The 69,721-nt window shown below is 50.0% G+C and overlaps 5 protein-coding genes across 8 annotated transcripts in view; 3 read left to right on the top strand and 2 right to left on the bottom strand.

Annotated features, from left to right (window-relative positions):
• LOC115529724 (P2Y purinoceptor 3) overlaps positions 1 to 3,112 on the bottom strand; it is a 5,032-nt gene extending 1,920 nt beyond the window's left edge. The window contains exons 1-2 of the mRNA XM_030338699.1: positions 2,863 to 3,112; positions 1 to 577 (exon numbers count right to left, since the gene is read on the bottom strand). The exon at positions 1 to 577 is cut by the window's left edge and continues 1,920 nt beyond it. Coding sequence (XP_030194559.1) covers positions 1 to 506 — 506 coding nt within the window. The 5' untranslated portion in view covers positions 507 to 577; positions 2,863 to 3,112. The remainder of the gene's footprint in view (positions 578 to 2,862) is intronic.
• Positions 3,113 to 7,735: 4,623 nt separating this feature from the next.
• Positions 7,736 to 23,717, top strand: mtmr1a (myotubularin related protein 1a). 3 transcript variants are annotated; one of them, XM_030338694.1, is made up of 18 exons: positions 7,736 to 7,983; positions 9,324 to 9,408; positions 10,250 to 10,273; positions 11,607 to 11,673; positions 12,067 to 12,161; positions 12,609 to 12,716; positions 14,048 to 14,146; positions 16,185 to 16,268; positions 16,743 to 16,892; positions 17,674 to 17,862; positions 18,245 to 18,430; positions 19,010 to 19,168; positions 19,259 to 19,306; positions 20,207 to 20,299; positions 21,062 to 21,175; positions 21,510 to 21,553; positions 22,062 to 22,194; positions 23,093 to 23,717. In XM_030338694.1, exons 1-18 carry the CDS (start codon positions 7,892 to 7,894, stop codon positions 23,249 to 23,251), a joined length of 1,929 nt encoding a protein of 642 aa, XP_030194554.1. In that variant the 5' UTR covers positions 7,736 to 7,891; the 3' UTR covers positions 23,252 to 23,717. The 3 variants fall into 3 exon arrangements, with proteins under 3 accessions (XP_030194554.1, XP_030194553.1, XP_030194555.1); XM_030338693.1 differs by lacking the exon at positions 10,250 to 10,273 and adding an exon at positions 11,009 to 11,041; XM_030338695.1 differs by lacking the exon at positions 10,250 to 10,273.
• Positions 23,718 to 23,970: 253 nt separating this feature from the next.
• cd99l2 (CD99 molecule-like 2) lies at positions 23,971 to 35,248 on the bottom strand. Of its 2 annotated transcripts, XM_030338702.1 has the most exons (9): positions 34,861 to 35,248; positions 34,284 to 34,346; positions 32,548 to 32,637; positions 31,131 to 31,208; positions 28,955 to 29,023; positions 28,701 to 28,745; positions 27,903 to 28,022; positions 25,319 to 25,384; positions 23,971 to 25,198 (listed from the first exon to the last, which is right to left on the bottom strand). In XM_030338702.1, the coding sequence occupies exons 1-9, from the start codon at positions 34,916 to 34,918 to the stop codon at positions 25,137 to 25,139; spliced, it is 651 nt and encodes a 216-aa protein (XP_030194562.1). In that variant the 5' UTR covers positions 34,919 to 35,248; the 3' UTR covers positions 23,971 to 25,136. The 2 variants fall into 2 exon arrangements, with proteins under 2 accessions (XP_030194562.1, XP_030194563.1); XM_030338703.1 differs by lacking the exon at positions 31,131 to 31,208 and having other exon boundaries at positions 34,861 to 35,247.
• Positions 35,249 to 36,859: 1,611 nt separating this feature from the next.
• mtm1 (myotubularin 1) lies at positions 36,860 to 58,885 on the top strand. The gene is made up of 15 exons (XM_030338698.1): positions 36,860 to 36,940; positions 40,548 to 40,607; positions 40,927 to 41,021; positions 43,275 to 43,382; positions 45,189 to 45,290; positions 46,643 to 46,726; positions 46,930 to 47,079; positions 47,869 to 48,054; positions 49,369 to 49,551; positions 51,479 to 51,634; positions 52,374 to 52,421; positions 52,696 to 52,788; positions 52,877 to 52,990; positions 55,007 to 55,183; positions 55,760 to 58,885. Exons 2-15 carry the CDS (start codon positions 40,556 to 40,558, stop codon positions 55,928 to 55,930), a joined length of 1,719 nt encoding a protein of 572 aa, XP_030194558.1. The 5' UTR covers positions 36,860 to 36,940; positions 40,548 to 40,555; the 3' UTR covers positions 55,931 to 58,885.
• Positions 58,886 to 68,826: 9,941 nt separating this feature from the next.
• The window catches only part of ache (acetylcholinesterase (Yt blood group)), a 25,400-nt gene continuing 24,505 nt past the window's right edge, over positions 68,827 to 69,721 (top strand). The window contains exon 1 of the mRNA XM_030338697.1: positions 68,827 to 69,128. The gene's annotated coding sequence lies outside the window, so the exon portion shown is untranslated. The remainder of the gene's footprint in view (positions 69,129 to 69,721) is intronic.

The raw sequence follows: 69,721 nt of genomic DNA on the forward strand, positions 1-69,721 counted from the left end.
ACGGTCCTCATGGGGTGGCATATGCCAAGGTAGCGGTGCACGGAGATGCAGGTGAGGAAGAAGATGGAGCCGTAGAGGTTGAAGTAGAACAGGAAGCGCACCAGGCGGCACATGAAGTCCCCGAACACCCAGCGGTCCCGCATCACGTAGCTGGCCACCAGGAAGGGCAGCGACAGGCCGTACATGAAGTCGGTGGAGGCCAGGTTTACCATGTAGATCAGAGACGCGTTCCAGCGCTTCTTCCTCCTGAAGGAGCGGTAGAGGACTACCGCGTTGAGCGAGATGCTGAAGACGAAGGTGAAGATGTAGCAGATGGGGAGGAATATGTACTTGTAGGATTCATCGATGCTGCAAGAGGCGTTGGGATGGGGAAGAGGAAAGGAGGGGGCGGAGGTGTTCAGGAGGGGTCCTGGCAGGCTGTAGCGGCTCTCAGTATCCATGGTGAGGAGCTCCGTGGCGGGCGTGGCCGTGGGGGGCTGGGAGGCTCTGCGGTCGTGGAAGCTCATCCTCTGACACTGAGGATGGGGTCTGGAAGCCTTGTCGATTTATGAGGATAAAACCATCTTCAACTTCTCACCTGGGAGGGGATGCAACACAAAGACTTTTAACAAATCATCAACCATGGGAATTGATTAACTGGCCATGGTAGTACAATTTCTCTTTAAACACACTAGTACACCCTGCTGTGTCATACATCTAGGGCTAGGCTCTGTCATGTATCGAGGGTCCGGGCCAGGCTCTCATGTATCGAGGGTCAGGGCTCTGTCATGTATCGGGGGTCATGGCTCTGTCATGTATCGAGGGTCAGGGCTCTGTCATGTATCGGGGGTCATGGCTCTGTCATGTATCGAGGGTCAGGGCTCTGTCATGTATCGAGGGTCAGGGCTCTGTCATGTATCGAGGGTCATGGCTCCGTCATGTATCGAGGGTCAGGGCTCGGTCATGTATCGAGGGTCAGGGCTCTGTCATGTATCGAGGGTCATGGCTCTGTCATGTATCGAGGGTCATGGCTCTGTCATGTATCGAGGGTCATGGCTCTGTCATGTATCGAGGGTCATGGCTCTGTCATGTATCGAGGGTCAGGGCTCTGTCATGTATCGAGGGTCATGGCTCTGTCATGTATCGAGGGTCAGGGCTCTGTCATGTATCGAGGGTCATGGCTCTGTCATGTATCGAGGGTCAGGGCTCTGTCATGTATCGAGGGTCATGGCTCTGTCATGTATCGAGGGTCATGGCTCTGTCATGTATCGAGGGTCAGGGCTCTGTCATGTATCGAGGGTCAGGGCTCTGTCATGTATCGAGGGTCAGGGCTCTGTCATGTATCGAGGGTCAGGGCTCTGTCATGTATCGAGGGTCAGGGCTCTGTCATGTATCGAGGGTCAGGGCTCTGTCATGTATCGAGGGTCATGGCTCTGTCATGTATCGAGGGTCATGGCTCTGTCATGTATCGAGGGTCATGGCTCTGTCATGTATCGAGGGTCATGGCTCTGTCATGTATCGAGGGTCAGGGCTCTGTCTGTAAGGCTGCATGTTGCTGAATCAGTCTCCCCAGCCCATTACCTCAGCAATGAGTAACTGCACTTACCCCCGTTTGCTCTGTGCATATCTCTCTTTTTCTCAACACACACAACCACACACGCAAGTGCACACACTCACATGCAAGCAGGACGCACGCACACACATGCACGTACACAAACACAGGCACACGCGCACATTCAATCATCCAGTGTCCAGTCATCTGAGCGTGATCGCTGCTCTTTGCTCCCACCTCTCAGTTAGAATGTGCCGACCTGTTTCCTCTGCTGCCTAATGGGTTGTGAAAGAGGCCATTGGAACACTTGGAGGGGATATAACCTGACCATGTCCAAGGTAACAGGGTGACCACGGACTCATCAGACCAAAGAGTATCCATTATGTCTTCAAGCATTTGTTTTCGTATTACCGGTTGAATATCAGGACATTAATTGAGCTCTAAAGAAGGAATCGGACGAAACATCAAACATAAGCTCAACTCATGTGTTGTACTGAACATCTGCAATGTTGTAATTAACATGTGTAGTGTTTTAATTAACATGTGTAGTGTTGTAATTAACATGTGTAGTATATCCCCCCTCAGCCTCCCCTCTCAGCCTCTCCTCTCAGTCTCCCCTCTCAGCCTCCCCTCTCAGCCTCTCCTCTCAGCCTCCCCTCTCAGCCTCTCAGCCTCCCCTCAGCCTCTCCTCTCAGTCTCCCCTCTCAGCCTCTCCTCTCAGCCTCTCCTCTCAGTCTCCCCTCTCAGCCTCTCAGCCTCCCCTCTCAGCCTCTCAGTCTCTCAGCCTCCCCTCTCAGCCTCCCCTCTCAGCCTCTCCTCTCAGCCTCTCCTCTCAGCCTCCCCTCTCAGCCTCTCAGCCTCCCCTCTCAGCCTCTCAGTCTCTCAGCCTCCCCTCTCAGTCTCCCCTCTCAGCCTCTCCTCTCAGCCTCTCCTCTCAGTCTCCCCTCTCAGCCTCCCCTCTCAGCCTCTCAGCCTCCCCTCTCAGCCTCTCAGTCTCTCAGCCTCCCCTCTCAGCCTCCCCTCTCAGCCTCTCCTCTCAGCCTCTCCTCTCAGTCTCCCCTCTCAGCCTCTCCTCTCAGCCTCCCCTCTCAGCCTCCCCTCTCAGCCTCTCAGTCTCTCAGCCTTTCAGCCTCCCCTCTCAGCCTCTCCTCTCAGCCTCTCCTCTCAGCCTCTCAGTCTCTCAGTCTCTCAGCCTCTCCTCTCAGTCTCCCCTCTCAGCCTCTCCTCTCATTCTCCCCCCTCAGCCTCCCCTCTCAGCCTCTCCTCTCAGTCTCCCCTCTCAGCCTCCCCTCTCAGTCTCCCCTCTCAGCCTCTCAGCCTCTCAGCCTCACCTCCATGGCTCCATGTCTTCTGTCCGTTGGTCCAGAAGCCATCAGCCATCGTGAGAATAGATTAGGTCCCACTTAAAAAGTTGACCACTAATAATGATATTATAATAATCATTTCCTCACGATAATAAAAGCTGTGGAGTCGATGTAAAGGCTCCCAGCTCCTCCAGGAGGCGAGCGGTTAGTGATCCCTTCTGCTCTGTTTCAATCGGCCAGGCAGAGGCCCCTCGTCTCCATGGCAACTCCTCAATCCCCAACCGTCCCTCCAAGTCGTCCCACTCCCTCCCTCCCTCCCTGTCTCCTTCCCCCCTCTCCCTCCCTCCCTCCCTCCCTCCCTCCCTCCCTCCCTCCCTCCCTGTCTCCTTCCCTCCCTCCCTCCCTCCCTCCCTCCCTCCCTCCCTCCCTGTCTCCTTCCCTCCCCCCTCTCCCTCCCTCCCTCCCTCCCTCCCTCCCTGTCTCCTTCCCCCCTCTCCCTCCCTCCCTCCCTCCCTGTCTCCTTCCCCCCTCTCCCTCCCTCCCTCCCTCCCTTCCTCCCTGTCTCCTTCCCTCCCTCCCTCCCTCCCTCCCTCCCTCCCTCCCTCCCTCCCTCCCTCCCTCCCTCCCTGTCTCCTTCCCTCCCCCCTCTCCCTCCCTCCCTCCCTGTCTCCTTCCCCCCTCTCCCTCCCTCCCTCCCTCCCTGTCTCCTTCCCCCCTCTCCCTCCCTCCCTCCCTCCCTCCCTCCCTCCCTCCCTCCCTGTCACCTTCCCTCCCCTCCCTCCCTCCCTCCCTGTCTCCCTCCCTCCCTCCCTCCCTGTCTCCTTCCCTCCTCCAGCCCTCCTCTCCCTCCCTCCCTGTCTCCTTCCCTCCTCTCCCTCCCTCCCTCCCTCCCTGTCTCCTTCCCTCCTCCAGCCCTCCCCTCCCTCCCTCCCTGTCTCCTTCCCTCCTACAGCCCTCCCTCCCTGTCTCCCTCCCTCCCTGTCTCCTTCCCTCCTACAGCCCTCCCTCCCTGTCTCCCTCCCTCCCTGTCTCCTTCCCTCCTCTCCCTCCCTCCCTCCCTGTCACCTTCCCTCCTTCCTACAGCCCTCCTCTCCCTCCCTCCCTCCCTGTCTCCTTCCCTCCTCCAGCCCTCCTCTCCCTCCCTCCCTGTCTCCCTGTCTCCTTCCCTCCTCTCCCTCCCTCCCTCCCTCCCTCCCTCCCTCCCTCCCTCCCTCCCTCCCTCCCTCCCTCCCTGTCTCATTCCCTCCTTCCTACCCTCTCCTCCCTCCCTTTCTCCCTGTCTCCTTCCCTCCTTCCTACCCTCTCCTCCCCTGAGGAGGTTCTCTCCTGAGGTGGTGTAGAGGAGGTGGTGTAGAGGAGGTTCTCCTGAGGTGGTGTAGAGGAGGTGGTGTAGAGGAGGTTCTCCTGAGGTGGTGTAGAGGAGGTGGTGTAGAGGAGGTGGTGTAGAGGAGGTTCACCTGAGGTGGTCTAGAGGAGGTGGTGTAGAGGAGGTTCTCCTGAGGTGGTGTAGAGGAGGTGGTGTAGAGGAGGTTCTCCTGAGGTGGTGTAGAGGAGTTGGTGTAGAAGAGGTTCTCCTGAGGTGGTGTAGAGGAGGTTCACCTGAGGTGGTCTAGAGGAGGTGGTGTAGAGGAGGTTCTCCTGAGGTGGTGTAGAGGAGGTTCACCTGAGGTGGTCTAGAGGAGGTGGTGTAGAGGAGGTTCTCCTGAGGTGGTGTAGAGGAGGTTCTCCTGAGGTGGTCTAGAGGAGGTGGAGTAGAGGAGGTTCACCTGAGGTGGTCTAGAGGAGGTGGTGTAGAGGAGGTTCTCTCCTGACCGTCTTCTGGTGGGGTCATTATGCTAACTCCTGAGCCTCAGCACCACCCAGCTTCCCCCAGGCCCTCAGAGCCTCAGCGCTCCAGCTCACCGGCTGAGGCTCTGCGGCTCTGAGGGCCGGGGGGAAGCTGGGTGGTGCTGAGGCTCTGAGGGCCTGGGGGAACCTGGGTGGTGCTGAGGCTCTGAGGCTCTGAGGGCCTGGGGGAACCTGGGTGGTGCTGAGGCTCTGAGGGCCTGGGGGAACCTGGGTGGTGCTGAGGCTCTGAGGGCCTGGGGGAACCTGCCTGGTGCTGAGGCTCTGTGGGCCTGGGGGAACCTGGGTGGTGCTGAGGCTCTGAGGGACGGGGGGAACCTGCCTGGTGCTGAGGCTCTGTGGGCCTGGGGGAACCTGGGTGGTGCTGAGGCTCTGAGGGCCTGGGGGAACCTGGGTGGTGCTGAGGCTCTGAGGGCCTGGGGGAACCTGGGTGGTGCTGAGGCTCTGAGGGCCTGGGGGAACCTGGGTGGTGCTGAGGCTCTGAGGGCCTGGGGGAACCTGGGTGGTGCTGAGGCTCTGAGGGCCTGGGGGAACCTGGGTGGTGCTGAGGCTCTGAGGGCCTGGGGGAACCTGGGTGGTGCTGAGGCTCTGAGGGCCTGGGGGGACCTGGGTGGTGCTGAGGCTCTGAGGGCCTGGGGGAACCTGGGTGGTGCTGAGGCTCTGAGGGCCTGGGGGAACCTGGGTGGTGCTGAGACTCTGAGGCTCTGTGGGCCTGGGGAACCTGCGTGGTGTTGACGCAGCACCAGTACATCCCTTCTTTAAGAGTGGGGGGAGGAGGACTTGATGTGGACCGGCTCCATGGCGGTGTGAGGACCTCCCTGACAGACGGCAGGCGACCCCTGGACGGACCTCCCTCCCCCTCCCAGCTTCACCTCTCAGGGACACCCCTCCCTCTGAACGGACACCACTCCCTCTGAACGGACACCACTCCCTCTGAACGGACACCACTCCCTCTGAACGGACACCACTCCCTCTGAACGGAAACCACTACCTCTGAACGGACACCACTCCCTCTGATGGACATCACTCCCTCTGAACGGACACCACTCCCTCTGAACGGACACCACTCCCTCTGAACGGACACCACTCCCTCTGAACGGACATCACTCCCTCTGAACGGACGCCACTCCCTCTGAACGGACACCACTCCCTCTGAACGGACACCACTCCCTCTGAACGGACACCACTCCCTCTGAACGGACACCACTCCCTCTGAACGGACACCACTCCCTCTGAACGGACACCACTCCCTCTGAACGGACACCACTCCCTCTGAACGGACACCACTCCCTCTGAACGGACACCACTCCCTCTGAACGGACACCACTCCCTCTGAACGGACACCACTCCCTCTGAACGTACGACACTCCCTCTGAACGGACACCACTCCCTCTGAACGGACACCACTCCCTCTGAACGGACACCACTCCCTCTGAACGGACACCACTCCCTCTGAACGGACACCACTCCCTCTGAACGGACACCACTCCCTCTGAACGGACACCACTCCCTCTGAACGGACACCACTCCCTCTGAACACCCCTCCCTCTGAACGGACACCACTCCCTCTGAACGGACACCACTCCCTCTGAACGGACACCACTCCCTCTGGACGGACACCACTCCCTCTGAACGGACACCACTCCCTCTGAACGGACACCACTCCCTCTGAACGGACACCACTCCCTCTGAACACCACTCCCTCTGAACGGACACCACTCCCTCTGAACGGACACCACTCCCTCTGAACGGACACCACTCCCTCTGAACGGACACCACTCCCTCTGAACACCACTCCCTCTGAACGGACATCACTCCCTCTGAATGGACACCACTCCCTCTGAACGGACACCACTCCCTCTGAACGGACACCACTCCCTCTGAACGGACACCACTCCCTCTGAACGGACACCACTCCCTCTGAACGGACACCACTCCCTCTGAACGGACACCACTCCCTCTGAACACCACTCCCTCTGAACGGACATCACTCCCTCTGAACGGACACCACTCCCTCTGAACGGACACCACTCCCTCTGAACGGACACCACTCCCTCTGAACGGACACCACTCCCTCTGAACGGACACCACTCCCTCTGAACGGACACCACTCCCTCTGAACGGACACCACTCCCTCTGAACGGACACCACTCCCTCTGAACGGACACCACTCCCTCTGAACGGACACCACTCCCTCTGAACGGACACCACTCCCTCTGAACGGACACCACTCCCTCTGAACACCCCTCCCTCTGAACGGACACCACTCCCTCTGAACGGACACCACTCCCTCTGAACGGACACCACTCCCTCTGAACGGACACCACTCCCTCTGAACGGACACCACTCCCTCTGAACGGACACCACTCCCTCTGATCCTATCAGCCAGGGTGAGACCCCACTTCCTGCTCCCGCCTCTCGCTTCCAGTTGGAGGTCTCAGCATCACTCCTCGTCTCTTAACTGCATCATTGCGTGTGTGTGTGTGTGTGTGTATGTGTGTGTGTGTGTTGTGTGATATGGTGTGGTGTTGTGTTTGGGTTTGGTGTGTCTGTGTGCGCGTGCATAGATGTATTTGCTTTCCTTCCGTGGTAATTTATATCCTTATATTAATTTAACTGTATCTAAATGACCTTGTCCCCCTGGCTAGAAATATCTTCTTAATGATTAAATATATAGCACAGCTCGTATTTGAACACCTGCATATTTACTGCCCCCTGCTGGCGACAACAGTGATCTATATATAAAATACATCTATTTTTATTTTATGTAAATATTATATGTGTGTCATCATGAAAAAAAAAATATATATATATATATATCAAATATATACATATATATAAAAAAATATATAATAATATATATATATACAAATAATTATATATATTAAGATAGCTTATATATATATAATATTTTTCAGGCCTATATATAAAATAAAATAATACATACAATTGGAATTACATATTTTTTTGTTCCACTGACCAGAAGGATGAAACTGGGGTGTAACAACATCTGGTGGATGCAAGCCAATCAGATCCCTGATCAGAGAGGAAGCGTTGAGGGAGGGCGGAAGTACCAGCGAGAGGGCGGAAGTACCATCTGCCTTTATGCACAGAAACCCTCCGCTGTTGGTATCTGCTCTATGATCGCTCACATCGGGTACCAACTCTGAAACCTCTCGGTTCTTTAACACATGAAGGGTTCTTCGATCTGATGGAAAAACATCCCGCAGGGCCCGACGGGCCGAAGAAGGCCGGAGACCCCAGGAGACCGTCCGTTCGGGCCCCAGGGGAGGCTCTGGACAGGTGAGGGACCGCCTCAAACTATGTAGCCGCAGTATTTTGTGCATGATCGCACTGGTTTCATCCAGAGAACAGCTCATATTAATGCCTGTGGGGCTGGGTCAGCTTGGTTTCCAGAGAACATCTTAACACGGTGTAGAGAGTCTCAGACCCCAGACTGGTCTCCGGTCGGTGGGCAACCAGGAGAGAGTCTCAGACCCCAGACTGATCTCCGGTCGGAGGTTCATCGGGACCAAATCTCCTTCCGCATCACTTCACTGCTCGGCTATGAATGTGTTTCCGAACTTATTTCAAACCTCCGCTATTTAGGGCTAACTCTTAATACAACCCACTCGACTTAATAGAAAAATATAACATATTAATAGAACAACTTTATCGAAGAAATAGGACCTTTATTCAGTGTTTTTTCCTCTTAACCCCCCCTAGTTTGGTAGGGATGCACCAAACCGTTCTGATTCAATTGGCTGTTTCAGCTCGACGCTGTTTGACTGGAACAGCATTATACTATTATGCTACTATTATTATACCCTGGTAACACAACAGTATTATACTACACCCTGGTAACACAGCAGTATTATACTACACCCCTGGTAACACAACAGTATTATACTACACCCTGGTAACACAACATTATTATACTACACCCCTGGTAACACAACAGTATTATACTACACCCTGGTAACACAACAGTATTATACATCCCCATGGTAACACAACAGTATTATACTACACCCTGGTAACACAACAGTATTATACATCCCCATGGTAACAACAATATTAAACATCACCCTGGTAACACAACACTGAGGAGTCCTGATGATGGTTAGAGTGACAGCTGTCAGTCACTGAGAAGTCCTGATGATGGTTAGATTGACAGCTGTCAGTCATGATGATTAGATGTCGGGTTTGGTCCAGATATGTGTTCCCCATCACTGCTCATCTGGCGAATAAATGATCTTTGTTACTCTGACAATAAATCGATATGTAAGATGCAACGTTGTGTAATAATTAGATAACGACAATTCTAACAAAATCACAAATTTACGAATCTGGCAAAGGTATCACAGCAGCATTTTGGGGCAACCCGTTGAAAGTTAACATGTGTTGTCACTAATGCCCCTGGGGCAGTACGAACCACCCTGTTAACCGGTTGAAGGTTAACATGTGTTGTCACTAATGCCCCTGGGGCAGTACGAACCACCCTGTTAACCGTTTGAAGGTTAACATGTGTTGTCACTAATGCCCCTGGGGCAGTACGAACCACCCTGTTAACCGGTTGAAGGTTAACATGTGTTGTCACTAATGCCCCTGGGGCAGTACGAACCACCCTGTTCCTCTCTCAGCCCCGCAGGCTCCCATGTGGAGTGGTGCAAGCAGCTCATCGCCGCCACCATCTCCACGCAGATCTCTGATCCCGCCCTCAGCAAGGTAGGCTCCTCCCCACACCCTTGTGGCTCCTCCCACACCCTGGTGGCTCCTCCCCCGGGGCTGGTCCCAAAGGGGGCTGGTCCCAAAGGGGGCTGGTCCCAAAGGGGGCTGGTCCCAAAGGGGGCCGCCCCGAAAGGGGGCCGGTCCAAAGGGGGGCTGGTCCTATAGTCCCATAGGGCCGGTCCTTTAGTCCCATAGGGCCGGTCCTATAGTCCCATAGGGCCGGTCCTATAGTCCCATAGGGCCGGTCCTATAGTCCCATAGGGCCGGTCCTTTAGTCCCATAGGGCCGGTCCTATAGTCCCATAGGGCCGGTCCTATAGTCCCATAGGGCCGGTCCTTTAGTCCCATAGGGCCGGTCCTATAGTCCCATAGGGCCGGTCCTATAGTCCCATAGGGCCGGTCCTTTAGTCCCATAGGGCCGGTCCTTTAGTCCCATAGGGCCGGTCCTATAGTCCCATAGGGCCGGTCCTTTAGTCCCATAGGGCCGGTCCTATAGTCCCATAGGGCCGGTCCTATAGTCCCATAGGGCCGGTCCTTTAGTCCCATAGGGCCGGTCCTTTAGTCCCATAGGGCCGGTCCTTTAGTCCCATAGGGCCGGTCCTATAGTCCCATAGGGCCGGTCCTATAGTCCCATAGGGCCGGTCCTATAGTCCCATAGGGCCGGTCCTTTAGTCCCATAGGGCCGGTCCTATAGTCCCATAGGGCCGGTCCTTTAGTCCCATAGGGCTGGAGGAGACGAACTCTGTTGATCTCCCCCGTCATGGAGCTGCAGAACGCTCCCGGTGTTCCTAGTGTGTACTTCATGCCTTCCCATTTTCTGTTTATGGTTGGGTGTTCAGGTTTCCAAGAGACCGAATCTGAGGGTAAGAATTCCAGTCCCTGAACATGCTTCTCGTCCGCCACCTCCTTCTGAATTTCTCGGCTGTAAGAAGGCCTTGTAGCTAACACCAGCTAGTGTAGCTCCTTTAGCTAACACTAGCTAGTGGAGCTGCTTGTAGCTAACACTAGCTAGTGGAGCTGCTTGTAGCTAACGCTAGCTAGTGGAGGTGCTTGTAGCTAACACTAGCTAGTGGAGCTGCTTGTAGCTAACACTCGCTAGTGGAGCTGCTTGTAGCTAACACTAGCTAGTGGAGCTGCTTGTAGCTAACACTCGCTAGTGGAGCTGCTTGTAGCTAACACTAGCTAGTGGAGCTGCTTGTAGCTAACACTAGCTAGTGGAGCTGCTTGTAGCTAACACTATTTGAGTAACACTAAAATAATGTTTCTAATCACCCAATTCGGGTTAATTTCCCTGAATCATTCAAATGAGGGTTTAGCGTAACTGAGACCTTTCTGAAGTCCCAGCGCAGCTCTCCCATGTTGAGGGGTCAGCCCCCGAGAACCTTCTGTCTGACCTTTGACCTCCGGGGTGCAAGCCCCATTCTTGCTTATGTCTGCTAGCCCCACGCTAATTGAAGAACTTCCTCCACTTCCTTCCTTCCGCCATCTTTTTCATCATGATTTGACTTTCAATGTCTTTTAATCTCTTTCCTAATATTGATCTCTACCCCTTTCTGTCATTTCCTCTTCACATAACTCCCCGCCTCCTACGTCTTCAGGACTCTGACGGCGCCGCTCAGGACGACCCAGAGGTTATCAAATACTTTAAGAATACCTTTGTTCTTTCTCTTTCTAAAGTGATTTGCTTAACCCTGTACGCTATGTTTGCTATGCACCATTAACACACAAACAGTGCGCTCTCCTCTGAAAGCTGAACCCTGATGTCTCCTCAAGCTAACGTTAACGTCATAACGTTAGCTTGACCCTCCAGACGAGTGCTTCATGACGGAGCACTCGGCCAAAGGGATTACAGATCATTGGATTCCGAACATTGTTTGTAATCCATGATGCATCAATATCAAAATCACATGAGAAAGTGAATTACAAGAAACTGCCCAAACTAAATATTCGACAATAGTTGGACTTTGAAGCCAATGAAATTACTATTGGGGCCATACTGAGGTCTGGTCCGGGGGCCATTGGGGCCATACTGAGGTCTGGTCCAGGGGGGGTCCGGGGGCCATTGGGGCCATACTGAGGTCTGGTCCGGGGGGGGTCCAGGGGCCATTGGGGCCATACTGAGGTCTGGTCCGGGGGGGGTCCGGGGGATCGGACCGTGGGCCGCTCCTCTTCTCTGACCGCTCTTTGTTTGCACAGAAGTTTCAGGTCCAGGTTCAGTTGAAGGACGTTGCCTTGGTAACCGGAGAGTCGGTCCAGCTCCGTGGTGAGGAGACCCTCCTCCCTTCTCCTCCTCCCTCCTCCCCCCTCCTCCCTTCTCCCCCTCCTCCCCCCTCCTCCTCATCCTCACCCCTCCTCATCCTCACCCCTCCTCCTCCCTCCTCACCCCTCCTCATCCTCACCCCTCCTCATCCTCACCCCTCCTCGTCCTCACCCCTCCTCACCCCTCCTCATCCTCACCCCTCCTCACCCCTCCTCATCCTCACCCCTCCTCACCCCTCCTCATCCTCACCCCTCCTCACTCCTCCTCATCCTCACCCCTCCTCACTCCTCCTTAACAACTAAGAGAGGAGAGCTTGATTTAAAACCCAATATAATATAATATATATAAAAATCAATAAGTGTGTGTGTGTGTGTGTGTGTGTGTGTGTGTTCACAGCTCAAGATGTCATGTATATCTGTCCATTCAGCGGTTTGGTGACCGGGATGTTGACCTTGACAGACTACAAGCTGTACTTCAACAGCTTGGAAAGGGTACACGTCATTAGCATACACATCATTACCCTACAAGTCATTATCTTACACAGCTTTAAAATATACATAATTAGCATGGAAATCATTGGCATACACGTCATTATCATACTTCATTACCATACAACTCATTATACATGTCATTATCATACACCTCATTATAATAATGGTCATTATCATACAACTCATTATCATACACGTCATTACCACACATTCCATTATCTTACAGGTCATTATCTTGCAGGTCATTATCACACAGGTCATTATCACACAGGTCATTATCTTAAATACTGCTGACCGGTACATTATTCACTCAGAGAACAATGCTTCTGTGGGCAGAAACACTTTGATCCCTCTTTATAACGTGGATATCTCCATGGTCAACCCTCCATCAAAGCTGGAACTGAAGTGCATGTTTGGGTCTGCTGATGTCTCTCTGCCTGCACTCAGGAGCCCCCGTTCTTCCTGGATGTGAACCTGGGGGCCATCAGCAGACTGGAGACCATCAACGTGCAGAGCCACGGAGAGGACTCAAGGGGCCTGGAGCTGGTCTGTAAGGTACGACCCAGTACAGGACTGGGGCGGTAAGGTATGAACCAGTACAGGACGGGGGCGGTAAGGTATGAACCAGTCCAGGACGGGGGCGGTAAGGTATGAACCAGTCCAGGACGGGAACTGGTCTGTAAGGTACGGGACTGAACTGGTATGTAATGGTGCATTTCCACCGGTGTGTGCAGGTCGGTTCGGTATGCAAAGGTGCGGCACGGGTCGCGTTAAACCCGCCAAAAGTGGGCGGGATCCGGATCGAGCCGTATTGAGCCGTACTTATCTCACAGTACTCCTCCGTTGGGTTACTGAGACCTCGGAAAGGGTGCCAACAAGTTCGAGCTACACACGCCATCCGTTGATTGGTCGACAGAATCAGCACTTCTGTGCGACGGGGATAATAACGAACAACCACAGTACCCACGAGGTATTTCTGGCCAACGGCGAAAGCTTCGTTTATTGAAGAAAATGTTGCGCAAAAGTTTGATGTCCTTCTTTGATGTCCTACATTGCTGCTCTTTGTTCATCGCGTTCTTCTTTTTCCTTGGATTTATTAGCAGGCTACTCTGTGTTGGGCTGCTATGAGGTCACAATGCTTATGTAGATGCCGCGGCTATCGCCATCCGGCCTAAACCCCGCCCTACCATAAGGCTACTGTCCACGGTTGAAACGTGAGCCGTAACTCAGCTGGACAAACCGCACCTTCACCACTGAGCTTAGGCCTGCTGGGCCGAAGCACATCCGGTGGTGGAAATGCGCCATTAGGTACAGGACTGAACTGGTCTGTAAGGTACAGGACTGAACTGGTCTGGAAGGTACAGGACTGAACTGGTCTGTAAGGTACAGGACTGAACTGGTCTGGAAGGTACTGTGACACAGGACTGAACTGGTCTGTAAGATATAGGACTGAGCTGGTCTGGAAGGTACTGTGACACAGGACTGAACTGGTCTGTAAGGTACAGGACTGAACTGGTCTGGAAGGTACTGTGACACAGGACTGAACTGGTCTGTAAGGTACAGGACTGAACTGGTCTGGAAGGTACTGTGACACAGAACTGAACTGGTCTGTAAGGTACAGGACTGAACTGGTCTGGAAGGTACTGTGACACAGGACTGAACTGGTCTGTAAGGAACTGGGACCCAGGTCTGAACTGGTCTGTAAGGTATGGAGACACACTCTTCATGTCTTCACAAGAGGTGACACCTGTCCCACAAGAAGAGGCTCCTTAAGGCACGGTCTGATGGATTAAGGCATTACAATTAAGGTGTTAGAATTAAGGTTAGAACTAAGGTGATAGGACTAAGGTGTTGTGATATGATGATCTGTCTTCATTCCGTCTCAGGACATGAGGAGTCTCAGGTTTGCCTACAAGAAGGAGGCGGACCAACCTGAGCTGGTGGACCTGCTGGCCCGGTACGCCTTTCCCCTCTGCAAGGGTCTGGTGAGTCCCAGCGAACTACCGGTCCACTGGTGAACTACCGGTCCACTGGTGAACTACCGGTCCACTGGTGAACTACCGGTCCACTGGTGAACTACCGGTCCACTGGTGAACTGCCGGTCCACTGGTGAACTACCGGTCCACTGGTGAACTACCGGTCCACTGGTGAACTACCGGTCCACTGGTGAACTGTCGGTCCACTGGTGAACTGTCGGTCCACTGGTGAACTGTCGGTCCACTGGTGAACTGCCGGTCCACCGGTGAACTGCCGGTCCACCGGTGAACTGCCGGTCCACCGGTGAACTACCGGTCCACCGGTGAACTACCGGTCCACCGGTGAACTACCGGTCCACTGGTGAGTCCCAGCGAACTACCGGTCCACTGGTGAACTACCGGTCCACTGGTGAACTACCGGTCCACTGGTGAACTACCGGTCCACTGGTGAACTGCCGGTCCACTGGTGAACTGCCGGTCCACTGGTGAACTACCGGTCCACTGGTGAGTCCAAGCGAACTACCGGTCCACTGGTGAACTACCGGTCCACTGGTGAACTACCGGTCCACTGGTGAACTACCGGTCCACTGGTGAACTACCGGTCCACTGGTGAACTGCCGGTCCACTGGTGAACTACCGGTCCACTGGTGAACTACCGGTCCACTGGTGAACTGCCGGTCCACTGGTGAACTGCCGGTTCACTGGTGAACTACCGGTCCACTGGTGAACTGTCGGTCCACTGGTGAACTACCGGTCCACTGGTGAACTTCAGGTCCACTGGTGAACTGCCGGTCCACTGGTGAACTGCCGGTCCACTGGTGAACTGCCGGTCCACTGGTGAACTGCCGGTCCACTGGTGAACTGCCGGTCCACTGGTGAACTGCCGGTCCACTGGTGAACTGCCGGTCCACTGGTGAACTGCCGGTCCACTGGTGAACTGCCGGTCCACTGGTGAACTGCCGGTCCACTGGTGAACTACCGGTCCACTACCGGTCCACTGGTGAACTGTCGGTCCACTGGTGAACTACCGGTCCACTGGTGAACTACCGGTCCACTGGTGAACTACCGGTCCACTGGTGAACTGTCGGTCCACTGGTGAACTGCCAGTCCACTGGTGAGTCCTGGTGAACTACCGGTCCACTGGTGAACTACCGGTCCACTGGTGAACTACCGGTCCACTGGTGAGTCATAGTGAACTACCAGTCCACTGGTGAACTACCAATCCACTGGTGAACTACCAGTCCACTGGTGAGTCATAGTGAACTACCAGTCCACTTTAGAGTCATAGTGAACTACCAGTCCAATGGTGAGTCATAGTGAACTACCAGTCCACTGGTGAACTACCAGTCCACTGGTGAGTCATAGTGAACTACCAGTCCACTGGTGAGTCATAGTGAACTACCAGTACGCCTTCCCCCACTGCAGGGGCCTTTGATTTGATAGTAAACATAGATCTGAGGATAATGCTCACAGTGTTGGTTCATAGATCTGGAGGATAATGCTCACAGTGTTGGTTCATAGTTCTGGAGGATAATGCTCACAGTGTTGGTTCATAGTTCTGGAGGATAATGCTCACAGTGTTGGTTCATAGTTCTGGAGGATAATGCTCACAGTGTTGGTTCATAGATCTGAGGATAATGCTCACAGTGTTGGTTCATAGTTCTGGAGGATAATGCTCACAGTGTTGGTTCATAGATCTGGAGGATAATGGTCACAGTGTTGGTTCATTGATCTGGAGGATAATGCTCACAGTGTTGGTTCATAGATCTGGAGGATAATGCTCACAGTGTTGGTTCATAGATCTGGAGGATAATGCTCACAGTGTTGGTTCATAGTTCTGGAGGATAATGCTCACAGTGTTGGTTCATAGATCTGAGGATAATGCTCACAGTGTTGGTTCATAGATCTGAGGATAATGCTCACAGTGTTGGTTCATAGATCTGGAGGATAATGGTCACAGAGTTGGTTCATAGATCTGGAGGGTAATGCTCACAGTGTTGGTTCATAGATCTGGAGGATAATGCTCACAGTGTTGGTTCCTGCGCAGGCTCTGTTTGCGTTCCAGTACCAGGAGGACTTTCCTGTCAACGGATGGACGGTCTACGACCCTGTGATGGAATACAAGAGACAGGTGAGTTCCATCCCGGCCTGTTAGAAGTTAACACTCAACATTCTTAATAAATCAGCGCTGAATCAACAGTTTTAATTCAGTATATAATATCATTTTCTAGTATCTCGTGGTGTAGGTGGTGATGGTGCTGTGTGTAGTGGTGATGGTGCTGATGGTGCTGTGTGTAGTGGTGATGGTGCTGTGTGTAGTGGTGATGGTGCTGTGTGTAGTGGTGATGGTGCTGTGTGTAGTGGTGATGGTGCTGTGTGTAGTGGTGATGGTGCTGTGTGTAGCGGTGATGGTGCTGTGTGTAGTGGTGATGGTGCTGTGTGTAGCGGTGATGGTGCTGTGTGTAGTGGTGATGGTGTAGTGGTGATGGTGCTGTGTGTAGTGGTGATGGCGCTGTGTGTAGTGGTGATGGTGTTGTGTCTAGCGCTGACGGTGCTGTGTCTAGTGGTGATGGTGTAGTGGTGATGGTGCTGTGTGTGTCCTCAGGGCCTGCCTAACGAGAGCTGGGCACTCAGCCGGGTGAACAGCAGCTACCAGCTGTGTGACACCTACCCCTCCCTCCTGGTCGTCCCCACCTGCATCCCCGAGGACGACCTGCGCCGGGTCGCCGCCTTCAGGGCCAAGCACCGCATCCCGGTGGGTGGAGCTCTCCTCAGAGCTCTAACTGAAGCTCTCCTGAGCTCTCACTGAAGCTCTCCTCTCCAGAGCTCTGACTGAAGCCCTCCTCTCCAGAGCTCTAACTGATGCCCTCCTATCCAGAGCTCTAACTGAAGCTCTCCAGAGCTCTAACTGAAGCTCTCCAGAGCTCTAACTGAAGCTCTCCTCAGAGCTCTAACTGAAGCTCTCCTCTCCAGAGCTCTAACTGAAGCTCTCCAGAGCTCTAACTGAAGCCCTCCTCTCCAGAGCTGTAATTGAAGCTCTCCTCTCCAGAGCTCTAACTGAAGCTCTCCACTCCAGAGCTCTAACTGAAGCTCTCCTCTCCAGAGCTCTAACTGAAGCTCTCCTCTCCAGAGCTCTAACTGAAGTTCTCCTCTCCAGAGCTCTAACTGAAGCTCTCCAGAGCTCTGACTGAAGCTCTCCTCTCCAGAGCTCTAACTGAAGCTCTCCTCTCCAGAGCTCTAACTGAAGCTCTCAAGAGCTGACTGAAGCTCTCCTCTCCAGAGCTCTAACTGAAGCTCTCCTCTCCAGAGCTCTAACTGAAGCTCTCCAGAGCTCTAACTGAAGCTCTCCTCTCCAGAGCTCTAACCGAAGCTCTCCTCTTCAGAGCTCTAACTGAAGCTCTCCTCTCCAGAGCTCTAACCAAAGCTCTCCTCTTCAGAGCTCTAACTGAAGCTCTTCAGAGCTCTAACTGAAGCTCTCCTCAGAGCTCTAACTGAAGCTCTCCTCTCCAAAGCTCTAACTGAAGCCTCGCCCTCAGGTGCTGTCGTGGATCCACCCTGAGTCCCAGGCCACCATCGTGCGCTGTGGCCAGCCGCTGGTCGGCCCGCATGACCGGCGCTGCAAAGAAGACGAGCGCCTCCTGCAGACGGTCATGGACGCCAACGCCCAGTCCCACAAGCTCCTCATCTTCGACGCGCGGCAGAGCAGCGTGGCCGACACCAACAAGGTACCAAGGTCAAAGGTCATGAGGACAACACATTCATCCGGTTAGAGTTATTGTTTTCTGGACCTAGTTTTTGCTCCTCTATAATTGTGCATGCCGTGTTTTGGGAGAGTGAGACTGGTCTTGAGGGGGTATCAGGGTCATGGCAGCCAACCTCCTGGATTCAGACCACTGAATCTAGTTCATCCAGGTCTGATGGCTAGATGCCAATACATTCTAACTAACGACCAGGGACCCCACTAACCCCAGGGAGGATCAACCTGTCTGCTGGGGATCTCCCCTGTCTCAGACTCCTGCAGTCTGCAGCCTGCTAGCTCTGAGGCCCGTCGGTCCATCCCCTGATCTGTGTGTCTCTGGATCCCTCGGGACCAAATGTTCTGAGCAGGCCAAAGATGGCGGCTACGAGAGCGAGAGCTTCTACCCGAACGTTGAGCTGAGCTTCCTGGAGATCCCCAACATCCACGTGATGAGGGAGTCTCTGAGGAAACTGAAAGAGGTGGTGTACCCCACCATCGACGAGGCGTCCTGGCACTCCTCCGTCCACCAGACGCACTGGCTGGAGTACATCCGGGTAGGAACCCCTTAACCCTTATAGGAACCCCTTAACCAACCCTACATTACCCTTCATCCGGTTAGGAACCCCTTATAGGAACCCCTTAACAAACTCTTTATTACCCTACATAAGGGTAGGAACCCCTTAACCCTCTATCACCCTACATCCGGGTAGGAACCCCTTAACCCTTATAGGAACCCCTTAACCAACCCTTCATTACCCTTCATCCGGTTAGGAACCCCTTAACCCTTATAGGAACCCCTTAACAAACTCTTTATTACCCTACATCAGGGTAGGAACCCCTTAACCCTTATAGGGGACCCCTTAACGAACTCTTTATTACCCTACATCAGGGTATAGGAACCCCTTAACCAACCCTTCATTAGCCTTCATCCGGTTAGGAACCCATAAACCCTTATAGTGAACCCCTTAACCCTTTATCACCCTACATCCGGGTAGGAACCCCTTAGCCCTGTTACATGAACCCTTATAGGAGCCCTCAGCCCTGTTACATGAACCCTTTATCACCCTACATCCCACTGAGTATGGTTGGTGCTTAAAGGCGTCCCCCTGTCCCCTCCCTCCGGCGCCCCCTAGCTGCTGCTCACGGGAGCAGTGCGGATCGCAGACAGGCTGGAGTCGGGGAAGACGTCTGTGGTGGTGCACTGCAGCGACGGCTGGGACCGCACGCCCCAGCTCACAGCGCTGGCCATGCTCATGTTGGACAGCTACTACCGCACGCTGCAGGGGTTCCAGGTGACACACACTGACGTTGTTCACACGAACCGCCGCCCGCCGGACACCACTTCATCTTCCTAACACGGCTTTGGGTCGCGGTGTTTACAGGTTCTGGTGGAGAAGGAGTGGATCAGCTTCGGACACCAGTTCACCGCGGTGAGGGATAAGGGATGGAGGAGATAAGGGAAGGACAGAGGAGACAAGGACAGAGGAGACAAGGACAGAAGAGACAAGGACAGAGGAGACAAGGACAGAGGAGACAAGGACAGAGGAGACAAGGACAGAAAAGATAAGGACAGAGGAGATAAGGGAAAGAGGAGATAAGGGAGAGAGGAGATAAGGACAGAGGAGATAAGGGACAGAGGAGATAAGGACAGAGGAGATAAGGACAGAGGAGATAAGGACAGAGGAGATAAGGGACAGAGGAGATAAGGACAGAGGAGATAAGGACAGAGGAGATGAGGACAGAGGAGATGAGGAAAGAGGAGATGAGGGACAGAGGAGATAAGGACCGAGGAGAAAAGGACCGAGGAGAAAAGGACCGGAGATGAGGACAGAGGAGATGAGGACAGAGGAGACAAGGACAGAGGAGACAAGGACAGAGGAGACAAGGACAGAGGAGACGAGGACAGAGGAGACGAGGACAGAGGAGACGAGGACAGAGGAGACGAGGAAAGAGGAGACGAGGAAAGAGGAGACGAGGACAGAGGAGACGAGGACAGAGGAGACGAGGACAGAGGAGACGAGGACAGAGGTGACGGGGACAGAGGAGATGAGGACAGAGGAGATGAGGACAGAGGAGACGAGGACAGAGGAGACGAGGACAGAGGTGACGGGGACAGAGGTGACGGGGACAGAGGAGATGAGGACAGAGGAGATGAGGACAGAGAAGTTGAGGACAGAGGAGATGAGGACAGAGGGGATGAGGGCAGAGGAGATGAGGGCAGAGGAGACGAGGGCAGAGGAGACGAGGGCAGAGGACATGAGGGCAGAGGAGACGAGGGCAGAGGAGACCAGGGTCCTTGCTGTGTAGTGACCTTGCTCTGTGCTCCTCAGCGGGTTGGTCACGGAGACGAGGACCACGCCAGCTCGGAGCGCTCTCCACTCTTCGTCCAGTTCATCGACTGCGTCTGGCAGATGACCCGACAGGTAGGACACCAACGGAGGGGCCCCCAGTGGGACCTGGTTCTGATGGAGGGGCCCCCAGTGGGACCTGTTTCTGATGGAGGGGCCCCCAGTGGGCCCTGGTTCTGATGGAGGGGCCCCCAGTGGGACCTGTTTCTGATGGAGGGGCCTCCAGTGGGACCTGGTTCTGATGGAGGGGCCCCCAGTGGGCCCTGGTTCTGATGGAGGGGCCCCCAGTGGGACCTGGTTCTGACGGAGGGGCCCCCAGTGGGCCCTGGTTCTGATGGAGGGGCCCCCAGTGGGACCTGGTTGTGATGGAGGGGCCCCCAGTGGGCCCTGGTTCTTATGGAGGGGCCCCCAGTGGGTCCTGGTTCTGATGGAGGGGCCCCCAGTGGGCCCTGGTTCTGATGGAGGGGCCCCCAGTGGGACCTGGTTCTGATGGAGGGGCCCCCAGTGGGACCTGGTTCTGATGGAGGGGCCCCCAGTGGGACCTGGTTCTTATGGAGGGGCCCCCAGTGGGACCTGGTTCTGATGGAGGGGCCCCCAGTGGGACCTGGTTCTGATGGAGGGGCCCCAGATGGGACCTGATTTCGGATGGTCTTCTGTGTGTCCTAAGTCCTTTGGAGGAGAGACAGTCTTCTGTGTGTCCTAAGTCCTTTGGAGGAGAGACAGTCTTGTGTGTGTGTCCTATGTCCTTTGGAGGAGAGACAGTCTTGTGTGTGTCCTATGTCCTTTGGAGGACAGTCTTGTGTGTCTGGAGGAGAGACAGTCTTCTTTGTGCCCCAGTTCCCTGCAGCCTTTGAGTTCAACGAGCTGTTCCTGGTGAGCGTGCTGGACCACCTGTACAGCTGTCTGTTTGGGACCTTCCTCTGCAGCAGTGAGCGTGAGAAGGGGGCCCAGGTACGTGCTCCTCTGTGACCGTCTGCTACCCTAACCCTCTGGGACTGGGGACGCATGCAGTGCTTTGTAAATGCAGTAGTTAAATGCAGTGACACAGAACATTAACTAGTGTTGAACTTGACTCTGCTAACTCCCACTGAAGCATTAGTCCACTCACAGGACTCACACATTCTGCTCATTTGAATGTTAATTTGAATGAGCAGTTTTCATATATTTAATGTTTTATTATCATTGTCAATGCCCCTATTTTATACAAAGCTAACAGTGCTAATAGTGCTCATTTATTTCATCAAAATAAACCAAACGGTGACATTCATCTCTTCAATCGTTTCAGGAGCTGCAGAGTAAAACCAAGTCTCTCTGGTCGTACATCAACAGGTGAGGGTGGAGGGCCGGGATACATGATGCCAACACAGGCCAGGGCTACATGATGCTAACACAGGCCAGGGCTACATGATGCTAACACAGGCCAGGGCTACATGATGCTAACACAGGCCAGGGCTACATGATGCTAACACAGGCCAGGGCTACATGATGCTAACACAGGCCAGGGCTACATGATGCTAACATAGGCCAGGGCTACATGATGCTAACACAGGCCAGGGTTACATGATGCTAACACAGGCCAGGGCTACATGATGCTAACACAGGCCAGGGCTACATGATGCTAACACAGGCCAGGGCTACATGATGCTAACATAGGCCAGGGCTACATGATGCTAACACAGGCCAGGGTTACATGATGCTAACACAGGCCAGGGCTACATGATGCTAACACAGGCCAGGGCTACATGATGCTAACACAGGCCAGGGTTACATGATGCTAACACAGGTCAGGGTTAGATGAGGGACACACAGAAACCTACTAACTATTGTGTCTGCCCAGCCAACCAGAAGAGTTCACCAACCCGTTCTTCGTGGACCAGGAGCACCATGTCCTCTACCCCCTGGCCTCCTCCAGACACCTGGAGCTCTGGACCGGCTACTACGCCCGCTGGAACCCCCGCATGAGGCCCCAGGTACCCATTAGCTCACCTCCCCAGGGGTCAGAGGTTAGGGCTCACCCTCAGCCTAACCCTCCCCAGGGGTCAGAGGTTAGGGTTCACCCTCACCCCTGGTGAGAGTTAGGGTTCACCCTCCACACACAGAGGGTCAGCTTCATTCACGCTTTGCTAACAGATGACGTGCCTCTCTCTCTCTCTCTCTCTCCCCCTCCCTCCCTCCCTCCCTCCTTCCCTCCCTCCCTCCTAACCTTCTCCTCCTAACCTTCTCTCCCTCTCTCTCTCTCTCCCTCCCTCCCTCCTAACCTTCTCCTCCTAACCTTCTCTCCCTCCCCCTCCCTCTCTCCCCCTCCCTCCCTCTCCCTCCCCCTCCCCCTCTCCCTCTCCCCCTCCCTCTCTCTCCCTCTCCCTCTCTCTCTCTCTCTCTCTCCCTCCCTCTCTCTCCCCCTCCCTCTCCCTCCCTCCCTCCCTCCCTCCCTCTCCCTCACCCTCCCTCTCCCTCCCCCTCCCTCTCCCTCCCTCCCTCCCTCCCTCTCCCTCATCCTCTCCCTCCCTCTCTCTCCCTCTCCCTCTCTCTCTCTCTCTCCCTCCCTCTCTCTCCCCCCCCCTCTCCCTCCCTCCCTCCCTCCCTCTCCCTCACCCTCCCTCCCTCCCTCTCCCTCCCCCTCCCTCTCCCTCCCTCCCTCCCTCCCTCCCTCCCTCCCTCCCTCTCCCTCACCCTCTCCCTCCCTCCCTCCCCCTCCCTCTCTCTCCCTCTCCCTCTCTCTCTCTCTCTCTCTCTCTCTCCCTCCCTCTCTCTCCCCCTCCCTCTCCCTCCCTCCCTCCCTCCCTCCCTCTCCCTCACCCTCCCTCTCCCTCCCTCCCTCCCTCTCCCTCCCTCCCTCCCTCTCCCTCCCTCCCTCCCCCTCCCCCCCAGATGCCCGTGCAGCAGAGCCTGAAGGAGCTGCTGGGGCTGAAGCTGGAGCTGCAGAGGAAGGTGGAGGCTCTGCAGAAGGAGGCGTCTCTGTGTGACCGGGCGTCCCCCCCGCCCCACCAGGGCGCCGCCCCTCTGCGGACCGCCCCCACCTGCACTTAGTCCCGTCTGACGCCTGCACTGGGGGGACATGGGCTTCATGTCGGGACGTTTCTAGTTTGATATTATTATTATGGGAAAGCGTTTCCCCCTGACTCCAGTTTGTACCGGTTTGCACCAGTTGTTGGTGTGTATTCCTGTAGGTCATGTGTTTGATCCACTCCCACTGTAATAAAGGTTTCCAACGTGTAACCTACATGGCAGCTAGGATCCATGTTCCGTTCATACATTCATCTGTTCCCTGAATAAGGGTTGGTCAGGCTCCTCCTGACCCCTGACCCCGCCTCCTTCAGCGTCCGCAGCTCAGTTCACTGATCCCCCTTGGGGGCCGTCCTCTTGATTCACCTTATTGTTATCTCACGTCTTAATGTCTGGCTGATGTCCACCTCCAACAGTATTAGTGTTGTTTACTCTGTGGATTCTGAAATGTTGCCATTTATTAAATAAATGATTCACTGATTCACCAACATGGAGCCTGACCACTGCAGCTCTGGGGGGCTCCCAGCATGCTCTGGGGTGTTCCCAGCATCCTCTGGGGTGTGTTCCCAGCATGCTCTTGGGCATACTGGTTGTTTACGTTAATAGGCTGTGCTTTTGATGTCTAATTGTACTTCTTAAAGAGAACCAGTGCTTTGTATAATCTGGTGTTTCAATACAGCTGTAGTTCTGCTGGTGTAGTGGTTGTACTGGCCAAGTAGAGAACTCAATGCAATAACACATGCTACACATAGGTCCAATAATTGGACAACAGACTTTATTGGGTACAATAGTATGTGACTCCAGTAAGGGTTCAGGCTACATTCAATCTTTATTGGGTACAATAGTATGTGACTCCTGTAAGGGTTCAGGCTACATCCCATCTTTAAGGGGTTCAGGCTACATCCCATCTTTCTGGTTAACAATGTGAGTTGATGTAGACAGCAGTCAACATTTAACCTCCCATGTTTGGGCTCACATATACTTTGATTATATGCATTAGTTAGTTTAGGTTAGTAGTTTTTTATCTATCTATTATTATAACGTGTTCATCTTGTTTAAAGGTCCAATGTGTAAAATGTACTGGTGAGGTTGAAGCCTGTACTGGCCTGGGCCCTGTGGTGGCCTTGTGGTGGCCTGGGCCCTGTGGTGGCCTGGCCCCGGGCTGGCCTGGCCCTGTGGTGGCCCTGCAGTGGCCTGGCCCTGTGGTGGCCCTGTGGTGGCCCTGGGCTGGCCTGGCCCTGTGGTGGCCCTGTTGTGGCCCTGCGGTGGCCTGGCCCTGTGGTGGCCCTGGGCTGGCCTGGCCCTGGGCTGGCCTGGCCCTGTGGTGGCCCTGTTGTGGCCCTAGTCTGTGGGCCAGGACCTGGGGGGGGGGGGGGGGGGGCAGTCTGTGGACCAGGACCTGGGGGGTTTGTCGACCAGGTCCAGAGCCAAGACCACTTCAGTGTACAGACTACGCATCCAATGAACGCACTGTGACCTCCCCCTGAAAACAGGAAGTGAGCAGCAGTCATCCAATGAACGCACTGGGACCTCCCCCTTGGAACAGGAAGTGAGCAGCAGTCATCCAATGAACGCACTGGGACCCCCCCCTGGGAACAGGAAGTGAGCAGCAGTCATCCAATGAACGCAATGGGACTTCCCCCTGGGAACAGGAAGTGAGCAGCATTCAGTGTTGGATTGTTTCCATTTATCTTTTGCCTTTTTCTGAGAATCCATTAAGCTGCTTGTTATTGACAGTGTAAACATCCTTTACGTCCACATGTACATGAGCTCCAGTCAGCAGTTGAACCATAATACCACGTCTGTCAGAGAGCACTGCCACGTCAGCAGAGCTGATTGTCTGTGTGTGTGTGTGTGTGTGTGTCTGTGTGTGTCGGTGTCGGTGTGTGTCGGTGTGAGGGTGTGTGTGTTAAACGTTGTTGTCTTCACTTGGCGGTCGCTCAGCCTTGGTTTCCATCAGCGACTGTTGAACTGGAGAAGGAAATTGAGTTACAATCAAAAAAATAATCTGAGAGAACTCTTCTTTATGACCAACCCCTGAATGGACCAACCATCCGTTATGAATGAGTGAACGGTGTCCATAATCCTCACCTTGTGGTTCGGTGGCCACCACGGCGTCAGGGGCCTCTGACTTCATCACGTCCACATTCAGACTCTCTGAGGACACACAGGACTCAGTCAGACTCTGAGGACACACAGGACTCAGTCAGACTCTGAGGACACACAGGACTCAGTCAGACTCTGAGGACACACAGGACTCAGTCAGACTCTGAGGACACACAGGACTCAGTCAGACTCTGAGGACACACAGGACTCAGTCAGACTCTCTGTGGACACACAGGACTCAGTCAGACTCTGAGGACACACAGGACTCAGTCAGACTCTCTGTGGACACACAGGACTCAGTCAGACTCTCTGTGGACACACAGGACTCAGTCAGACTCTGAGGACACACAGGACTCAGTCAGACTCTGAGGACACACAGGACTCAGTCAGACTCTGAGGACACACAGGACTCAGTCAGACTCTCTGTGGACACACAGGACTCAGTCAGACTCTCTGTGGACACACAGGACTCAGTCAGACTCTCTGTGGACACACAGGACTCAGTCAGACTCTCTGTGGACACACAGGACTCAGTCAGACTCTGAGGACACACAGGACTCAGTCAGACTCTCTGTGGACACACAGGACTCAGTCAGACTCTGAGGACACACAGGACTCAGTCAGACTCTGAGGACACACAGGACTCAGTCAGACTCTCTGTGGACACACAGGACTCAGTCAGACTCTGAGGACACACAGGACTCAGTCAGACTCTCTGTGGACACACAGGACTCAGTCAGACTCTGAGGACACACAGGACTCAGTCAGACTCTGAGGACACACAGGACTCAGTCAGACTCTGTGGACACACAGGACTCAGTCAGACTCTGAGGACACACAGGACTCAGTCAGACTCTGAGGACACACAGGACTCAGTCAGACTCTGTGGACACACAGGACTCAGTCAGACTCTGAGGACACACAGGACTCAGTCAGACTCTGAGGACACACAGGACTCAGTCAGACTCTGAGGACACACAGGACTCAGTCAGACTCTGAGGACACACAGGACTCAGTCATAGTCCTTGATCAGACTCAGGGCTGTGGTAACGTTCAGTCAGGCTCCTGTGATAACGTTCTGTGGTAACGTTCAGTCAGGCTCCTGTGGTAACGTTCTGTGGTAACGTTCAGTCAGGCTCCTGTGATAACGTTCTGTGATAACGTTCAGTCAGGCTCCTGTGATAACGTTCTGTGATAACGTTCAGTCAGGCTCCTGTGATAACGTTCTGTGATAACGTTCTGCGATAACGTTCAGTCAGGCTCCTGTGATAACGTTCTGTGGTAACGTTCAGTCAGGCTCCTGTGATAACGTTCTGTGTTAACGTTCAGTCAGGCTCCTGTGATAACGTTCTGTGGTAACGTTCAGTCAGGCTCCTGTGGTAACGTTCAGTCAGGCTCCTGTGATAACGTTCTGTGATAACGTTCTGTGATAACGTTCAGTCAGACTCCTGTGATAACGTTCTGTGATAACGTTCGGTGATAACGTTCTGTGATAACGTTCTGTGATAACGTTCAGTCAGGCTAATGTGATAACGTTCTGTGATAACGTTCGGTGATAACGTTCTGTGATAACGTTCTGTGATAACGTTTAGTCAGACTCCTGTGATAACGTTCTGTGATAACGTTCAGTCAGGCTCCTGTGATAACGTTCCGTGATAACGTTCTGTGATAACGTTCAGTCAATCAGGGCTCCTGTGATAACGTTCTGTGATTACGTTCTGTGATAACGTTCAGTCAGGCTCCTGTGATAACGTTCTGTGATAACGTTCAGTCAGGCTCCTGTGATAACGTTCTGTGATAACGTTCTGTGATAACGTTCGGTGATAACGTTCTGTGATAACGTTCTGTGATAACGTTCAGTCAGACTCCTGTGATAACGGTCAGTCACTCAGGGCTCCTGTGATAACGTTCTGTGATAACGTTTTGTGATAACGTTCAGTCAGGCTCCTGTGATAACGTTCTGTGATAACGTTCAGTCAGACTCCTGTGATAACGTTCTGTGATAACGTTCTGTGATAACGTTCGGTGATAACGTTCTGTGATAACGTTCGGTGATAACGTTCTGTGATAACGTTCTGTGATAACGTTCAGTCAGACTCCTGTGATAACAGTCAGTCACTCAGGGCTCCTGTGATAACGTTCTGTGATAACGTTCAGTCAGGCTCCTGTGATAACGTTCTGTGATAACGTTCTGTGATAACGTTCAGTCAGGCTCCTGTGATAACGTTCTGTGATAACGTTCAGTCACTCAGGGCTCCTGTGATAACGTTCGGTGATAACGTTCTGTGATAACGTTCTGTGATAACGTTCAGTCAGACTCCTGTGATAACGGTCAGTCACTCAGGGCTCCTGTGATAACGTTCTGTGATAACGTTCTGTGATAACGGTCAGTCGCTCAGGCCTCCTGTGATAACGTTCTGTGATAACGTTCAGTCAGACTCCTGTGATAACGGTCAGTCACTCAGGGCTCCTGTGATAACGTTCTGTGATAACGTTCTGTGATAACGGTCAGTCGCTCAGGCCTCCTGTGATAACGTCAGACTGAGCTTCAGTCCAGAAGGTTCCTCACGTTGGATCCCGAAGCACAGCTTCTTCTTCTGGTAGGAGATGTAGCTGGTGACCGCCCCCACCAGCGCCATGGCAACCGCACTCACAATGCCGCCGATGGTGCCCACCTCGGCCCCGGAGCCTGGAGAACAAGCAGTCAAAGACACCAGTCGACCAGTGGACCCGAACCGGTAGACCAGTGAACCACACCAGTCAACCAGTGGACCCCGACAGTAGACCAGTAAACCACACCAGTGAACCACACCAGTAGACCAGTAAACCACACCAGACAACCAGTGAAACACACCAGTAAACCACACCAGACAACCACACCAGTAGACCAGTAAACCACACCATTAGACCAGTAAACCACACCAGTAGACCAGTAAACCACACCAGTAAACCACACCAGTAGACCAGTGAACCACACCAGTGAACCACACCAGTAGACCAGTGAACCACACCAGACAACCAGTGAACCACACCATTAGACCAGTAAACCACACCAGACAACCACACCAGTAGACCACACCAGTAGACCACATCAGTAAACCACACCAGTAAACCAGTGAACCCCACCAGTGAACCAGTAAACCACACCAGACAGACAGTAAACCAGTAACCCCCGGACAGACAGATAGTAAACCAGTAAACCACCGCAGACACACAGTAAACCAGTAAACCACAGCAGACACATCAAATCAGTAAACCACACCAGTAAACCAGTTAACCACAGCAGACCCACAGTAAACCAGTAAACCACTGCAGACACACAGTAAACCACAGCAGACACAGAGTGAAGCAGTAAAGCAAAGGTTACCAGTTAGATCGGTTTGGCCTTTCTCTCCGTCGCTGGGTTGGTTGCCTAGTGATAAACAGGACAAAGAGTAGAGCCAAGTCGAGTCTGTTCTATCATTATGTTTACATGCATTATGTAAACTGATTTAGGGACTTTGATCTTGATACAAGAGGAGCCTCATTGGTTGATAAGGAAGCCTGACACAACTCTCTACCATGTCCTCGTTAGCCTAGATGGACACTCAAGACCTCTCAGTATGTTCAGCACTTCATCACCTTTGCCTTTGTCTGGTTTGTAGTCTTCATCCTTAACGAGGCCAAAGAGATCGTCGTCTGATATCCCACCTGAACAGAAGGACAGTTGGACACAAAGACACTTATTATGGTGGAGGAAATGGTTGAGGATTGGATCATTTAAATTTCTCTAGCCACACTTTTGTTAAAGCTCAAGAGGCTTCAAAATATCTTGAACATGAAGACAACAGACACAACATTATACTGTTCTGAACACAATGTTACACTGTTCTGAACAAAACGTTATTCTGTTATACTTTACAACAACAGTACCATAATTCCCCATTCATTAACATTAGCTAATGCAGTAATAGTTTTAAATCAAAGTGATGTAACACTGACACAGAGGGTTAAATGGCGGCTGCAGTCTAACAGTTCTCCCCCCTCCTCAACCTGAAGCTCAGACCATCACATAGGATTTATCAAAGACCATACTGGTGACTGAGATACTGGTCGGATACTGGAGAGATACTGGTGAGATGAGGATGAGTTGCGGTGAGATACTGGTGAGCCACTAGATTGACACTGGTGGGATACTGGAGAGATACTGGTGAGAGCTCTACTGGTGGCTATGGGCTGGTGAGAGCTCTAGCGGTGGCTATGGGCTGGTGAGAGCTCTACTGGTGGCTATGGGCTGGTGAGAGCTCTACTGGTGGCTATGGGCTGGTGAGAGCTCTACTGGTGGCTATGGGCTGGTGAGAGCTCTACTGGTGGTGGTGGTGGCTATGGGCTGGTGAGAGCTCTACTGGTGGTGGCTATGGGCTGGTGAGAGCTCTACTGGTGGCTATGGGCTGGTGAGAGCTCTAGTGGTGGCTATGGGCTGGTGAGAGCTCTACTGGTGGCTATGGGCTGGTGAGAGCTCTACTGGTGGTGGTGGTGGCTATGGGCTGGTGAGAGCTCTACTGGTGGCGGCTATGGGCTGGTGAGAGCTCTACTGGTGGCTATGGGCTGGTGAGAGCTCTAGTGGTGGCTATGGGCTGGTGAGAGCTCTACTGGTGGCTATGGGCTGGTGAGAGCTCTACTGGTGGTGGTGGTGGTGGCGGCTATGGGCTGGTGAGAGCTCGACTGGTGGTGGCTATGGGCTGGTGAGAGCTCTACTGGTGGCTATGGGCTGGTGAGAGCTCTACTGGTGGTGGTGGTGGTGGTGGTGGCTATGGGCTGGTGAGAGCTCTAATGGTGGTGGCTATGGGCTGGTGAGAGCTCTACTGAACACAATGTTACACTGTTCTGAACAAAACGTTATTCTGTTATACTTTACAACAACAGTACCATAATTCCCCATTCATTAACATTAGCTAATGCAGTAATAGTTTTAAATCAAAGTGATGTAACACTGACACAGAGGGTTAAATGGCGGCTGCAGTCTAACAGTTCTCCCCCCTCCTCAACCTGAAGCTCAGACCATCACATAGGATTTATCAAAGACCATACTGGTGACTGAGATACTGGTCGGATACTGGAGAGATACTGGTGAGATGAGGATGAGTTACGGTGAGATACTGGTGAGCCACTAGATTGACACTGGTGGGATACTGGAGAGATACTGGTGAGAGCTCTACTGGTGGCTATGGGCTGGTGAGAGCTCTACTGGTGGCTATGGGCTGGTGAGAGCTCTACTGGTGGCTATGGGCTGGTGAGAGCTCTACTGGTGGTGGTGGTGGCTATGGGCTGGTGAGAGCTCTACTGGTGGTGGCTATGGGCTGGTGAGAGCTCTACTGGTGGCTATGGGCTGGTGAGAGCTCTAGTGGTGGCTATGGGCTGGTGAGAGCTCTACTGGTGGCTATGGGCTGGTGAGAGCTCTACTGGTGGTGGTGGTGGCTATGGGCTGGTGAGAGCTCTACTGGTGGCGGCTATGGGCTGGTGAGAGCTCTACTGGTGGCTATGGGCTGGTGAGAGCTCTAGTGGTGGCTATGGGCTGGTGAGAGCTCTACTGGTGGCTATGGGCTGGTGAGAGCTCTACTGGTGGTGGTGGTGGCGGCTATGGGCTGGTGAGAGCTCGACTGGTGGTGGCTATGGGCTGGTGAGAGCTCTACTGGTGGCTATGGGCTGGTGAGAGCTCTACTGGTGGTGGTGGTGGCTATGGGCTGGTGAGAGCTCTAATGGTGGTGGCTATGGGCTGGTGAGAGCTCTACTGGTGGCTATGGACTGGTGGGCCTACCTCCCTGGTTCTTTCTGTTGGGTTTCTCAGGTTTGTCATTGCTGGGCAGAAGGGCATCAGCCAAATCAAAGTCATTGCCTGCAAAGATGTAAAGGTCAAAGGTTGAAGATCCTGGAGGTAACTGGGTGGAGAGATGGTAGGAGACCTGAGAGCAGTGGTGTGGTGGGATCCATACACAGCCCCCACAGAGCATCAGACTTCAGTTCATATCAACGTGGAGACACTATGGGGAGGCAAAGGAGCCGCTTTGTTGAAGAGCAGAAGGACTCTGGGCCGCGGGTGGGAAGAGCTGGTAGGAGCTGGGAGGGGCTGTCACTCAAACCCCTGGAGGCCACCAGAAGAATCGGAGGTCAAGAACGGTTGACCTCTGAAGCTAGTGCGTTCTTCTAATGACGACGAATCAGACCTATATATATATATACATATTAGGCTTTTAAAATTAGCGTGATAATAACGCATTAACTCTAATATTTATATTTATTTATATATATATAGATAAATGTTTACATATATTTATATGTATTTATAAATATATATGTATATATAAATATTTATATATATACACATTTCAGAATCAGGGTTTTCTTGATTTTTTAATAATGGTAAAATAGGTCCGTGGTGATGCGGTGTTGCCGTGGTGTGGACATTTTCACACCGAGTAATACGCTCGTGTCAACACCGGTATTACCGGTATAAACGGTATTAACTTTGAAACTATAGGTCAACCGCCATCTTCTCCGTCAACTCTCCTCTCACACTCGGTGACAGCGGCTGGCAGCGCGCCAATTCTGGGCGTCTTATATCTTTCTATATATAACAGTATAATGTAATTTTATATATCATAATATCACGTCCAAAAGCTCTGTGCGCCTCCGGATGGCCGTAGCGCGGGGAGCTCAGTAGGGATTGGGCTTCGCGAGGTTTGTTTACTGGCGTTGCTATGGTTACCGGTCTTGTAAGGAATCACGTCAATTCTCGGCGCACCAATTCTCCCGCAAAGAGCAGAACTGTGGCCCATTCTACACATTTGAATTTTCTTAATTATAATTATATTATTCATTTTTACTGAATTTGTTTTTTATTACAAAAAAAAATCAAAAAAAAAATCGGTGTTGAGGCCAACACCGAGTAATCGGTGTTGGACTCAACACCGGTAACACCGGTAATACCGTATACCGCGGCAACCCTAGTACACATCTAACGATTATAGTTTGGAATGTTTCATGCCTTACATATAAATCACACAGACAGACAGACAGACAGACAGACAGACAGACAGACAGACAGACACAACAACAGACACACTCACACTTACACACTCACACTTACACACACGCACGCACACACACACTTACACACACGCACGCACACACACAAACTCATATAGAAGTAGCTCTTCCCGGGGGCGGGGTCTCACCGGGCCTGGGCGTGGCCGGTCGGGGGGGCGGGGCCCGCCCCTTGGGATTGGTGGGCAGGAGGCTGGGCGGGGCTTTGGTGGTTCGGCCGCCTGTGGAGGAGAACACATCCGAACGTTATCTGGTTATGTGCTGTACACAGTTAGTGCTATACATAGTGCTATACATAGTGCTGTACATAGTGCTATACATAGTGCTATACATAGTGCTATACATGGTGTTATACATATTGCTATACATAGTGTTACACAGTTAGTGCTATACATAGTGTTATACATAGTGCTATACATAGTGCTATACATAGTGCTATACATAGTGCTATACATAGTGTTATACATAGTGTTATACATAGTGTTACACAGTTAGTGCTATACATAGTGTTATACATAGTGCTATACATAGTGCTATACATGGTGTTATACATAGTGCTATACATAGTGCTATACATAGTGATATACATAGTGTTATACATAGTGCTATACATAGTGCTATACATGGTGTTATACATAGTGCTATACATAGTGTTACACAGTTAGTGCTATACATAGTGTTATACATAGTGCTATACATAGTGCTATACATAGTGCTATACATAGTGCTATACATAGTGCTATACATAGTGTTATACATAGTGTTATACATAGTGTTATGCATAGTGTTACACAGTTAGTGCTATACATAGTGTTATACATAGTGCTATACATAGTGCTATACATGGTGTTATACATAGTGCTATACATAGTGCTATACATAGTGTTATACATAGTGTTATACATAGTGCTATACATAGTGCTATACATGGTGTTATACATAGTGCTATACATAGTGCTATACATAGTGTTACACAGTTAGTGTTATACATAGTGCTATACATAGTGCTATACATAGTGCTATACATAGTGCTATACATAGTGCTATTCATAGTGCTATACATAGTGCTATACATAGTGCTATACATAGTGCTATACATAGTGCTATACATAGTGTTATACATAGTGTTATACATAGTGCTATACATAGTGCTATACATAGTGCTATACATAGTGCTATACATAGTGTTATACATAGTGCTATACATAGTGTTACACAGTTAGTGTTATACATAGTGCTATACATAGTGCTATACATAGTGCTATACATAGTGCTATACATAGTGCTATACATGGTGCTATACATGGTGTTATACATAGTGCTATACATAGTGTTATACATAATGCTACACATAGTGTTATACATAGTGTTATACATAGTGCTATACATAGTGCTATACATAGTGTTATACATAGTGCTATACATAGTGCTATACATGGTGTTATACATAGTGCTATACATAGTGTTATACATAGTGCTATACATAGTGTTATACATAGTGTTATACATAGTGCTATACATAGTGTTATACATAGTGCTATACATAGTGCTATACATAGTGTTATACATAGTGTTATACATAGTGTTATACATAAGGTTATGTTAGGGTTATAGATCGTGTTATACATAGTGCTATAAGGTTATGTTAGAGTTATAGATGGTGTTATACATTGTGCTATAAGGTTATGTTAGAGTTATACATCGTGTTATACATAGTGCTACAAGGTAATCTAGCGTTAAAGATCGGGTTATACATAGTGCTATAAGGTAATCTTAGCGTTAAAGATCGGGTTATACAGTACAGTGCTATAAGGTTTTAGCGTTCCATAACAACATATTGATTTGATTGACAGTTTCCTCTACTCACGAGCTGTGGGCGGGACATCGGGATCCAGTGCGTCTTCCAGGCTGAAGTCACCCTGAGAGAGGACTGGCACAAGAAGAATTACAACCAATAAGAAAAATAAAGTACCAATAGATATTGATTTGTAATCAATAGACGGCTTCATAGACATAGTTCTGTGTGTCTGTGTGTCTGTTTGTGTGTGTGTGTGTGTGTGTGTGTGTGTGTGTGTGTGTGTGTGTGTGTGTGTGTGTGTGTGTGTGTGTGTGTGTGTGTGTGTGTGTGTGTGTGTGTGTGTGTGTGTCTCAGTGGACTGGCTGAGGGGTGAACTAACAAGAAGAAGAAAGTTGTAATTGTTGAAACAACATCCATGCTTTATTATGGTGATGGTGTGATGGAAGTGGTGGAGGTGAGTTTGATGGAGGTGATGGAGTTGATGCTTATGATGGGTGTGGTGGTGTGATGGGTGTGGTGGTGTGATGGGTGTGGTGGTGTGATGGTTTCGGAGGGGGTAGTAGTCTCGATCGGGTTCTGGTTCTGATTCGGGTTTGGTTTCACCTCAGTCAACCGAGGCTGTAAACAACAGATATAAGCGCCCTACCTCCCGCTGTGAGGACGGACTGCAGGAGGAGCAGGCGCCATGCCGAGCACTTCACCATGGCGTCGAAGCCACGAGAGCGACGCAGATACCGGAGAAGGTTACGCTGATGGATCCAACTGGACGGGCGGTGATAGTCCGGTCTGGGTCCGTCTGGGGTCCGTGGTGGCTGGTGTCCGGTCCCTGCGCTATAGTCCGGTCTAAGGTCTGGGTCCTGGTGGGCTGCGGGTCCGGTCCCTGCGCTATAGTCCGGTCTAAGGTCTGGGTCCTGCGGGCTGCGGGTCCCTGTCCTATGGTCCTGCAGCAGGCTGTGGCTCTGAGCACAAAGAGCTGCTGGCTGCAGGGCGGGTCCTTATGTCGGGATCACAGCGCATCACCAACAGCAGCCCGTTCCGCGGGACACCTCCTGCACGCTTCATCCATAATAATTCATCCATTATTATAATAATAAATAATAATACATTTAATTTAGAGGCGCTTTTCAAGGCACCCAAGTCACCTTACAGAGCATAAAGTCATCATAAATCGTTTTAAAACAAGACATTGTGTAAAAATAAATAATAAAAAATAAATAAATAAACAAATAAAACAAAAACAAGACAAAACAAACAAACAATCAAGACAGTGATCAGTTAGACGTTGTGTGCGAGTTTGAACAGGTGAGTTTTGAGTTGTGACTTGAAGGTTGTAATGGTGTCTCCCTGTTTTATGTGTGAGGGGGGGTTCCAGGGTGCTGAACAGCTGAATGACCGGGCACCCATTGCAATGAGTCGTGATGGGGATAACTAGTAGTCCAGCAGAGGTTGAGCGGAGGGAGTGTATTCTTGGAGGGGGTTCATTATTAGGAGATATTATTAGGAGAATAATAATTATTAAAACCAATGTCAGTTTTCTAGGTGTAAATATAAATAATATATATAAAGAGCCTCCTCCATAGAGCCTTCATATAGAGCCTTCATAGAGCCTCTATATAGAGCCTCTGTATAGAGCAGCTAGGGGTCAGCAACCTTTTCAACATGCAGTGCCAGTTTGACATTTTCTCATTAATGAGTGTGCCTTAGGCAACAATATATTCAACATTAAGCTGAATTATGAGAGAGCAAAAACATTTCCAGAAGACCTGGAATTGTACTATTTCCATATGGTCCACAATCATGCATTAAGATTTTAATGTTTTTTGGTTGTTGTTAGATATATAGCGCCTCCTCCATATAGAGCCTCCATATGGAGCCTCTGTATAGAGTCTCCGTATAGAGCCTCCATATAGTCTCCCTATAGAGCCTCTGTATAGAGCCTCTGTATAGAGCCTCCATATAGAGCCTCCTCCATATAGAGTCTCCATTATTAGAGCCTCCGTATAGAGCCTCCATATAGAGCCTCCATATAGAGCCTTCATATAGAGTCTCCCTATAGAGCCTCTGTATAGAGCCTCCGTATAGTCTCCATATAGAGCCTCCTCCATATAGAGCCTCCTCCATATAGAGCCTCCGTATAGAGCCTCCATATAGAGTCTCCCTATAGAGCCTCCTTATAGAGCCTCCGTATAGAGCCTCCATATAGAGCCTCCTCCATATAGAGCCTCCACCATATAGAGCCTCCTCCATATAGAGCCTCCATATAGAGCCTCCATATAGAGCCTCCATATAGAGCCTCCTCCATATAGAGCCTCCATATAGAGCATCCGTATAGAGCCTCCGTATAGAGCCTCTGTATAGAGCCTCCATATAGAGCCTCCATATAGAGCCTTCATATAGAGCTATAGAGACATTCAGCTGAATTAAATCAACTACATTGCGTTTTTATCACCTTAACTTGATATTGTTTTATTCTATAATAGCTGTTCTTTAAAAATACTGGCATTCGTTCTCACTAATATTCCTGGATAGGCTCATCAGTACAACAATTCTTCAAATATATTCACGTAAATAACAGTTTCAGTAGCTGGAAATACATTTCCCATAAAGCATTGCGCGGTTAATTTTGACAACTAGCCTATCGAAGGCCCCGGACCCGTCACGTGATTTGGCCGGAGTTGTTCCGAGGCTACAGGGAAACACAGCTACGGAGGAACGCGTTTATCTCGGTAAGTAAATCAATTCAGCTTGCAAATGTCTAACATATTTAAGTGTGGATATCCTTCAGAGATAGGGCGAATCGATATCAATAGCTGCAAACAAATGAGGACGAATTGGACTTTTGAAAGCTCTCAGTGGGAGTAGGCCTTCGCTGTTTCCTGGTCTGAACTCTTAGGACCAGATGGTCTGACCCGAAACCAAATGGTCTGACCCGACCAGACCAGGGCGGACTACTTTACTAAGTTTAGCTGAGGGAACTTTGCTGAGAGATCCAGATAGTTAATAAAGATTGACCATAACTGACGTCCCTCGGAAACAGGGAACCGGTCCAGACTGGGCCGGACCACTTTATGAAGGGAATACCAGAATGGTTTCTCCCACGGGCCACACCATGTTCCAATGAAGGCTGCATATCACAGTTATAGTTTATCACAGGTAGACTTCATCACAGGTAGAGATCACAGTTATAGTTCTTCACAGTTATAGATCATCACGGGTAGACTTCATAACAGTTAGAACAGTTGTAGGTCATAACAATTATTGTTCATAGCAGTGATAGTTCATAACAGTTATAGGGCATAACAGTTGTAGTTCACAACGAGTCCTTTATCAAGGCATCAAAATTATCTTAATATTATAACAGATCCGTAGATCTCAGGGTCAGCGGTGGAGCGAGACACCAGCTGTGTTCTTATAGTACTAGTTATGTGCAGTATTGTTCTGTGAGAAAACTGAATGGCTCATTCTAAATAGATTGTATTCACATTCCCTGGAAACATTTCTCTGGTTCTATTTGTGTATGGCAGTAGTTCTTCCTGAGCAGTGGACCTTTAGGAGTAGATGAGCAGGCAGCTCGCAACCAAACGGCCTCATCACCGTGATATTAGTCCACCGTTGAACCAGAACACGGCGCTCCTAACCAAATGGCCTCATCACCGTGATATTAGTCCACCGTCGAACCAGAACACGGCGCTCCTAACCAATGCATCTGAACGGGCTGCCTCGACAACATGGGCCTTTAGCTGATCCATGGATCTGGAAACCCATCCCGCCCCTCCCTAAACCAGTTTCCATGATGACGTTCACTACTGGAATATTATGTTTCTTTATTATAATAGCGATCATACAGGCGAGTCTAGCTGGTAAAGTCTGAGTGGAGCCCTGAGTGGATGATAATCTGGTATGGTGTGAGGCTGAGATGGATGTTAATCTGGTATGGTGTGAGGCTGAGATGGATGATAATCTGGTATGATGTGAGGCTGAGTGGATGTTAATCTGGTATGGTGTGAGGCTGAGTGGATGTTAATCTGGTATGGTGTGAGGCTGAGTGGATGTTAATCTGGTATGATGTGAGGCTGAGTGGATGTTAATCTGGTATGATGTGAGGCTGAGTGGATGTTAATCTGGTATGATGTGAGGCTGAGTGGATGTTAATCTGGTATGATGTGAGGCTGAGTGGATGATAATCTGGTATGGTGTGAGGCTGAGTGGATGTTAATCTGGTATGGTGTGAGGTTGAGTGGATGTTAATCTGGTATGATGTGAGGCTGAGTGGATGTTAATCTGGTATGATGTGAGGCTGAGTGAATGATAATCTGGTATGATGTGAGGCTGAGTGGATGTTAATCTGGTATGATGTGAGGCTGAGTGGATGTTAATCTGGTATGATGTGAGGCTGAGTGGATGTTAATCTGGTATGGTGTGAGGCTGAGATGGATGATAATCTGGTATGATGTGAGGCTGAGTGGATGTTAATCTGGTATGATGTGAGGCTGAGTGGATGATAATCTGGTATGATGTGAGGCTGAGTGGATGTTAATCTGGTATGATGTGAGGCTGGGTGGATGTTAATCTGGTATGATGTGAGGCTGAGTGGATGTTAATCTGGTATGATGTGAGGCTGAGATGGATGATAATCTGGTATGATGTGAGGCTGAGTGGATGTTAATCTGGTATGATGTGAGGCTGAGTGGATGATAATCTGGTATGATGTGAGGCTGAGTGGATGTTAATCTGGTATGATGTGAGGCTGGGTGGATGTTAATCTGGTATGATGTGAGGCTGAGTGGATGTTAATCTGGTATGATGTGAGGCTGAGTGGATGATAATCTGGTATGATGTGAGGCTGAGTGGATGTTAATCTGGTATGATGTGAGGCTGGGTGGATGTTAATCTGGTATGATGTGAGGCTGAGTGGATGATAATCTGGTATGATGTGAGGCTGAGTGGATGTTAATCTGGTATGATGTGAGGCTGAGTGGATGTTAATCTGGTATGATGTGAGGCTGAGTGGATGTTAATCTGGTAGGATGTGAGGCTGAGTGGATGTTAATCTGATATGATGTGAGGCTGAGTGGATGTTAATCTGGTATGATGTGAGGTTGAGTGGATGTTAATCTGGTATGATGTGAGGCTGAGTGGATGTTAATCTGGTATGATGTGAGGCTGAGTGGATGTTAATCTGGTATGATGTGAGGCTGAGTGGATGTTACTGGGTAAAGACCTTACCCAGAAGCCCCTCTGCCTGGGAGGAGAGAGGGTGTGGCTGACGTTGGTCACCCTAAAGCCTGTAGACCTCACCTGACGGGTGCACCATAGCTGCTGACCCCCCAAGCCCCGCCCACCAGATCCCTGCTCTGTGACCCTCAGAGGGGTGTGGCCTGTGACCCTCAGAGGGGTGTGGCCTGTGACCCTCAGAGGGGTGTGGCCTGTGACCCTCAGAGGGGTGTGGCCTGTGACCCTCAGAGGGGGGGTGTGTGTGTGTGTGTGTGTGTGTGTGTGTGTGTGTGTGTGTGTGGTGTGTGGTGTGTGTGTGTGTGTGAGAGAACACGGGTCTCTATGAACAAAGGTGTGTGTTTGTATAAGACTGTTGTATGTGTGAACCCGGATGTGTGTGTGTATTAACACGGGTGTAGTCCCTGAAAGATCATAAACAATAGTACTACAGCTTTAATATTATTTGTACTATGGGTTAGTAATAAACCACTCATTGTATTATTATACTACTGCAGGTTTAATATTATATGTGTCTATAAACCACTCATACCAGTTACCAACACTGATTATGAGTTACCTTCATCCATAGTGTTATTCGTTTTATAGCGACTTAATCAGCACATTTACATATTGTTGATACTGTGAGCATAATGTTTCTGTGTTGGGGAGGTTGGTCGATAGGTGAATAAATCATTGTTTTTATGTTGGATCATGATTCAGATGTCTAAGAGGTGTCTTGTTATGGAACCCTTGGAAGGTTCCTGACCAATCAGGATCAAGTATTTAACAATGCTGGACTACACTTCAAGTGATGAATGTCCAATGAAAGAGTAGCTTTGGGTGTTGGCTGACGTTGACAGATTTTTATTGACGGAGTTGACAAAGTAAGACCATTTCATTCTCCAACGCAGTTATGTTTCTCTAAGGAGACATTAGGTCTAGGGTTAGTGATAACTAGAGGCGGCTCGCTCGTCATTTCATCATTGAATAAATCCAAAGTACTTCACCAATGACAGCATATCGATATAACAAAGAGACAGTTAATTGGCCCATAATATTAGTATCTCAACACATGTTCCAGGCGTGTGGTTTTCTCATGTATTTCCTCTCTGTGTACAGTCTTAAAGATGGATCTCTTGGCAGACGTCGCCTTGTTGCCAGGCGAAGAGAGAGTCACCGGTAAGTACACCTGACCCACGTTACACCCTCTTTCAGAGGTCGCCCTATACGAACTTACTACCGGTTCCATTTCCCTCCGTCTACCCCTGTGCACATCCCATGATGCTCCAGCCAGTGGAGAGAGCAGGGTTCTAACGTTTCAAGTAGAGAATCAGGATCCTTCCATTCGCTGGAACGGTTCGGGGCATGACTGTATTGTTTGGTTCTCTCATTATATTACAAACAAGACCTGAGATCATCACAGAGCCATCGTATTGTGCTTAGGAATTAATTCTTAACAATGATCAAATCTTCCTGATCCTACTGCTTTTCTCTTCAGACAAGGAGCTCATCTACATCTGTCCCTTCAACGGTGCTCTGAAAGGAAAGGTCTTCATCACCAACTACAGACTCTTCTTCAAGAGCACAGAGGCAGTAAGTTACAGACTCACCCCCATAGCTACGCTAAGACAAAAAACCCGAGACCCAAATTTAAATTTACAATTAGGGCATTTAGCAGACGCTTTTATCCAAAGCGACTTACATCGGTTAATAAACACATTGACACACCGACGGCAGAGTCAACCAGGCAAGGCGACAGCCAGCTCGTCAAGAGCAGTTAGGTCTTACCTGTGTCTTGCTCAGGGACACATCAACATTCAGCTAGGAGGAGCTGGGGATCAAACTAAAAACCTTCGATTACAAGACAACTGCTCTACCTCCAGAGCTAAGCCGACCCTGCGCTGGTTCAGTGGTCTGACCTGTAGCAACATCTGGACAACCCAAGACCCTGCGCTGGTTCAATGGTCTGACCTGTAGCAACATCTGGACAACCCAAGACCCTGTGCTGGTTCAGTGGTCTGACCTGTAGCAACATCTGGACAACCCAAGACCCTGCGCTGGTTCAATGGTCTGACCTGTAGCAACATCTGGACAACCCAAGACCCTGTGCTGGTTCAGTGGTCAGACCTGTAGCAACATCTGGACAACACAAGACCCTGTGCTGGTTCAGTGGTCTGACCTGTAGCAACATCTGGACAACACAAGACCCTGCGCTGGTTCAGTGTTCTGACCTGAAGGAACATCTGGACAACACAAGACCCTGAGCTGGTTCAATGGTCTGACCTGAAGGAACATCTGGACAACACAAGACCCTGTGCTGGTTCAGTGGTCTGACCTGTAGGAACATCTGGACAACACAAGACCCTGCGCTGGTTCAGTGGTCTGACCTGAAGGAACATCTGGACAACACAAGACCCTGAGCTGGTTCAATGGTCTGACCTGAAGGAACATCTGGACAACACAAGACCCTGTGCTGGTTCAGTGGTCTGACCTGAAGGAACATCTGGACAACACAAGACCCTGCGCTGGTTCAGTGGTCTGACCTGAAGGAACATCTGGACAACACAAGACCCTGAGCTGGTTCAGTGGTCTGACCTGAAGGAACATCTGGACAACACAAGACTGTGCTGGTTCAGTGGTCTGACCTGTAGGAACATCTGGACAACCCAAGACCCTGCACTGGTTCAGTGGTCTGACCTGTAGGAACATCTGGACAACACAAGACTAGGGATGGGGATCGAAACCCGGTTCTATCAAGGACCCGGTTCCACTTTTTCAAAACCCGAAAATCATTAACGTTTGGGCTTATCGATACCACTATCGAGTCCCGTCGATCATTTATTATTTTTTTTGTCCCGTAGGTCCTGTAACGTAATGTTGTGTCCCTCGAGTCGCGTCACGGCAAACATGTAACAAGTAAAACAAGTGAAGTCTGGCGGTTAACTTTGCTCGCGAGGAGGGCTGAACGGACGGAAATCATTCATTGTAAAGGGGGGACACAGCCTCAATGGCCAAGCACATTAGCATTGTGCATCAAATAAAGGCCAAATGCAGTACCTTCGACTGTCTCCTCCGTCTCCTGTCGCACCACAGACGGGCCCGTCTTAATCATCCACTCAAAGTACGAGCGGTAATCGCACACAGACATTGTCGCTATAGTCCCGTCAGTTGTAATCGGTAGCATACAAGCTAGTTATCTTAAAAAGTAAATAAAGTTTCAGATGTGCTGCGTGACGATGTGTTGAGGTTGGCTCAGTAAAACGACGGTTATCATGATGCGTTCAAATGTAACAGAGAAACGGTAAATTGAGTTTTGGGTGAGAAACATGAGTAATTCTGTGTTACTAATACAATTGTAAGTGCTCTAATCATTTTAGTATATATAATTAAAACTGCTGATCTCAATATTTATTAACAATTACATATTTAATTTAAAATACAATTATTTATTTCCTAAATATTTTCCTCATCACTAAAAACGCGTCGTATTTCCACCAATTAATAGAAAAGTATCGATGGTGGTATCGATAAAGACTCGGATTGTTAAGGAGTATTGAAAATGGTATCGATATCAATAAATATTAATGATCCCCATCCCTACACAAGACCCTGTGCTGGTTCAGTGGTCTGACCTGAAGGAACATCTGGACAACACAAGACCCTGTGCTGGTTCAATGGTTTGACCTGTAGGAACATCTGGACCAAAACGTGTGTGTGTGTGTGTGTGTGTGTGTGTGTGTGTGTGTGTGTGTGTGTGTGTGTGTGTGTGTGTGTGTGTGTGTGTGTGTGTGTGTGTGTGTGTGTGTGTGTGTGTGTGTGTGTGTGTGTGTGTGTGTGTGTGTGTAGGAGGCGTTGACCCTGGACGTCCCGCTGGGGGTCATCAGTCGGGTGGAGAAGATGGGCGGAGCCTCCAGCAGAGGAGAGAACTCATACGGTCTGGACATCACCTGCAAGGTACAGAGCCTCATGCTGCTGTGATATAGAGCTCTAAGGTCTGACAGGGCCTCATGCTGTGATATAGAGCTCTAAGGTCTGAAAGGGCCTCATGCTGTGATATAGAGCTCTAAGGTCTGACAGGGCCTCATGCTGTGATATAGAGCTCTAAGGTCTGACAGGGCCTCATGCTGTGATATAGAGCTCTAAGGTCTGACAGGGCCTCAGGCTTTGATATAGAGCTCTAAGGTCTGACAGGGCCTCATGCTGTGATATAGAGCTCTAAGGTCTGACAGGGCCTCATGCTGTGATATAGAGCTCTAAGGTCTGACAGGGCGTCATGCTGTGATATAGAGCTCTAAGGTCTGACAGGGCGTCATGCTGTGATGTAGAGCTCTAAGGTCTGACAGGGCCTCAGGCTTTGATATAGAGCTCTAAGGTCTGACAGGGCCTCATGCTGTGATATAGAGCTCTAAGGTCTGACAGGGCCTCAGGCTTTGATATAGAGCTCTAAGGTCTGACAGGGCCTCATGCTGTGATTTAGAGCTCTAAGGTCTGACAGGGCCTAAGGCTTTGATATAGAGCTCTAAGGTCTGACAGGGCCTCAGGCTTTGATATAGAGCTCTAAGGTCTGACAGGGCCTCATGCTGTGATATAGAGCTCTAAGGTCTAACAGGGCCTCATGCTGTGATATAGAGCTCTAAGGTCTGACAGGGCCTCCAGCCTCATGCTGTTACCTATCACCTTTAATATTAAATATCAGCTCTTTACTCGTACCTACAGCACTTTTTAAGGGGGTTGCTCAGAGCATTAAGGAGATCCTTCTAGACCAGTGAGTCTTGAGGGACTTCTGCTGATCGGTGCTACACCACTCAGGAGGAAAGCCAGGAAGCAGTCCGTACCGAGTCCTGATCAGTTTGTTGGTCCCCTCAATGGAGCTGATAGTCGCATGGCGCTGACTTTAACCACTTGGTGAATCCTACTCAGAAGGTGACTTTAACCACTTGGTGAATCCTCCTCAGAACGTGACTTTAACCACTTGGTGAATCCTCCTCAGAACGTGACTGTAACCACTTGGTGAATCCTCCTCAGAACGTGACTTTAACCACTTGGTGAATCCTCCTCAGAACGTGACTTTAACCACTTGGTGAATCCTCCTCAGAACGTGACTTTAACCACTTGGTGAATCCTCCTCAGAACGGGACTTTAACCACTTGGTGAATCCTACTCAGAACGGGACTTTAACCACTTGGTGAATCCTCCTCAGAACGTGACTTTAACCACTTGGTGAATCCTCCTCAGAACGGGACTTTAACCACTTGGTGAATCCTCCTCAGAACGGGACTTTAACCACTTGGTGAATCCTCCTCAGAACGTGACTTTAACCACTTGGTGAATCCTCCTCAGGACGTGACTTTAACCACTTGGTGAATCCTCCTCAGGACGTGACTTTAACCACTTGGTGAATCCTCCTCAGAACGTGACTTTAACCACTTGGTGAATCCTCCTCAGGACGTGACTTTAACAACTTGGTGAATCCTCCTCAGGACGTGACTTTAACCAATTGGTGAATCCTCCTCAGGACGTGACTTTAACCACTTGGTGAATCCTCCTCAGGACGTGACTTTAACCACTTGGTGAATCCTCCTCAGGACGTGACTTTAACCACTTGGTGAATCCTCCTCAGGACGTGACTTTAACCACTTGGTGAATCCTCCTCAGGACGTGACTTTAACCACTTGGTGAATCCTCCTCAGGACGTGACTTTAACCACTTGGTGAATCCTCCTCAGGACGTGACTTTAACCACTTGGTGAATCCTCCTCAGGACATGAGGAGCCTCCGGTTCGCCCTGAAACAAGAAGGACACAGTAGACGAGATATCTTCGAGATCCTGTCAAAATACGCCTTCCCTCTGTCACACAGCCAGGTAGGACACATGTTACCTCTATGTTACCTTCAGGTAGGACACATGTTACCTCTATGTTACCTTCAGGTAGGACACATGTTACCTCTATGTTACCTTCAGGTAGGACACATGTTACCTTCAGGTAGGACACATGTTACCTCTATGTTACCTTCAGGTAGGACACATGTTACCTCTATGTTACCGTCAGGTAGGACACATGTTACCTCTATGTTACCTTCAGGTAGGACACATGTTACCTCTATGTTACCTTCAGGTAGGACACATGTTACCTCTATGTTACCGTCAGGTAGGACACATGTTACCTCTATGTTACCGTCAGGTAGGACACATGTTACCTCTATGTTACCTTCAGGTAGGACACATGTTACCTCTATGTTACCTTCAGGTAGGACACATGTTACCTTCAGGTAGGACACATGTTACCTTCAGGTAGGACACATGTTACCTCTATGTTACCTTCAGGTAGGACACATGTTACCTCAATGTTACCTTCAGGTAGGACACATGTTACCTCAATGTTACCTTCAGGTAGGACACATGTTACCTCTATGTTACCTTCAGGTAGGACACATGTTACCTCTATGTTACCTTTAGGACACACGCGTGTGATCAAAGTAAAGTAAGCTGTGTGATTAAAGTAAAGTAAGCGTGTGATTAAAGTAAAGTAAGTGTGTGATTAAAGTAAAGTAAGTTGTGTGATTAAAGTAAAGTTAGGCGTGTGATTAAAGTAAAGTAAGCCGTTTGATTAAAGTAAGGTAAAGCAAGCCGTGTGATTAAAGTAAAGTAAGCCGTGTGATTAAAGTAAAGTAAGCCGTGTGATTAAAGTAAGGTAAAGCAAGCCGTGTGATTAAAGTAAAGTAAGCCGTGTGATTAAAGTAAAGTTAGGCGTGTGATTAATGTAAAGTAAAGCGTGTGATTAAAGTAAAGTAAGCTGTGTGATTAAAGTAAGGTAAAGCAAGCCGTGTGATTAAAGTAAAGTAAGCCGTGTGATTAAAGTAAGGTAAAGCAAGCCGTGTGATTAAAGTAAAGTAAGCCGTGTGATTAAAGTAAGGTAAAGTTAGGCGTGTGATTAAAGTAAAGTAAGCCGTGTGATTAAAGTTAGGTAAAGTTAGGCGTGTGACTATAGTAATGTAGGACTGAGGGATCGACGTTCTCCTCTGGTTGAAGGAACATGTTGGGTCCAGACTCCAACGACCCACCTCACTGTGTTGTCATAGATCTTATATCTAAGATCAGGATATAAGCCCTCAACTGTTAGCTGGTTAATCTCCATGACCACTGATGACACTTTTGTTAATGTTTCTAATTGATATAATATTGTCTCAACTGTTCTCTGTGATCCTCTGGGCCAGCCGCTGTTCTCCTACCTGAGCCAGGAGAAGTACGAGGAGAACGGCTGGAGCATCTACAAACCCTTAGAAGAGTTCAGACGCCAGGTGAGTGGAACACCTGAACACGGACCAGAACCTCTCGTCTCCTTCCTACCAGAACCTCTCGTCTCCTTCCTACCAGAACATCATGTGACACCATGTGACTGACACCATGTGACTGACACCATGTGACTGACGCCTTGTGACTGACATCATGTGACTGACACCATGTGGGGCCACTTCTGATTGATGCGTCCCCCCCCCCCCAGGGCCTGCCTAATGAAAGGTGGCGAATCACCTTCATCAACAAGAACTACGAGCTGTGTGACACCTACCCCACCATCCTGGCCGTGCCATACCGGGCCAGTGAGGAGGACCTGAGGAGGGTGGCCGCCTTCAGGTCCAGGGGCCGCATCCCGGTGAGGGGTCCCTCCAGCTAGCCGCTGCTGCTCTAGCGCTGCGTTCCCCCCGTTAGCCTCCAGCTAGCTGCTGCTCTAGCGCTGTGTTCCCCCCGTTAGCCTCCAGCTAGCTGCTGCTCTAACGCTGTGTTCCCCCCGTTAGCCTCCAGCTAGCTGCTGCTCTAGCGCTGTGTTCCCCCCGTTAGCCTCCAGCTAGTTGCTGCTCTAGCGCTGTGTTCCCCCCGTTATCCTCCAGCTAGCTGCTGCTCTAGCGCTGTGTTCCCCCCGTTAGCCTCCAGCTAGCTGCTGCTCTAACGCTGTGTTCCCCCCGTTAGCCTCCAGCTAGCTGCTGCTCTAGCGCTGTGTTCCCCCGTTAGCCTCCAGCTAGCTGCTGCTCTAGCGCTGTGTTCCCCCCGTTAGCCTCCAGCTAGCTGCTGCTCTAGCGCTGTGTTCCCCCCGTTAGCCTCCAGCTAGCTGCTGCTCTAGCGCTGTGTTCCCCCCGTTAGCCTCCAGCTAGCTGCTGCTCTAGCGCTGTGTTCCCCCCGTTAGCCTCCAGCTAGCTGCTGCTCTAGCGCTGTGTTCCCCCCGTTAGCCTCCAGCTAGCTGCTGCTCTAGCGCTGTGTTCCCCCCGTTAGCCTCCAGCTAGCTGCTGCTCTAGCGCTGTGTTCCCCCCCGTTAGCCTCCAGATAGCTGCTGCTCTAGCGCTGTGTTCCCCCCGTTAGCCTCCCGCTAGCTGCTGATAATCTAGCGCTGTGTTCCCCCCGTTAGCCTCCCGCTAGCTGCTGATAATCTAGCGCTGTGTGTCCCCAGGTGCTGTCGTGGATCCAGAGGGACAACCAGGCCGCCATCGCCCGCTGCAGCCAGCCTCTGGTGGGCATGTCAGGCAAGAGGAACAAGGACGACGAGCGCTACCTGGAGCTCCTGCGCGAGACTAACGGCACGCCCAAGCTCACCATCTTCGATGCTCGGCCCAGTGTCAACGCTGTGGCCAACAAGGTCAGGACTCAGAGACCTTCTAGAACAGGGTTCAGCCAACCAGGTCAGGACTCCAGAGACCTTCTAGAACAGGGTTCAGCCAACCAGGTCAGGACTCCAGAGACCTTCTAGAACAGGGTTCAGCCAACCAGGTCAGGACTCCAGAGACCTTCTAGAACAGGGTTCAGCCAACCAGGTCAGGACTCAGAGACCTTCTAGAACAGGGTTCAGCCAACCAGGTCAGGACTCCAGAGACCTTCTAGAACAGGGTTCAGCCAACCAGGTCAGGACTCCAGAGACCTTCTAGAACAGGGTTCAGCCAACCAGGTCAGGACTCCAGAGACCTTCTAGAACAGGGTCCAGCCAACCAGGTCAGGACTCCAGAGACCTTCTAGAACAGGGTTCAGCCAACCAGGTCAGGACTCCAGAGACCTTCTAGAACAGGGTCCAGCTAACCAGGTCAGGACTCCAGAGACCTTCTAGAACAGGGTTCAGCCAACCAGGTCAGGACTCCAGAGACCTTCTAGAACAGGGTCCTGACAACCAGGTCAGGACTCCAGAGACCTTCTAGAACAGGGTCCAGCCAACCAGGTCAGGACTCCAGAGACCTTCTAGAACAGGGTTCAGCCAACCAGGTCAGGACTCCAGAGACCTTCTAGAACAGGGTCCAGCCAACCAGGTCAGGACTCCAGAGACCTTCTAGAACCGGTTCCAGCTAACCAGGTCAGGACTCCAGAGACCTTCTAGAACAGGGTCCAGCCAACCAGGTCAGGACTCCAGAGACCTTATAGAACAGGGTCCAGCCAACCAGGTCAGGACTCCAGAGACCTTCTAGAACAGGGTTCAGCCAACCAGGTCAGGACTCCAGAGACCTTCTAAAACAGGGTCAAGCCAACCAGGTCAGGACTCCAGAGACCTTCTAGACCAGGGTTCAACCAAAAAGGTCAGCACTCCGCGTGATGCCTTCTAGAAGGGAAGAGAAGTCATGAAGTCTCCTTTATACCAACACATCAGTGTGGTTCTGTCTCCAGGCTCCTCTAAAGTCTGGTTGTGTCTCCAGGCTCCTCTAAAGTCTGGTTGTGTCTCCAGGGTCCTCTAAAGTCTGGTTTTCTCTCCAGGCTCCTCTAAAGTCTGGTTGTGTCTCCAGGCTCCTCTAAAGTCTGGTTCTGTCTACTCTCCAGGCTCCTCTATAGTGTGGTTGTGTCTCCAGGCTCCTCTAAAGTCTGGTTCTGTCTCCAGGCCCTTCTAAAGTGTGGTTTTATCTCCAGGTTCCTCTAAAGTGTGGTTCTGTCTCCAGGTTCCTCCAAAGTGTGGTTCTATCTCCATGGTCTCCAGGCTACAGGGGGCGGCTATGAGGGAGATGAATACCAGAATGCAGAACTCATCTTCCTGGACATCCACAACATCCACGTGATGCGGGAGTCCCTGAAGAAGCTCCGGGACATCGTGTACCCCACGGTGGAGGAGTCCCACTGGCTGTCCAGCCTGGAGTCCACCCACTGGCTGGAGCACATCAAGGTGAGCACCTCCTCACACCTGGAGCACATCAAGGTGAGCACCTCCTTACACCTGGAGCACATCAAGGTGAGCACCTCCTTACACCTGGAGCACATCAAGGTGAGCACCTCCTTACACCTGGAGCACATCAAGGTGAGCACCTCCTTACACCTGGAGCACATCAAGGTGAGCACCTCCTTACACCTGGAGCACATCAAGGTGAGCACCTCCTTACACCTTGAGCACATCATCAATTCTAGAGAGAACTTAGGTCTTGTTCTGTGACTTCAAGTCTCTGGTAGGTCCTTGAAGTCCTACCAGAGCTTTAAGTAGAGCTCACACTACCTGGTCTGAGTTGAAGGCTCTGTAGGTCTCTATTAAGTAGAGCTCACATCACGTGGTCTGAGTTCAAGGCTCTGGAGGTCTCCATTGAGTAGAGCTCACATCACGTGGTCTGATTCAAGGCTCTGGAGGTCTCCATTGAGTAGAGCTCACATCACGTGGTCTGATTCAAGGCTCTGGTTGTCTCCATTGAGTAGAGCTCACATCACGTGGTCTGATTCAAGGCTCTGGAGGTCTCCATTAGGGCTGTCAAAATTGCTCAAAAATGACATTCGAATGTTCGTTTGGAAAAAAATCACGAATTCGAACTATTCGAATATCTGGTTGCCTATTTGACGCAGTTGCCGTCAATATGTCAATAATGCGACAAAACCATGGTTCAAATTAGCGGGATATATATATATCCTATAAACAGCCCAGTAACGTGGAGGCCTAATCATGAAAAGCCACAACTTTGTATCGCCTGCATTTCACCACCACACCTGCAAGCGCGCAAACTATAGTAATCTGAAGAAGACGCCCGCTTCTGAATGTTACAAAGTATGCTAGTGGTAGCGTTCCTTGCTTTGCTTACCAAGTTACCATTTATCGAGAAGGCCTATTAAAATCGATAAAGAAAAATATGCATGTCGCCTACGTCTTCCACCATGCCAGCGAAAGGGCACTTCGCACTACGCACCGTTCGGATTCATGAAAAAAAAGCTGTCTCGGACTTTGCCGAGAACATTGCGTTATAGCAGCTTTCACCAGCCAGACTACTAGCTCCCTGAGCTCTACTTCGGATGCTTATTGAATGGCATAGCCGAGCTGGAATACCTATATCCAAGTACGGAAACCCCGAGGGGATAAAATACATTCGCTCTTCACAATACTAGTCTGTTACACTTGTACCGCGGGAGTGTTTTTTCACATTCGAATATTATGAGGGACATCGCGAACAGACAGAGACTCATTCACAAAGCAGATAGAGGCGCTTGTACCGCGGGAGTGTTTTTTCACATTCGAATATTAATTTTCAGGTTCGAATTCGCGTTTTTGGATACATTTCGAACGAATATTCGAACTTCGAATATTCGTTGACAGCCCTAGTCTCCATTGAGTAGAGCTCACACTACCTGGTCTGAGTTCAAGGCTCTGGAGGTCTCCATTGAGTAGAGCTCACACCACTCGGTCTGATTCAAGGCTCTGGTTGTCTCCATTGAGTAGAGCTCACATCACGTGGTCTGATTCAAGGCTCTGGAGGTCTCCATTGAGTAGAGCTCACACCACTCGGTCTGATTCAAGGCTCTGGTTGTCTCCATTGAGTAGAGCTCACATCACGTGGTCTGATTCAAGGCTCTGGAGGTCTCCATTGAGTAGAGCTCACATCACGTGGTCTGATTCAAGGCTCTGGAGGTCTCCATTGAGTAGAGCTCACATCACGTGGTCTGATTCAAGGCTCTGGAGGTCTCCATTGAGTAGAGCTCACATCACGTGGTCTGATTCAAGGCTCTGGAGGTCTCCATTGAGTAGAGCTCACATCACGTGGTCTGATTCAAGGCTCTGGAGGTCTCCATTGAGTAGAGCTCACATCACGTGGAGGCTGAAGCCTGCCTGTCTCCCTCAGCTGGTGTTAGCGGGAGCTATCCGTGTAGCAGACAAGGTGTCGGGAGGGAAGTCTGTGGTCCTGCACTGCAGCGACGGCTGGGACCGCACGGCCCAGCTCAGCTCCCTGGCCATGCTCATGTTGGACAGCCACTACCGCACTCTCAGGGGATTCGAGGTTGGTCAAACTCTGCTCACCAAATGATCTGATACATTGGCAACAATGTTATAATGAAATATGAAATATAATGTTTCAATATAATGAAAAGTGAATGGGGCAAAAGAACACTCAAATCAAAGACTCCAAACCTGTGCCGTGTTCTAATACCCGTACTGTCCGTACTTACAAGCCAAATTTTAAGTACATAGTACGTTCCAATTCAGATCTGGCGAAAATAAGTATACTTCAATCTCCCCGTACTCAACGGCAGCCATCTTAGCTACGTAGCGGAATAGGCGGAGCCAGGCTGAGCCAAAGTCGGCGCATTTTCCACATAGCCTGCATTAATAGTCATTTTGTAGTTTTTATAGTTTTTATAGCTTTTTATAGCTGCTAGGCGTAAAGAGTTCACCGTTCAAAGCGGGATGTTTATTGCGGGGGAGGAGCCGCGGCGGCAGTCGTGATCGTAATTTCCGGTCAGTGCACCACGGAGTACTCGATTTGGAACAGCACTCGCATCTGAAAAATTAACGTAGTAGACAGTGAGGATAGTATACTTCCTTTAAGTATACTCATGGAAGTACGGGTATTGGAACACGGCCCTGAACACCTGATGAATGTCAAGTGCAGCAGGAAGTCTGGAGGTCTAAAGAGCTTTGTCCCCTGTCACCCCAGCAGTCGGGACCGTGTGTGTGTGTGTGTGTGTGTGCGTGTGTCATTTCAGTAAACATTTATCTTCTTATTTTAATCTGTTAAGGTACTGATTGAGAAGGAATGGCTAAGTTTTGGCCACAAGTTTGCCTCAGTAAGTATATCCTATCTGAATCAGTTTATAATTAATGTGTGGAAGTAATGGGACATATTCATTAGCTCTATTCTTGATGTATGTTCCAAAGGCTGTATTCTAGATGTGTACTGTAGACTCTAGAATACACATCTAGAGAACCGCCTCTGGAACATACATCAAGAATAGAGCTGTATTCTAGATGTGTATTCTAGGAGCTGTATTGTAGATGTGTATTAGAGGAGCTGTATTCTAGATGTATATTCTAGATCTGCCTTCTGGTCCTGCTCTACAGAGAATAGGTCACGGAGACAAGAACCATGCGGACCAGGACCGCTCGCCCATCTTCGTTCAGTTCATCGACTGCGTGTGGCAGATGACCAAACAGGTAGTCCTGTTGGTTCCTGTTCATGGTGATGTTAGTGTTGATATGTTAAAGTGTTGAATGAATGCTGAGCAGCAGACCTCCTCTCCAGTTCCCCACAGCCTTCGAGTTCAACGAGCGGCTGTTGGCCACCGTCCTGGAGCACCTCTACAGCTGTCGCTTCGGGACCTTCCTGTTCAACTGTGAGAGCATGCGGGAACTCAACGTAGGTACCCCCTACCCCGCTGAAGGTAGGCCCCCCCGCTGACCGTAGGCCCCCCCCGCTGACCGTAGGCCCCCCCCCGCTCAGCGTAGGCCCCCCCGCTGAACGTAGGTACCGCGTCAGGAGTCATGATACCAGTGTGTGTGTTGAGTGGTTGTCATGGTACCAGTGTGTGTGTTGAGTGGTTGTCATGGTACCAGTGTGTGTGTTGAGTGGTTGTCATGGTACCAGTGTGTGTGTTGAGTGGTCGTCATGGTACCAGTGTGTGTGTTGAGTGGTTGTCATGGTACCAGTGTGTGTGTTGAGTGGTTGTCATGGTACCAGTGTGTGTGTTGAGTGGTCGTCATGGTACCAGTGTGTGTGTTGAGTGGTCGTCATGGTACCAGTGTGTGTGTGTGTTGAGTAGGGCTGTAACGATACGCGTATCGAAATCAAAATCGCGACACTCAAAGCCACGAACCTGTCTCGCGGTGTGAAAAGGCAGAAGCGTGATATGACCTTTCTAACTCTCCGGTCAAATTGTCAGATTGAAGTTTGCTAATAATTGTCTAAATAATAGTCTGCTGACACCGCCCCCTCCTATGCCGTAAGTATGTGACGAGATGCCCTCTCTGTGATGACAGCTCTCCGTGGCTACGGAGGATTGCATTTCTCCACAGCCGTCGAAGTCCTCATATGCGATATGAACGACATTTATCCAGAGTGGGCCAAGCGCGAAAAATATTGCCTCTGTGATCCTGTCTCTATTGTTTTGTGTGATTTGACTGGCAGTTTTTCTGCTTATAGGTCGGAATGAAGCGGCCACCGATTATTGACAGGATGGGTACTTTATTCTACCGGACTCGTACGCTTCTTCACTAGACACACGCGCTACCGCTCGCTCTCCTCGCTCGTCCACTCACTCGCTGACGTCACTCACACACGCATACGCACACTGCCAATCTCGCGCACACACATATGCTACTCGTAACACTATGCCTCGTTATTGCGACGTTCATGTTAGACGTTCATGTTTTTCCCCATCTATTGAAAGTTAGGCTATTAAACATGTTGCATTCTATACGGCCTGATTATGTCATTATTTAAGCTACATAGCCTAATTTGAAGCGCTAATAAGGATATTTGACTAAACCAACCAAACAGTTGAGGGTTTTTTGCCTACCAGCAAAAAGCATCCTCCAACTGCAATCTTTGGTTATTTCTTTATTAATTTAGCTATACTTTGATAGTATTTTTTCTGTTCAAATCTGTTCAGTGTTCCAAATTATTTGTTATTAAATGTTACAGAAAGTTAATTGGTATATAAGTGTTGTTTAAATAAAATGCTTTTTAAATTTAAAAAAATCGTGGGATGTATCGAACCGTGGGTCAAAAAAATCATGATGCAAACCGAATCGTGAGTTTCTGCATCGTTACAGCCCTAGTGTTGAGTGGTCGTCATGGTAACAGTGTGTGTGTTGAGTCGTTGTCATGGTACCAGTGTGTGTTGAGTGGTTGTCATGGTACCAGTGTGTGTTGAGTGGTCCTCATCGTACCAGTGTGTGTGTTGAGGGGTCGTCATGGTACCAGTGTGTGTTGAGGGGTCGTCATGGTACCAGTGTGTGTGTGTTGAGTGGTCGTCATGGTACCAGTGTGTGTGTTGAGTGGTCGTCATGGTACCAGTGTGTGTTGAGTGGTCGTCATGGCACCAGTGTGTGTTGAGTGGTTGTCATGGTACCAGTGTGTGATGAGTGGTTGTCATGGTACCAGTGTGTGTGTTGAGTGGTTGTCATGGCACCAGTGTGTGTTGAGTGGTTTTCATGGTACCAGTGTGTGATGAGTGGTTGTCATGGTACCAGTGTGTGTGTTGAGTGGTTGTCATGGTACCAGTGTGTGATGAGTGGTTGTCATGGTACCAGTGTGTGTGTGTGTTGAGTCGTTGTCATGGTACCAGTGTGTGTTGAGTGGTCGTCATGGTACCAGTGTGTGTGTTGAGTGGTCGTCATGGCACCCCCCTGATCTTCTCCTCTGGTGGTGCAGGAGGTGCGCTCCAAGACGGTGTCTCTGTGGTCGTACGTCCACAGCAGCAGCACTCGCTACCTGAACCCCTTCTACACGCCTGAGTCGGGCCGCGTGCTCTACCCCGTGGCCAGCATGCGCCACCTGGAGCTCTGGGTGTCCTACTACATCCGCTGGAACCCCCGCATCCGCCAGCAGGTACACCTGACCCTGACCCTCACCCTGACCCTCACCCTGACCCTGACCCTCACCCTGACCCTCACCCTGACCCTGACCCTGACCCTCACCCTGACCCTCAACCTCACCCTGACCCTCACCCTCACCCTGACCCTCAACCTCACCCTGACCCTCACCCTGACCCTCACCCTAACCCTCACCTTGACCCTCAACCTGACCCTCACCTTGACCCTAACCCTGACCCTGACCCTCACCCTAACCCTCACCTTGACCCTCAACCTGACCCTGACCCTCACCCTCACCCTCACCTTGACCCTGACCCTCACCTTCACCCTGACCCTGACCCTCACCCTGACCCTCAACCTCACCCTGACCCTCACCCTCACCCTCACCTTGACCCTGACCCTCACCTTGACCCTGACCCTGACCCTCACCTTGACCCTGACCCTGACCCTCACCTTGACCCTGACCCTCACCCTACCCTGACCCTGACCCTGACCCTGACAGGAGCTATAATTCCTATATTATCATATTATCTCTGAATATATATAATATATTGATCATGTATGTCTGTGTGAACTGGTGGTGCTGCAGCAGCAGAGTCCGGTGGAGCAGCGCTACAAGGAGCTGCTGGTGTTGAGGGACGAGTACCTGAGGAAGCTGGAGGAGCTCAGCCCCTCTCCTCCCTCCGCCCACATGACCTCCCCCGCCCCGCCCGGCCCGGCCCCCACCACCCAGCAGTTCACCCATCTGCACACCCCCTTCTAGGCCCCGCCTCCACCCTGCCTCCGCCCCTTCTGGGCCCCGCCTCCAGCCCTTCTGGCCCCGCCTCCACCCCAGGCCTAGGCTCCGCCCCTTCTGCCCTGCACTCTAGTGCCCACCTTACACACGCACACACATGCACACACACGCAGAATGCCATTTGGGTCAATATTAAAAATGCAATTAGGAAATAAGTAATCGGCTGAAAAATAGATATGTATATAAATGTAAAAAAATTTAAACTTGGAATAACATCATTAAATATATTTTCATCTTTATATTTTTTACAATAGTAGCAGTGTTTGTTTTGAGTTTTATTAAAAAATATATATTTTTATGCTTAATATGATGGAGTCACCTGATGCTCACATGGTCACGATGGTCCCTGGTCACGATGGTCCATGATGGTCCCTGGTCATGATGGTCCCTGGTCACGATGGTCCATGATGGTCCCTGGTCTCGATGGTCTCTGGTTACGATGGTCCCTGGTCTCAATGGTCCATGATGGTCACTGGACACGATGGTCCCTGGTCTCGATGGTCCCTGGTCACGATGGTCCCTGGTCACGATGGTCCATGATGGTCCCTGGTCTCGATGGTCCTTGGTCTATCGATGGTCCCTGGCCTCGATGGTCCCTGGTCACGATGGTCCCTGGTCACGATGGTCCATGATGGTCACGATGGTCCCTGGTCTTGATGGTCCATGATGGTCCCTGGTCTCGATGGTCCCTGGTCTCGATGGTTCCTGGTGGTGTTTGACGCTCCACAGAGGGGTTGGGTCCTCCAGGTGTTTCTTACCCTCTCACCTCCAGGACCAACGCACCAGGTCTTAAAGATCTGTTTTGAATTCTTCATTTAATGTTGGCTTTACTGACTAACAACGATCAAAAATATCTCAATCAATATGTTTAGATGGTAAGATTAAAAGTCTTCAAAGAGATCAAATAGTTTAGAAAGTGTAATCTGTGAATCAGAATAAAGGTCTCAGTAGAATCTTAATCAACACAGTTTAACTGTGGATAAACTGTCATATAATTACTGTTTTCAATTTCAGTAGGACATATTTATTATTTACACAAATGGCATTTCATACAAACACAATCCTAGAATAAAATGTATATAGCCTATATTTGTGGATAACCTAATATGGTATTTGATCAGCTCCTCTATTAGATTATACCTAATGATGGAGATTATTATGCAAAGACTCTCAGCCTTCACTTTTAACTCAACAGAGTACTGCCTTATGGGAGGGCATCGTCTGGCCAATCAGAGCCGTGTGTGTGTGTGTGTGTGTGTGTGTGTGTGTGTGTGTGTGTGTGTGTGTGTGTGTGTGTGTGTGTGTGTGTGTGTGTGTGTGTGTGTGTGTGTGTGTGTGTGTGTGTGTGTGTGTGACTGACTGCTTGTGTGCTGAGCTCTTTTAGTGTGTGTGACTGACTGCTTGTGTACTGCTATGTCTAAATTAGGGGAATAGTATGGGATGTTTTGCTTCTAATAGTGTTCAGGGAATGTTGTTTTTTGTTGAGTACAAAGAAAGTTAAAGTTTAGTGTTGGACTTAACTTTTATTGTTCATATTTATATTTCTCTAAATCGATGTGTTCACAAACTGAATCATTCTCTGTAAATGATGAACATCTGACGATGAGCTGTGGAGCTCAAAATAACCTGGTTAACAATTAGATTCTTCAGAAACGCCATATATATATATATATATATATATATATATAAGCATAGAAGGTAGAGAAAATAATGAAACTCCTGTGAGTTGGTTGGTGACTGCTCTAATTTAATTAGTACTTAATTAGACCTTTTGAAGGACTTTTGTAATTAAATTACAAATGTTCCCATCTTTCACTATAAGGGAAAAAATAGATCATCCTTCAGGATAATGTGAGAATCAGATCATTCAGTTTAATCTGAATCCATGTCTATCATCTGATTCTAACATGAGGGTCAGATAGTTATTTGCAGGGCGAAGAAAGATTACCATTTTGTAATTTATGTTTTATATTTGGATGTAATTGTTTTAAAAATGCTAATACATATTTTGGACTATATTGGATTATATACACTTTATTTAAAATTATTTGTGATTTTCTACTGATTTCCTTATTCATCTTGCTGTGTGTGTGTGTGTGTGTGTGTGTGTGTGTGTGTGTGTGTGTGTGTGTGTGTGTGTGTGTGTGTGTGTGTGTGTGTGTGTGTGTGTGTGTGTGTGTGTGTGTGTGTGTGTGTGTGGTTACTGTAGAAATTTGGGAAATCGTATCATTTCCATTTGTAATGGGGGAATAACAATGTATATTTTCTGGGTATTACCTGCATACTGTACACGAGCACCTCAAAGGACCGCCCCCTGGTGGACTGGAGTCAGAGAGATTGTAATTTGCCTCCTTCTCAAATTCCCAAGAGTATTTTTATACCTTCTCTGGTTCAGTCCGCTAAAACAGCCTTTATGAAATTAGCCCCCACACAGACCTCAGCTATGGTTTATAGTTATGGTTCATAGCTATGGTATTTAATTATGGTTCACAGATATAAAAGGGTTCTCTAAGTTCTACAGGGGTTTGATCTCACTCACCCCTCGGTTTGTCCCCAGGATCTCTGGCTCTGATGGGTTACAGGGCTCCGTAACCGTCTAGTGGTTAGCCATGTTTACTGCTAACCAGTCGTCGTTGAAGAGGTTTACCCAGACTCCCTGGCCCAGTGCTCAGCCTGTTGAAGCACTCCTTCCGCTCTTTAAAGGGACCCTTTTCTATCCAAACAGCAGCCGTCGGTAGAGGGGCCCAACACACAAGTGTTACAGGGAGATCAGAATCTATTCTGTGTATCTTTTACTTTGTACAAAGTAACAATTTTGTAATTACCTCAAACTCATTTTTACTGTCTAAGTTCAATTACTGTAAAATATTATTTCACTTAGTGTAACATTTGACCGAAAGAAAATAAAGTAATGAAATGTCAGTTTGAAATGTGTGTTTAATGTTGATTTCAATGTTTTTAATTTGGTTGCCTTATTGTAACTGCTTTCGATGATTTATTTTAATGGTGCTGTAGATTACATGCAAGTTATTGTTTGAATGTTTTATGCTATCAGTGAAATGCTCTGAAGTCTGGTTCTGTTATGCTCCGCCTTTCTGTGTGAGACCGCCCCCGCTCATTTCTGACCGTTCAGGACATCTCTTCCATGATTGGCTAAGGAAGGAAGTTCACATCACCTGTCAATCACAGGTGAGTAGGGTGGGAATATTCTTTGGATATTTAGTTTCAAAATGTTGCTCTCTTCTGCAGTCACTCTGAGGTCAGAACCCACTCCTCTGTATGAACAGTGAACCCACTCTGAGGTCAGAACCTACTCCTCTGTATGAACAGTGACACCTCTCTGAGGTTAGAACCATTTATTGTCAGTACAGGCTGATGTCGGGCGTGGGCACTAGATGGCGCTAGTCTGAGGAATGGTTGTTGGGGCGTCACATTAAACCACATCATGTGATAAACCACCGCATATCCACCACCTCAAAGAGCTTTATGGACGAGCCGGAGCTCAGGACTTGTTGACCTTGGCAGCGGCCTTGGTGACCTTCCCTCCTCCCGGAGCCTTCTTATTCACCGACTTGATGATGCCCACGGCCACAGTCTGCTTCATGTCCCGCACGGCGAAGCGCCCTGCAGGGAACCAATCACAGATCAGACCTGGTACAACCCCCTTCACATGGAACCAATCACAGATCAGGCCTGGTACACCCCCTTCACATGGAACCAATCACAGATCAGACCTGGTACATCCCCCTTCACATGGAACCAATCACAGATCAGACCTGGTACAACCCCCTTCACATGGAACCAATCACAGATCAGGCCTGGTACATCCCCCTTCACATGGAACCAATCACAGATCAGGCCTGGTACAACCCCCTTCACATGGAACCAATCACAGATCAGGCCTGGTACAACCCCCTTCACATGGAACCAATCACAGATCAGACCTGGTACAACCCCCTTCACATGGAACCAATCACAGATCAGACCTGGTACAACCCCCTTCACATGGAACCAATCACAGATCAGGCCTGGTACAACCCCCTTCACATGGAACCAATCACAGATCAGATCTGGTACAACCCCCTTCACATGGAACCAATCACAGATCAGATCTGGTACAACCCCCTTCACATGGAACCAATCACAGATTCTCTCTTTCTGACAGTCTGCTGCCCTCTCTGGGTGGAGGCTGACAGTCTGATGCTCCCTCTGGGTGGAGGCTGACAGTCTGATGCTGCCTCTGGGTGGAGGCTGACAGTCTGATGCTGCCTCTGGGTGGAGGCTGACAGTCTGCTGCTCTCTCTGGGTGGAGGCTGAGGAGAGTCTGCTCTCCCTCTCCGCTGGGTGGAGGCTGACAGTCTGCTGCTCTCTCTGTCTGTCTGTCCGTCCGTCCGTCCGTCCATCCGTCTGTCGGTCTGTCTCTCAGGTCCAAGTATCTTTGTGTCCATGTGTCTGTCTCTCTCTCCCTCTCTAACCTGGGAATACAGAAGCTGTATTTCCAGGTTAACCTGATTATAGAAAGTCAGAATTCCTAGCCTGGCTATTGCCAGACCAACGTGCAATCGTAGATTGAGCTTGGTCTGGGGAGGCTGCTGTCATTTTTTCAGCACAAGAGGTGTGATCAATGGTCCTAGTTGAAATGACTGTACGTTATTGGCTGCTGTGTTAAACCAGCCAATTTGCGTGCCAGGAGAGTAAGCCACCTTGCTGATTGGCTCCCGCAAAAACATATCGAAACCAGAAAGAAATGTATTGCTCTTCTCCAGACCCTTCTGCAGGGCAAACTCAAATCGGCGGCAGAATGGGCGGGGCTACCCAGTCTAAGAATGTTGTGCTTTAGGTCCCAAGATCAGAGTCAGTTGAGCTGTTATGGCGACCCGTGCTGTGAGCCTGGAGCCAATCAGGGGCCGAGCAGGTTAGACCTGCTACCTAGCATGTTTGCAGTAAACATCAGACACATTAGTCTTTAGGGATTCACACAAAAGCAAATAAATAATAAAACATGAACACATGTTGTGCCTACAGTGTGAAGACGACAAAAGTACCATTAGGTAGAGTCTAATGACCCCCTGTTCTTAAATCAGTGTTTCCATTGAATTCCCTCTACTATCCTATGAGTTAGGGTTAGTCTCTAGGTTAGGGTGAGTCCTCTCTCTAGGTTAGAGTTAGTCCTGTATCTAGGTTAGGGTTAGACCTGACTCTGGGTTAGGATTAGTCTCTAGGTTAGGGTTAGTCCTGTCTAGGTTAGGGTTAATCCTGTATCTAGGTTAGGGTTAGACCTGACTCTGGGTTAGGGTTAGTCTCTAGGTTTCGGTTAGTCCTGTCTCTAGGTTAGGGTTAGTCCTGTATCTAGGTAAGGGTTAGACCTGACTCTGGGTTAGGGTTAGTCCTGTCTAGGTTAGGGTTAGACCTGACTCTGGGTTAGGGTTAGTCTCTAGGTTTGGGTTGGTCCTGTCTCTAGGTCAGGGTTAGGGTTAGTCCCTGTCCACGGTGTGATCTGTGTAACTCCATCCTATTGACTAAGATAAGACGTGTATCCTACAGATATGTCCATGTCATCTTTACTAGATGACATGGACATTTCTAGGTACCTTAAGCCCTTTACACAGTGGGTGTGTGTGTGGATTGTATGACACCTCATCCGCTAAACGTTGAAATGTTGTAATGAGCTGATGGTAGTAGTGTCTATAGATTTTATGTCTGTCTCAACGGCACCATACATCCACAAGATGGTGGTAAAGAGCCTGTGTTCTGATTGAAAGCAATTTACCCATTTCTTCATTGAATGTAAAGGTGACGCTTTAGAAGGACAATATCTATAGGCCGGAACGCAGGGTCCCCTCCCACTTAAGTAATTCATTAATTACAACTAAACCGCCTTAATGTGGATTGGATTCATAAGGCACCGTGGAACAGTGGTTCAACCTGTGTTATTGACACATTTACACATGCCCCTCCCCTCCCAATGAGTCAGTAGTCCTCAGTCAGTATTCCTCAGTCAGTAGTCCTCAGTCAGTAGTCCCTCAGTAGTCCTCAGTCAGTAGTCCTCAGTCAGTAGTCCTTCAGTCAGTAGTCCTCAGTCAGTAGTCCTCAGTCAGTAGTCCTCAGTCAGTAGTCCTCATTCAGTAGTCCTCAGCCAGTAGTCCGCCAGTAGTCCTCAGTCAGTAGTCCCTCAGTAGTCCTCAGTCAGTAGTCCCTCAGTAGTCCTCAGTCAGTAGTCCCTCAGTCAGTAGTCCCTCAGTCAGTAGTCCCTCAGTAGTCCTCAGTCAGTAGTCCCTCAGTCAGTAGTCCTCAGTCAGTAGTCCTCAGTCAGTAGTCCTCAGTCAGTAGTCCCTCAGTCAGTAGTCCTCAGTCAGTAGTCCTCAGTCAGTAGTCCTCAGTCAGTAGTCCCTCAGTAGTCCTCAGTCAGTAGTCCCTCAGTCAGTAGTCCTCAGTCAGTAGTCCCTCAGTCAGTAGTCCTCAGTCAGTAGTCCTCAGTCAGTAGTCCCTTAGTCAGTTGTCCTCAGGCAGTAGTCCTCAGTCAGTAGTCCTCAGTCAATAGTCCCTCAGTCAGTAGTCCTCAGTCAGTAGTCCCTCAGTCAGTAGTCCTCAGTCAGTAGTCCTCAGTCAGTAGTCCCTCAGTCAGTAGTCCCTCAGTCAGTAGTCCTCAGTCAGTAGTCCCTCAGTCAGTAGTCCCTCAGTAGTGCTCAGTCAGTAGTCCTCAGTCAGTAGTCCCTCAGTCAGTAGTCCCTCAGTCAGTAGTCCCTCAGTCAGTAGTCCTCAGTCAGTAGTCCCTCAGTAGTCCTCAGTCAGTAGTCCTCAGTCAGTAGTCCCTCAGTAGTCCTCAGTCAGTAATCCTCAGTCAGTAGTCCCTCAGTAGTCCTCAGTCAGTAGTCCTCAGTCAGTAGTCCTCAGTCAGTAGTCCCTCAGTAGTCCTCAGTCAGTAGTCCTCAGTCAGTAGTCCATAGCCGCCCATCCAGCCGTCCCCGGGAGGCTGGCTGCTCGTTCCTCCTTCCGGACGCTGCCGACGCTCCATGGCTCAAGGGGGCGTCAGGTGTGCGTCAGCGTCGGTGCGTTGCCATGGTGACATCCCGCCTGCTGCTGGAGCTTTAAGTGGTTCTCCTGCAGAGCGTCCACACATCAGCGGGCCCCCGGGCGTCTGAATCTCAGGAGCCACGAGAGGGAAGCTGAGCTAGCAGCCCAAAGCTAGCAGCCTGAGCTAGCAGCCAGCAGCCTGAGCTAGCAGCCTGAGCTAGCAGTCTGAGCTAACTGCAAGCAGCCTGAGCTAGCAGCCTGAGCTAGCAGCCTGAGCTAGAAGCCTGAGCTAGCAGCCAGCAGCCTGAGCTAGCAGCCCACAGCCTGAGCTAGCAGCCCACAGCTAGCAACCTGAGCAAGCTGACCTCAGTTAGCAGCCTGAGCTAACAACCTGAGCCAGCAGACCACAGTTAGCAGTCTGAGCTAGCAGCCTGAGCTAGAAGTCTGATCTAGCAACCTGCAGCCTGAGGCAGCAACTTATTCAACATTAGTCTTTCCTCTTTGAACAAATGGATGCTAAAAGTTGTTGTCCAATAGGTGGAGTAAGATACACTGCATATGCATATGCATATATATATTATATATATTTGAAAGAGAAATCAACTCCAAAACAACATTTCTACATGTGTCCTTGTCCACCAAAGAACTCTATTAAAAAGGGTTTTCTGAGCCATGAGTTTTTTCTTCATACGACGCGTTCATCCTGTCCCACTCCAGCGCTGGCCCCTGGGCCGCGGAGAGCTGCTGGTAGGAGAGGATAAAGAGGCTGTCAGGCGCTCTCATCACGCCTGGCCGCAGCTCCACAATGAGCACGCTGAGCGAGGGCGACCCTGTTCACATGGAGTCAGGAGAACCACGTCCTCTGGCGGCCCGCAGAAGGTCGGGCTAGAGTTAGGGCTAGGCTAGGGCTAGGGCTAGAGTTAGGGCTAGGCTAGGGCTAGGGCTAGAGTTAGGGCTAGAGTTAGGGCTAGGCTAGGGCTAGAGTTAGGGCTAGGCTAGGGCTAGGGTTAGAGTTAGGGCTAGGCTAGGGCTAGAGTTAGGGCTAGGCTAGGGCTAGAGTTAGGGCTAGGCTAGGGCTAGAGTTAGGGCTAGGCTAGGGCTAGAGTTGGGGCTAGGCTAGGGCTAGAGTTGGGGCTAGGCTAGGGCTAGAGTTGGGGCTAGGCTAGGGCTAGAGTTAGGGCTAGGCTAGAGTTAGGGCTAGGCTAGGGCTAGGGCTAGAGTTAGGGCTAGTTGAGGGCTAGGTGAGGGCTAGAGGTCTTGGTGAGGGCTAGAGGTCTTGGTGGGGGGTGGTCTTGTTGGGGCGGTGGTCTTGTTGGGGGGTGGTCTTGTTGGGGGGGAGGTCTTGTTGGGGGGTGGTCTTGTTGGGGGGAGTTCTTGTTGGGGGGTGGTCTTGATGGGGGGTGGTCTTGTTTGGGGGAGGTCTTGTTGGGGGGTGGTCTTGATGGGGGGTGGTCTTGTTGGGGGGTGGTCTTGTTGGGGTTAGTGGTCTTGCTGGGGGGTGGTCTTGGTGGGGGGGAGGTCTTGTTGGGGGTGTGGTCTTGTTGGGGTTAGTGGTCTTGCTGGGGGGTGGTCTTGGTGGGGGGGAGGTCTTGTTGGGGGTGTGGTCTTGTTGGGGGGGTGGTCTCTCAATGCACCAGAATCTCCCCAAGGACCCCAGCTGCCCTTGGGGAGACTCTGCAGCTGGCTGCGGGACACTGCTGTATTTTGAACTACTTCAGCTGTTTAGTCCTTCAGCTAACCACAGCATATTGATGACTGTGGCCACAGCATGGGTTACTAGCTTCTAGAGCACTGCAGTGACGGCCCAACATAGTGACCATCTAAGAGTCATTCCTTAGTGCGATGCATTATTCTGATGCAGTCCAAGCAGCCCATGTAGAAACACTAGCACAGCCATCACTACGGACTCCCTTAAGAAGAAAAGACATTACCCAGCATCTGGTGAGACGGAGGGGAGAGGGAGGGGGGAGGGAGGGGGGAGATTGATTTGTGCGTCCAATCAGTGGAGAGGCTGCAGTAGCACTTAGGTAATAGGCCGGGTCAGCAGCACTCAGTCTGGCCATTTACAGATTACCCCGCGGCACTCCACCCCCTGTTTCTGCCTGCTCAGGGCTGTCCGTCCGTCCGTCCGTCCGTCCGTCCGTCCGTCCGTCCGTCCGTCCGTCAGGTCCAAGTATCTTTGTGTCCATGTGTCTGTCTCGCTCTCTCTCTCATTCTGCCAGATCGACAAAATAATAAGCTAATTTGCGGTACATATTTTGTGTGTGGGTGTGTATTTATGCTAGTATTTGAGAGGGTTGATCACATATTTTATGAGAGAGAGAGAGAGAGAGAGAGAGAGAGAGAGAGAGAGAGAGAGAGAGAGAGAGAGAGAGAGAGAGAGAGAGAGAGAGAGAGAGATCTATTGGCCAAGAAAGGGGCTGTTCACAGGTGGAGTATTTAAGGCTCTATTGATGCTGGTCCCAGAGGAACGGTGATATATCACCTCCAGGCCTCATTAATCCTAGAAGACGTCCCTTCTCCATTCTGCTGACTCAGTGTGAGAAGGAGCAGAGGACCACAGCAGAGAACCAGAGGAACACCAAGAGAACCAGAGGAGAGAACCAGAGGAACACCAAGAGAACCAGAGGAACACCATTTGGGTGCTATGAATGTGACTGGCTGTCTGCACACACATACACCCACAAAAGTGCCCGCACACATACCCACTCCCAAAAAAGTGCGCACACACACACACACACACACACACACACACACACACACACACACACACACACACACACACACACACACACACACATACACACACACACACACACACACACACACACACACACACACACACACACACACACAAGTTTGAACAACAGTTTTAAACTTCATTCTGCCGTTTCCTGCTCTCTTTCCTTGTTAGAGTTTTGGAAGTATTGGACTTTCCACATCCTTAGCAGTCCCAGTTCCTATTATATTACTAGGATGCAGAGGTTCCTGCTCCTTTGGTGGCTCATTCTCCATTTGTTTTTTTGTTATCGGCCCCAGAGAACGAGACCTTTGAGTTAGTCCCGACTCTGTGTTCCGATTGTCTTATATATATGCTCGGCATAAATCTCTATATATTTCTCGTATTTGCATCTGCCTGTAGCTTTTCCTTTTATATTCAGCCAGTATTTATTAAAGACGCTATGTGTAAGATTATTGATTATAAAAAAAAGAACAGTAATCCAAAAAAGTCGATCAAATATTGATCAGAATATTAAGTGAAAGACGTCGTCAATTTTTGCTGCCATATATTAAAGGTTGGGTATGGGATTTGCGAAACGCCAGCAGATTTTGAAAATACACAACTCAAATGGTCCTACCCCCTCTCCTTCAACGCTGACTCTGACTCCACCCATTCCAAGTACATGGACGCGCAGTCATGCACGAGCGCGAACACAGATGCACGAGAGCGAGCCATTAGCTAGTTAGCTAGCTCCAGTAGCTACCGCAGGATAACAACTAACAGGAGCTTGCTCTGGGTCACGAGCTTTGAGTACTGCACGAAGGGGTCACGCGGGGAGCGGGGGAGGGAGAGGGGGAGTGCAGTACGACTGCTTGATTGACGTACTTGCTGTCCAATGCCACTCGGTGGTTCTGGAAATCATTGGCTGGAGTTTTTCGCGCCCTGCCCGTTCCACAGATGATTGACTTGTTTAATTTTCATGTCAGTACTTCTAACTCAGTGGCTGTAAGTGGGTTATGATAAGGATTTCAAGTAATTTTGCAAAAATGGCCAAAAAAGAGAATTCCATACCCAACCTTTAACTAAAGCTAGCAGCTAGCCCAGCTAGTGCTGTCCCACTCCGTACCTCTAGAGGTCGCTGTCACGGCCCTCCGTCCAGCGGACGGGATGAGGAAGGCCAGCCAGAGGGCGTGTTCTAACCTCTCGTCAATCATGTCAGAAGTACTTGGAGAGAGGTAGTACGTTGAGGCTCCAGCACAGCACTGTTATCATTGGGCTCCCAGTATAACCAGTGGGCTCCCAGTATAACCAGTGGGCTAAGCAACAGAGACCTTAGTGCTGATAATACCTTGTTTCTTACAATAGACACCACAGCTTTCTGATAATATGCTGCTGCATGCTTCATGGAGGACTAATAAAACAGTTGGCCCAATGTTACTCCTTTTTAAGAACTTTGAAATACTTTTTTATCATTTTGACTTTGTGTCGTAATTTGTGTCGGGGTCTAGAAACGTTTCCGTACAATCTGAGTGCCCCCCCCCCGAGGTGTCCTTCTGTCTCTCTGCCTGTGTGTCTGTCTCTCTATTCTTCTGTCTGCCTTCTTGTCGGTCTTTCTGTCTGTCTCCATCTTACAGAAATAACAGAAATGTGATGGCACAATTATTAATCAGCGATCAGTACCTGAGCGAGTACCATTCGAGACATTTATCTCTGTCTGTCTGTCTGTCTGTGCATCTGGTGATGTCATTTGGCAGAGGCCAGCACTCTAAAACCCAGAGGGAGGGGAGGAGGGAGGGTGTGTGTGTGTGCTTAGTTATTGCACTCACACACTGTGTGTGTGTGTGTGTGTGTGTGTGTGTGTGTGTGTGTGTGTGTGTGTGTGTGTGTGTGTGTGTGTGTGTGTGTGAGCCTGTGTGTGTGTGTGTGTGTGAGCCTGTGTGTGTGTGTGTGTGTGTGTGTGTGTGTGTGTGTGTGTGAGCCTGTGTGTGTGTGTGTGTGTGTGTGTGTGTGTGTGTGTGTGTGTGTGTGTGTGTGTGTGTGTGTGTGTGTGTGTGTGCGTGTGTGCCCTGGGAAAGAAGGGAAGGTCGGTCTACAGGCACTCTCCTTGATTAACAAATCTTAATGGCACCGCCTCCTCTCTCTTCTCTCACCTCCTCCTCTCTCCTCTCTCCTCTCTTCTCTCCCCCTCTCTCCTCTCCTCTCTCTCTCCTCTCCCCCTCTTCTCTCTCCTCCTCTCTCCCCCCGATCCTCTCTCCTCTCCTCTCCTCTCTCCTCTCCTCCTCTCCTCTCCTCCTCTCTCCTCTCCTCTCCTCTCTCCTCTCATCTCCTCTCCTCTCCTCTCCTCTCCTCTCTCCTCTCTCCTCTCCTCTCCCCTCTCCTCTCTCCTCTCCTCTCTCCTCTCCTCCTCTCCTCTCCTCCTCTCTCCTCTCCTCTCCTCTCTCCTCTCCTCTCCTCTCTCCTCTCATCTCCTCTCCTCTCCTCCTCTCTCCTCTCCTCTCCTCTCTCCTCTCCCCTCTCCTCTCCTCTCTCCTCTCTCCTTCTCTCTCCCTTGTTACTAAATCAGCCTTGTAGCAGGCCTCCTGCAGCATCTGTTGTGCATATATAATTATTCTGTTAGAACTACACCAGCCGTGCTGCTAGTACTACTACAACAGGTTTAATACTCACAATATTATATACAAACTACTACAGGTTCAATAGTATATGCAAGGAATAAACCACCAATTATGTTATATATACTATATTATAGTATACTGTTATTGACCAATCAGGTTCAAGTATTGAACAAGGCTTGAACTAAACAGTGGTGTGCCTATATATATATATATATATATATATATATATATATATATATATATATATATATATATATATATATATATATATATATATATATATATATATTTGTAAACATATACTTGCATATATATAGGCACTTTGGGCTGACTAGTGTCTATGTGAGAACAGGGATAGTAAAACAACAGTTGTCAGAGAGAGAGAGAGGGGGGGGAGGAAGGCGAGAGGGGGAGGGAATGGCAGAGGAGGGAAAAAGAGAGAGAGAGAAAGAGAGAGAGTGAGAGAGTTTTTTCTCTGTAGTTGATTGTATGTCTTCTCTGAATGTTGGCATTGGCCCTCCTCTCGCGAGAGTCTCGCATTGACTAGTTTATTGTGGTCGGAGTCTCGCGTGAGGAGTGTTATTTAGCTTCTCGTCGTCTCCTCTATCAACACTCAATAGGGTCCAGCGGTACGCATGTTCACATCGCTCTCCGGCATTATTCGTATTATTAAGTAAACCCTTAAGGTGAGCCTCTCTCTGCGGTAGTAGCTAGGGGGTCCTCCCGTCGTTCTGCCGGCAGCCCACGGACACGAAGAGAAGAGACGAGAGACGAGGAGGAAAACGGCGAGTCATCAGCTCCCATAAGACACCAGGTAAACTACTACAGGTCTACAGCCTACTGTGGAAGACCTTCTGTCAGACCTACTGTTAGACATACTGTCAGAGAGCTACGGTTAGTACCTACTGTTAGTCCTACCGTTACTGTTAGAACTACTGTTAGACCTACTGTTAGAGACCTACTGTTAGTCATACTGTTAGACCTACTGTCAGAGACCTACGGTTAGTACCTACTGTTAGTCCTACCGTTACTGTTAGACCTACTGTTAGAGACCTACTGTTAGTCCTACTGTTAGAGACCTACTGTCAGACCTACTGTTAGTTAGACCTACTGCTAGTCCTACTGTTAGACCTACTGTCAGACCTACTGTTAGTTAGACCTACTGCTAGTCCTACTGTTAGACCTATTGTTAGTTAGACCTACTGTTAGTCCTACTGGTAGTCCTACTGTTAGACCTACTGTTAGTTAGACCTACTGTTAGTCCTACTGTTAGACCTACTGTTAGTTAGTCATACTGTTAGTCCTACTGCTAGTTCTACTGTTAGACCTACTGTTAGACCTACTGTTAGTTAGTCCTACTGTTAGACCTACTGTTAGTTAGTCCTACTGTTAGTCCTGCTGTTAGAC

Source organism: Gadus morhua, chromosome 17 (assembly GCF_902167405.1).
Source record: "Gadus morhua chromosome 17, gadMor3.0, whole genome shotgun sequence".
Lineage (NCBI taxonomy): Eukaryota > Metazoa > Chordata > Actinopteri > Gadiformes > Gadidae > Gadus > Gadus morhua.

Bases quoted from the DNA above. Each gene is read 5' to 3' on its own strand.
- mtmr1a (XM_030338693.1), top strand. From the start codon at position 7,892: ATGGAAAAACATCCCGCAGGGCCCGACGGGCCGAAGAAGGCCGGAGAC. The intron at 14,147-16,184 runs GTGAGTCCCAGC...GTTCCTGCGCAG, and splicing joins TTCCCCTCTGCAAGGGTCTG to GCTCTGTTTGCGTTCCAGTA. The intron at 19,169-19,258 runs GTGACACACACT...CGGTGTTTACAG, and splicing joins GCACGCTGCAGGGGTTCCAG to GTTCTGGTGGAGAAGGAGTG.
- cd99l2 (XM_030338702.1), bottom strand. From the start codon at position 34,918: ATGGTGAAGTGCTCGGCATGGCGCCTGCTCCTCCTGCAGTCCGTCCTC. The intron at 28,746-28,954 runs GTGATGAAGTGC...GTTTATCACTAG, and splicing joins CAAACCAGACAAAGGCAAAG to GCAACCAACCCAGCGACGGA. The intron at 28,023-28,700 runs GTAACCTTTGCT...CTTGTTCTCCAG, and splicing joins AGGCCAAACCGATCTAACTG to GCTCCGGGGCCGAGGTGGGC.
- mtm1 (XM_030338698.1), top strand. From the start codon at position 40,556: ATGGATCTCTTGGCAGACGTCGCCTTGTTGCCAGGCGAAGAGAGAGTC. The intron at 43,383-45,188 runs GTACAGAGCCTC...AATCCTCCTCAG, and splicing joins GTCTGGACATCACCTGCAAG to GACATGAGGAGCCTCCGGTT. The intron at 47,080-47,868 runs GTGAGGGGTCCC...GTGTGTCCCCAG, and splicing joins GGTCCAGGGGCCGCATCCCG to GTGCTGTCGTGGATCCAGAG.